The sequence below is a fragment of the Homarus americanus genome, unplaced genomic scaffold, assembly GCF_018991925.1.
Source record: "Homarus americanus isolate GMGI-L3 unplaced genomic scaffold, GMGI_Hamer_2.0 scaffold30535, whole genome shotgun sequence".
NCBI classification, from domain to species: domain Eukaryota; kingdom Metazoa; phylum Arthropoda; class Malacostraca; order Decapoda; family Nephropidae; genus Homarus; species Homarus americanus.
The window spans coordinates 13657731-13729819 of NW_024732440.1; the positions used below are offsets into that span (position 1 = coordinate 13657731).

Consider the following 72089-nt stretch of genomic DNA (forward strand, 5'->3'; position numbering starts at 1 on the left):
ATCACTTCCCATCGGCCACTTCGCGCATAATGCAATGGCGAGGAGTGTATACATATAAATCTGGTTGTGGTGGTTGTCTGGTTAGCTCTTTTAAGTATAATCTTTCTAAATGCTCTAGTCCCTGTCACTCATAGAACTGCAGGGCACTGTACATGCAACTCATGGCTCTTTGATATAAAAATTTTAATAGTAATAATATTCAGGGGTTATGGAAATTCTTTACTCATTAAGTTTAAGAAAATTAATTATGCAATTGTTTACAGTATATTATTTTTTCAGGTGGTGTTGGTTACTTATTATTACAATTTTCTTGTAATTTCTCTTCAAGGGTTAAGGTTAAATAGCTTTCATGTTTTATTTTTTTGTTTTTCAGTGTGTTAATCATTATTTTTTTAGGATTACGCTGATTATTTATTAGATTGTACAGCACAGTAAGGTCCCCTTGAACAAGTGCTGTAGAGTATGAAAATTAAATTTAAGTGAATGAATTTATATTAAATTTAGCAAGAAAGTTTTAGAGTGATCAAGTTCGCATTATTATTCGTGGAGTCAGGCTAATCATGCTTTGTCACTGACTGAGTGGTCATTGAGGTGAAGTCAGTGGCAAGCTAACCCAGCTTGGCTAGCCAGTGAGCCTAGACAACTTGGCGGTATTTTCTTATCATCATGTTCTTTGCCTCGTGTTATGTGCATCACCTTTCCTCTCTCATTATTTTTATGATCAAACCCAGCAATGATGAGTCTTAAGAAGACAGCAACCACTACAGTAAAGTATCTGGCAACTGAAAATCTACTGTACCGTACTATGCAAAAATAATCTTTTTTTAAATGTACATGCAGTAATATTAAAGTAAATAATACAGAACAAATACATAAACGTAACACTGTGAGGTGAGTTGATGTGGCGAGGGTGAGGTGACACGACATGACAAGCACACACATTAACAGCACTACTAAATCATTGTCTTATAACATTTTAATTTATAATTTATATTTCAAAATTAATTGATATATCATGGCTCGATTTGCCTAATTTGGCACTTACACAACTCATTAATCGGTGAATAAACCAGGGCATATGAAAATGCATTATACACAACAATAATATTTATTAAGTTCAAATAAATATGCTACAATTTTATTTACTAAGTACTCAAGACACATCCTGTGATAGGCACCAACCCTCTTGAGCAGTGACAACAATGGTGCTTCAGAGATGGTGAGTGCTGGCATTACTATTAGGGAGAGCGGGTCAGCGGGAACGATCAGCTGTTACCGCTCTGTAAACAAGAGAGGAATATACTACTGCACAGTAGCTCATCTGGGATTGAGTATTGGATTTTAGGGTGGGGGGGGAAATTAATATATCTTTTATAATGTTTTATTAATCCGGTACCAAATGAACCTAAATAATTATGGGTGAAATTGCATGCAGTTATAAAGGGATCACAGGCTGCAGAGCAGGAGGTGGTGAGTTGTTCTCTCCTCCCTCCTCCTCTACCACCCATCACCTTTTCCGCCACCTCTCCACTGCTATGTACCAAAACGTAGTTTTATACAGAATCTTAATATAAATCATATTCTATTCCTATTATACATTCATCTTGATCTATTTCATACAATATTCAGCTTCAAAACACACAGCAGTGCTGGCAATCTGCTGGGATAACCATAAACATGACCACAGAGCTAGTGAAAATGAGGTGCTGCGTGGGAGAAGCTCACGGTCTCGCCCGCCAATTTAAATTTTGTGGAGTATGCCAGTAAATGCCATTAAATATATTTTATTACAAATTTTGCCATTAAATGCAAGTTTCCATTTAATGGTTTGTGGTTAAATCAAAGCACAACCTGTATTCATGAACAGACTGTAACAAATAGTCTGAGAATGAGTAATTTATTTATGCTGAATAATTAAAGTATAATTACGACCATTATAATTGACACCCAAGACTCTTCCCCAACAAATGTGCTGAATTTCCCTGACGGGCATGCTGGGTCTCCCAGACGAGAGGGCTGTAGCCCCCCTGGCATGGCGTGCTATCGACAAATAAATTGGTAGGTAATAAAAAAAGGTATGATCTTCCTTTATGGCCTTAAAAGGTTTGAAGTGAGCTCATCCTTTCAACTCACTGGACTTCAAACCAACCAATAACCTATGATGTCCATGATCCAGAACCAATTGGGTGAGAAGTTTTACTTAAAGAATTATTTCATTATCTGGCCTTGTCTACATAAGTACAGTATACCCTTTCCACACTAAGCTGGCCCCTTCTCTATAGCTACAAATAGCTGATTGGTTCCCCTGACCGTCTTACCTCCCCGGACTGTGAGTGTATAAGTGCATATTTATATCGACCTCTTATAATAAATATTTAAAATTTTATAACATCCTCTCTGAAGTGCTAATGCCTTGAAATCATCTGCATTTTGATAATCAATATATTTAACATGATTTTAGATAATAACAGGTCTGCTTACTAATTGTGAACACATTTAGTTTGAATTATCTATGAACCAAACAGCTATTAGTATAAAAGGGGCGTGGCTTATGGGCCAGGTTAGCGTGGAAATACTATAGTGTAAACTACAATTCAACTACAGTACATGACCTCCCCTTTGTTCAAGGCATTCAGTGTGTTTAGTGGTAGTGTTCTCACACATCACTTGTAATGATCCCTTGGTCATAAAAGATATTTGCAAAACAAGTATGACCTAACTTCCAAACACGATAAAATTTGAAGTAATCCTCCCACACAATGCATTTTAAAATAAAAAATTCAAGTGTCCTTTTAAAATGTTTGTGCAATGTTCCAGAATCTTTCAAGGAATACTGTAATAAGAGTTATACTCACAAACTAGGCAACCCATATCTAAACTATTTACAAAAAATAATTAACTTCTAAATGCTGTAAAAGTTAGGGAAAAAAGACAAACTAAATTGATATTATTATACAGTATAATATAAATCTACTATCCCTCATAAGGTTTGTACAATACCATGTTTCAGAATCTTTCAAAGAGAACTGAAGATGGGGTAAATTTTACAAAGTGAGCACCTCAATACTGGACGGAATGAATGGGAAAATAGAAAGGACATATTCACTCTACATCCCAAGCTTATGTTTACATAAAAAAGTGTTTTACCTCACTTTAACATATGTAAAAGTCAGCAAGTGAAATCTTCCTATTATTCTTATGTAAATAATTTGTTTTAATTATATTTTTTAGAAGCCAATATGCTCCATTTACTTGAAGTGTTAACTCTTCACATTTGTTCCCATTAATGTACAGGCTGCTACAGGGCTGGATTCAGGAGTGGGCAGCTGCCCAGGGGCCTCCACATATTACAATATTTTATTTATTTGTTTATTCATTTGGATTATTTTTATTTTCATTCTTTAAAATTCATGGGAATTTGTACACTATCAATAAATATACAGTTAATAAAAATTTTCTCAATGTTCTAATTTCCTCAATATAACTGCATATGGCTTCAAAATTCTCCAAAGAAGTGTTCAAATTTCAAAATTTTCCCGGGGGGCTTACAGCGCCCCCCGGAACTCCCAGATGTTTAGGCTCGCTTCACTGACCACCCCACCCTCTTGGGTAGTTATAATGAGGGGGGGCCTCCACAAAGAGGCTGCCCATGGGCCTCCACAGGTCTAAATCCGGCACTAGGCTGCTACACTGTAAAGTCTTGTTATTCCTATATATACCTAATTGACAAGAATTAAAGTTCTTCAGCCAATTTTAGAGGTAGAGAAAAATAGCTAATTTGCCATCCACATCTACACTTGGGGCCTAATGGAGGGCAAGATGCCAGTGATGTTACCTCAGATATAGGGAAGAGGAACTGTCCAATTATGTTTCTAGAGTGAACAGGATTGTAAATATTGTACATGAAAAAGAAGTAAATAAACATATATAAATGTAATAAGGAAAGGTCCTGCTGAATTAGTACCCAATGAATGAGAATTTGGTTTAACAAGCATAGTGTTTTAGGTACAAAAACCCAGTAAATGGGCTCGTATGGTATTTGATTTGATGAGCAAAATTCCCAGTGCCCCAGCTCACATTATCATTCATGGAGTTGGGCTAGTCATACTTTGAATAACCAGCCAGTAAAGTGCTCTTGTAGACTCATTTTCTATACTCTGAGGTGAAGTCAGTGGCAGGTTAACCCAGCTTGGCTAACCAGTGAGTCTAGGCAACTTGGTGCATTTGGTTATCATTGTGGCCTCTGCCCTGTTCGCTCATTTTTCATTACTTCTGCAATCAAACTCAACAATGAGTCCAATGAAGACAGCTCACCCTCCGAGCAATGCCTCTCCTTGGAGACAAAACTGGATGTACTACAGCAATTGGACTGCAAAATATTTGCAGAGAGAAGCAGAAAAAAATTATACAGCCCACCATCACAAGATATTTTTGTCCCTCATCATCTCCACCTTCAGGATTCCCAAAGCCATCTACAAGTGTTGTTATAACATTCAATGGGAGGAGCTTATTACCTCTAGTAGATTCCTCAGATGGAGAGACAGAGGAAGATGCCTCTGCCCCCTCCACCCACTAACCATCTACACCTTCAACCAACAATGTTAGGCCAACACAAGCAGGATTCATCTTCAATTCTGGTAAATACCTCTGTACAGTGTACCAAAACAGTATTTTAACATTTGTTTGGTCAGGTTTTAGGATTGATAGCTCTTTGGGCTGGGGCACATCTAAGTTTATGCCATGGGGTTTTGGGCTGAAAATTTTTATGGCTGATTGGGAATTCGCCTAATGACCAATTTTCAGATACTGTATGCAATCTCATATTTTAAGTGAAATATAAAAAAATGAGGTCATGTACAGTCACTCATAAAAAAATGAGCCCCCTGGGTGAGAGCTCTTGTAACTGGTGGCAATTCAGATTTGTAGCAATGTAACCTGATGTAGGAGGTTGGGATGAGTAGTGATGTTGGGGTGGGGAGAGGTGGTGGATCACTGCCTTCTGCACGAACCACTGCCTCGATTCATGTCTCATTTCATACACAACTAATACGAGGTGAATATAACAGCATAATTATGTTACCTTTATGCATTATATTTAAGATTCTAATATCATCACTAAATTGACCTTGTTCCACATAACTATACCTATATCCGAACTAAGCTTATTCTGCAAAAAAGGAGAGTTCATTCATATATTTACTCGACCATGGTTTGGATAAGTGTGTCGGGGAGAGGGCTTTCCTAGTTGAGGAGGGCAGAAATGTCCAAGGAGGCAGTATGCTCCCAAACATCACGAGTAACGTCACATTATAAACTTGCGTAGTCGTATAAAGAATTTATAACCCACTGGTGTGCGAGATGTCAGTACGAATGACTCGTGCAAAGTCACACATATGTCGGAGAGTAGCACCCTTTCTCACTCTGTCTATCTGCACATCTGTCTCTCTTTATGATATACAGGATATTATACGTGCATTGACCAAAGACGATGCACAATTTCATGTAGAAATACAAGTTATGAAGTATAGTGGTTATATATTTGTCTGATATATGTTGCAGAATGAACCAACCTAGAAGACGACACCACCAGAGAGCACACAGGGCTACGGGATGTGCTGATAGGCCCGCAATTCTCAGCAAACGTGGAACCATCATAGGTATGAGGGACGATGTTATGTTTTTGAAAGCCAAGCCATCACCCGGGAAATAGGAGTTAACATTAAAAATGTGAAAAAGTGCATATGGTGGTGGGATGGGGAGGACACCCTCGTTATCAGTCCTAGGAGTGGTTGTCCACGAATTGTAACTCACAAACGCGATCAACGAATTATGGAAGTTGTGTTGGAGAGGCCACACACATCAGCTGTTGATCTCATTCAAGAATTACAGTTATGATGTCATCCTGAAATGATGAGGCAGGAATAAGGTGTTCAATCCTGGCTAGGAAAGAAAAATTAAGTCAGGTAAATAGCGATGCAAGACTTGAATTTGCTGGTTACTATAGCCAGGTTGTTGATGAACAACTATTTTTTAACACTAATCTGGACGGACGAGAAATCATTTTCGACAACAGTTGCTGTTATATTCACCCCATATTAGTTGTGCATGAAAAGAGACATGACCAGAGGTGCAATGGTTTGTGCAGATGGAAATGACCCCACAACACCACCTCTCACACCCCTACAGTAGGTACACTGTTACCAGAACTGATAGGCCAAGAGTTCTAAGACCTCTCTCCTGGGGGCCTATTATTCCTTTTATATGAGTGATTGTACATCCTTGCATTCAACTAAAATTTTATGGAAAAATTATTTCTACAAAAATGTCCCATATGTATGTACTTGTAGTATTATTTGTAGGCATAAATATAGGTGTAATGAGTACTGTATACATAAAACAATAGAAAATGTTGTACAAAATGTATAAGGAAAATATTCAGACTGCTAGAGGATGTGACGTTAATGCCCCCAGCTGTTTAAGACACCATTGGCCATATTACTCATTATGCTGGGCAGCTCAACCTATTCCAGTGTACCCAGGTAATTGTAATTCAACAGTGAAGGGTTAAGATTGCTGCTCCAGTGTTATGAGTGTCCATGTAGTATAAGCTCCACTTTAAGATCTAATTCTCCTAAATGAATTTACAGGAAGTCAACACCAGACCACAGAAGACAAGTATCCAGGTTGATATGGTGTATAATACTGTTCAGTTTGTACATTAAGTCTTCAAGTTTTCAAAAGGAAAAAATATATATATATATACAGGGTATTACAAATACTGTATAGAATATCATAATAGGGCCTTTCACGAAATGAAGAAGTCATAACTATAATAGAATTAATACGGAGATGAGTATCAGCTACAATGGCCAGTTCCCAGCTACGATACTCTTGGTCTAATATAGGTATAGTAGAATACAGTATCTCTTCTTTTAAAACCTCCAAATTAACTTACATATGGTGCTCAGCCTTTGAGACAAATAAATGATGTAAAAAATAATAATCATATAAATGGTTGGCCAATTATTATATACTGTACTTTGAATACTTATGTGAAAGCTGCGCTGGAGGACCCAGTCATAAATTACATCTTTGTTTACAAGATTACACAGGCATACCGTATAAGACCTAAGGTATCTATAAAAAATATTTATCATGTTCCTCATTTGATTTCCTTCATCTCTAAACTTGGCATGATAAGATTCAATTCCACAACTATAACAGGTTAAATGGGTTGGCCTTGAGATGTGATTCATAGATCTTTAAGACATATGCTTATACTGTAATAGGTGCCTTGACGATCAGCGGGTAAAGCACAACTTGAATTTTAGGCAACTGTATCAAAGTCAGTACAATGGCCTTTTATCAAATTCTTATTTCAACTTAAATAAAAATGCAATTGTGGCACAATAAAGTATCTTCCAGATAAAACAAAGAGCTCACAAAGGTACAGTATACAGTGGGGTATGCTATAACGAACGGATCCTACTACGAATATTCCTATAACGAACGGTTTTACCTATAAAATTGAGAATGCTATAACGAACGAAACTCCTACAACGAACATTATTTAATTATTATTTTTTTTATTACAAGTATTAATGATATTCTTTATTTCAGGGGTTTAGAAGCATATTTATGCACTTTTTTACAATTTTTACAATTTTATATTATATTTTTCAGTGTTAAGTGGTTGTATTTGGGGGCCTGGAACGGATTAATCCTATAACGAACGAATGCTATAACGAACTAGGTCCTAGAACCAATTAGATTCGTTATAGCATACTCCCACTGTAATGTACAAAAATTCAGAAATAAATCAGGAAAAAGTCCAACTTTCACTTGTGTACCATAAACTTAAATGAATTTCTTGTAGTAAACATTATTGTATGTAAAATTCTCCTGTTGCCCATTCTTAAATACTGTACTGTACTTTCATAATTACTGTTGAATTTTTGTTTTTTCATGTTTTTTTTTTATATAAAATATGAGAGGTCAGTAACACAGTGACAGGATATGTAATACGCATCAGTACAGTTATATTGTTTACCTTATTCAGTAAAATTTTCTAACAATTTAAATGCGCACTGACAGACACAACTGTTGAGAATAAATGTTTGAAAGTTTCAAAAATACTCGGTATGAGGAACTCCGGTTTAATAAAAGATAAAGCTTGTTTGCAAATTTCAAGATGTTACATCACCTTCTCTGTCTTCTGAGCTTTGTCCACATCTGTTCTTGGTCGCCTGAACAGCAAGATGTGTGGCTCTGTTGGGAAAAATTATGGAGTAACACAAAATGATGAAGTTTAGTTGGCAGTCTTACCTAAATGGAGCAGCCAAAGGATAGATGGCAACATGGGCAAAAAGACTTTGCCAGAACTATACTAAAGTAGCTACTGTACCATATCTACCACTGTAAAATAAAATAACCTAAATGCTCAGTCAAGATGCACTTTCTCTCAGTGTTACTGAAAGTACTGTTAATATGATAAATAAAACTTTAAAAAGTTTGTGTTTTGTAAGTACAGGTCCAGTGTAAAAAAAAATAATAGTAATAAACTTTATATCCACACTGAAGGGCACACGGAAGACTTTGTGGTAGTTTTTCTCACAGGTTACTTGTGATGACCCAAAGGCTCTAAAATGGTTAATTAACTTATTTCATACTAAAATCCTTCATTCATGGCTGAGGAATAGAAACATTGGGCCTCGTCTCCTTCCCATGGCCTTCAGGTGGGACTGTAAATCAGCAGGGACTAAGAAAGAGGAGTGAAAATTTATCTTTAAGGCTCAAGGGGTTCAAACTGTAAAAGCCTACCGAGGATTTTAATCCAGGACCCAGGGATGTGGCTGGTAAAAATAAAAAAAATTTGAGCTGGGGGTCCGGGAAAACACTTACCCAGGAAGTTTTGTATCTTTAACTTAATTTCTCACATTGTTACTCATTTTGTGAGTGCCTAATAGTTAAAATACACAATACCCAAAATCAAACATGTATGTTTATTGCAATAATATTTTTCATGCATATACCCTGTACTGTACAGTATAGTCTCGATTTATGCGGTCAATTGAACCCGTGGAGGTCCACGTAAAACAAGGAACGCTTAAACGAAATAACAGAACATATGGGATTAATTGAAACAGAGACTGGGCCGACCGCCAGGCTACACTTTTTCCGACACAATACGTACGTTGTAGTAAAAATAACATCTTAATTTTATGATGGTATGCATACACAATTAATATTTAAGAGAAATATCAATAATATTAGGTTTTTTAACACTTACGTTAGTAGAAGAGATGGCTGGGTACACGGGGATGGGGGATTGGTTCTGAGGCAGAGGGCAGATTATTGGCCCTCACCTGTATCACTTGTATCACCTGTATCACTATCCACCACAGAGGCTTGCAGGGCCTCTTTGTCAAACCCCTCAAAGTCCATATCCTCACTATCACTGACTTGGGCTGGCTGTGATGGGTGGCGGGTGAAGAACTCGGTAATGTTTTGTTAGACTGGGCGACCTTGTGCGAACCCTGCCCGCGCCGCTTCCCGCGTAAATAATGGAATGTACCGCGTAACTAATAATTGCCGGTCTGGCCAGGTGCCGCGTAAATGACCAAACGCGTAAGCGAAATCCGCTTAAATCGAGACTATACTGTAGTCTTAATAATTCCTTTACAAATTTTAGTTGTTACTAAACTTGAATTTGTTTAATATTTTTAATTGTGCACCATTATTGAGGGAAGATAAACTAAAAGGTAAGCTTTTTTTGCACTGTATTGTGTGAGAATTCAAAATGTAATACTTACCAAAGGGATTTATCTCTAATGCACCAGCAACTGGAGTTTCAATAGCATATGTAGTACAGTACTAAAATAATAAAAATTAATCATGTTCTATGATATATACAAACGAAATATTTAGTTTTCTTTCCAATGTAATATTCACTCATTTAGTTTTGTTTCATTCTTAGTTTTAATGGCATCAGCTAGTTGTTGTTTTTTTTTTCAGGGAGAGTAAACGCTTCCGTTTTTGTTGCTGGAAGGCCTCTCTGCTATTCCTTGATTTTGTAGCCATTTCCTCACTCTCTTTTCTTTGATTCTAACTGTTTCTTTAAAAAAAATTTCCTCTTATTTTCTTCCTGCTGTAAACTCTTCTGCTTTAACATACCCACTACTGGAGAGTTTTATGTTCTTACACATCATAGGGTCCCCCTCCTGGGAGACACACACACATGCCCTACAACCCTGACCCCCTGGGGGACACACATGCCCTACAACCCTGACCCCCTGGGGGACAAACATGCCCTACAACCCTGACCCCCTGGGGGGGACACACATGCCCTACAGCCCTGACCCCTTGGGGGACACACACATGCCCTACAACCCTGACCCCCTGGGGAACACACACATGACCTAAAGCCCTTACCTCCTGGGGGACACACATACACATGCCCTACAGCCCTGATCTCCTGGGGGACACACACACATGCCCTACAACCCTGACCCCCTGGGAGACACAACCACGCCCGACCGGGTTGCCTATACAACTATGAAATATGGCATGGGTTATAGAATAAATTGTGATCTTAAGAAAGTGGCGTTGTATTACGTCTTTGGTCATTGAAATACTGTACTAAAGAATCGAAGAAGGGAATGCAAAACATACAATACTCAGCCAATGAGAAATAGAGTATGTATATGATGTAATGCATGAACATGTACAGCGCGGCCACTATACTCAGTATACTCGCTCATTGTCCTCGCGCAGCAGACCCATCCACCCTAGAGGGTCAATTATTGTCAAACATTTCTCTTGTCATGGTCATACCAACACCCCTCCCCCCCCATTTTTCTAAATGGATCTACGCGAATCACGTGGGTCACCTAAAACGGAAAACTGCAGAGAAATCACATCCCTGAGGACCTGTGCCTGGGTGTGCTATTCTCCGTAAAAAAGGTAAAATAAAAATAAAATGGGATCAAATTTTACAGCAATTCAACTAAATAAGAATGTTAGTTGTCTTTTTGCAATAATCTAGTCTATCAGGATAGTGTGTCCTGCCATTTAATATGTCTAGCCCTGATAAAAGGTAGTACTCTGTACTGTAATGTGCCTGCCATATGCTCAGTGATGACCCATAAACAAAAAAAAATTAAACGATTACTAGATTTTCTTTCTTTATCTATCTACCCAGTACTGTATTGTATACACTCATCCACCCGTACAGTATCTGCACATTCATTTATTCAGTTACTGTATCTGCAAGACCATTAGAAATTTTTTCACCGACCGTTGGCAGATGCACATCTCCTGCGCACACTGCATGGTTCAGTCGTGTGTGCCGCACCATCCTGCCCCCTCTCACTCCACCCAGTACATGGTCGTGAGAAGAGAAGGTGCTGTAGCACCCCAATATTTTGGGTATACAGTGCTATACATTGCACCAGAGTATCTAGGATAACAGAATTAATATACAGAGTTGAATGATTTAGTGAGTACTGTACAACATAAGCCCAATAAGAACAAATTTCAAATTGCATACAACAAAAATGGCTATGATAAACAATAAAATTGATTCATATCATTAAATAAAATAGCACATATTTTAAGTACAAAAGATAGCTCCTTCCACAATCAAACCATCCTCTGGGCAATGTGACAAAGTCACATCACATCGGGGTAGGGAGCATGGCAAGGCTGGCAACGTAGTTACAGCCCACTGCCTCCTCACATACGTTCACTTCCCACACACATACACATCCATGCTCTTCATTTTTCTTATTTTATACAGTACTTTACAGCGATATCCCAGTTAGCCGGAACAATTAGTGCAGAGCTCTTCCGGGGATGAGAGATCTCCAGGTAATGAGATGACTCTCAAACCCGGAAAAAACCCTCATTCCCAGAATTGTTTCCGGAAACCGAGAAAAGTTTCCGAGAGTCTAAACTAAGCATCTTGGACACACACACACTAGTCCACATCTCCAGAATGTTTCTAGGTGCTGGGAAAAGTTTTCCAAAAGTAAACTACATATCTCGACTCAAAACTGTGCATCTCATCTCACACAGACAAAGACTCTCCCAAAACATCTAGACTTGGCATGAGTAAAAATATTTATGGCTAGCAAAAAACTGTCTAAACTTTTATTCACAGTATCTGTTCTAATTGTGTTAGAGAAATGAATTTGGTACCACTGCATACAGTATATGGAGATGGGTTCCAGTAAGACACTGCGGGTGGGAAATGACCCTTTTGGGGGGAAATTGACCGGGATGTCAGGTCAGTTTTTCCTCCAAAGGGTCAACTGTTACACAGAGTGGGAGAGTGTTCAAGTGCCTCTTTGTAAACAAACGCTACATTACGTATAGAAAAGTGAATATTCATGTATGACTGTTGATCACATTACAAAACATTCATTTACTTAGTAGGACTACTTATATCATGGAACAATATACTGTACTGTACAAGCAGATGAAATACGAACACAACTGTACACGACCTGTTACTACATGGAGAGGGAGAACTCAAGTGCTGTCTCACGTAGTAGTTCTAATTAGGTTAAGACACAACATATTTTTACCCAAATAATTCTGAATAGTTTATCTAAAAATTTTATTAAATAAATATACTGTTTTAAAAAAAAAATCTACAGTGGTCCCACGGTTAACGAACACAATTCGTTCCACAGAGTCGTTCGTTAACCGAATCCATTGTTTCAATGGGATATTGGGTAATTGGTTCCAGCTCACCGAAAAGTACATACAAAGTAAAAAAAACAATGCAGTAAAGTACACTTACTCTGAGGTGTGTATGTAGAAGGTTCCTGGTTGATGATGATGATGGGAATTAGAAGTGGGGGTGGAGGAGAAGGGAGAAGAGAAGGAAGTGGGGATGGAGGAGAAATCACCTTTCGGGGGACCCATGCTTGATGCAGTCATTTCACCAATAAAATTTTAAGTTCACTAGGTGTAATTCAAGATTATTTTATTTAAATCAACACTGCACTGTGCTATATATTATCAATATGTTAACTAAATTTCAGAATGACCAATAATTTTTATGTAAAAATGCAAAAATATTCAAGACACCAACAAAATTGATACTCACTCCACTGTTAACTAAGCCACACGCGGCTGATGGGTGAACAAAAAATTTGTTCCCTGTACTGCATATATTATCAATATGTTAACTAAATTTTAAAATTACTAATAATTTTAATATAAAAAATGCAAAAATATTAAAGAGCACAACTTTCTTGATATTTACTCCACTGGAAACGAATGTAAACATAGAACAGATTACATACTGAATTGATAGACAAGCCCATCAGCTGATGCTCACAACAAAACGTGTTTGTCGTAAGGATTTCGTTAATCGAAGTTTTGTTCGTTAACCGAATTGAAGATCCTTATGGGAGGTAATTCGTTAACCGAAATTTTGTTAATCAAACCGCTCGTTAACCAAGGTACCACTGTGTATGCATACGCAAGGAGCTGTGGAATTTTCCATTCTTCACAGGAAAATTTTCCCCAGTCTAAACAATGCATCTCACAGGAGATGATATTTATTTACACAAACACCACTGTACACATACAATATACCTGTATTGTTAATCCTGTAAAAAAAATAATGTATACTACTTCTACTACTTCTATACTGTATGTATATACGGTACATGTACTGTACTCACCAGCAGATGCTGTCGCCTTGAACCTAGATTAGACAGACACTGTTTACTCAGCTGAACGCAATACTGTACAGTCAACCCTCACTTTACGCGGTTAATTCAACCCACGGCGGCCCGCGTAAAGTGAACAACATAACATATGGGATTAATTGAAATAGAGACCGGGCCGACCCCCAAACTCCACTTTTTCCCGACACAATACGTACGTTTTACTAAAAATAACATCTTAACTTATGATGGTATTCACCCACACATAATATAGAAAGGAACAGTCAATAAACTGAAGGTTAGGTTAGAAAAAAACAAGGTTGGGGTTAACACTTACGTTAGTAGAAGAGATGGGTCGGCGTACGGGAATGGAGGCTGGTTCCGAGGCAGAGGGCAGGCTACTGGCCCTCAGGTGAGTCACCATCACTGTCATCCACACTTGTCAGGGCCTCCCTGACAAATCCCTCAAAGTCATCATCACTGTCTCTACCTCTGTCACTATCACTGGCTTGGGCTGGCTGTGGTGGGTTGCGGGCGAAGAACTCTGTTATGCTCTGCTGACGGCTGGTGTTTATGCTGTCGTGATAAACCTTGATGTAGGGCTTCATAGTCTGCAACAGCTGGGTAGTGAAGATTTCATACCTGTTTGCGTCAGGGTCGTCGGAAAGGAGGAGCTTGACTTTCTCGATACACTCGATGGCACCCCTAACATTACTATGGGATAAGCGGCATTCTTCTTGGGATGACGCACCAGCTGCCTCTTCACTGACGTCATCATCATCTACCATCTCGTCGGTAGTCACATCAGGATCCATTATCACCTCCAGGATATCGTCGTTGGTGGTCTCGGAGAAGCCTGCAGCTGTAACACACTGCGCAGCTTCTCTGGCAAGGTCGACTGCTACTGCAACAGTCTGAACCTCACCAGTCACAGATTGACTCTGCCTAACGGACAGAATGCCTTGCAACACATGTCTCCATGCATGACAAACAGTTGCTACAGACAGCTGATCCCATGCCTCCACCAAGAAGTCCACAGCTTTCTTGATGTTGAATATTCTCCAGAATTGTTTTAAAAGTACTTGTTGCTCTGCCAACTGTTGATCCTCGTTGTCTTCGCTCTTGCTATCGGTGGTGGTGTCACTCAGGTTACGCAACACTTCCCTGGTGTTGGTGTAGTCGTTCAGGAGCTTGAATTTTTTAGTAGAGAATGCAGCTTTTACATTACAGATTAACTCTTGGTCCATGGACTGTAATATAGACGTAGTGTTGGGAGGAAGGAAGACCACTTTTACGTTGGGGTGACGATCTAACAGTAGGGGCGAGTGTCCTGGTGCGTTGTCCAGCAGCAACAAAATCTTGAATGGCACATTCTGTTGCTCACAGAATTTCTTCACATCGGAAACGAAACAGTCATCAAACCAGGAGAGGGACAGTGTAGAGAACATCCACGCCTTACGTGCGGTCAGCCAGTGGACATTTAGCTTGGTCATGTCCATGCTCTTGTAGGCATGCGGCTTGCGTGCTGTGTGGATCACCGATAACTTGAGCTTACAGGTACCGGAGGCATTGGTGGTAAACAGCACGTTGATGCACTCCTTCTGCAACTTCCGGCCCCGAATCTTGCTGGCATTCTTCACAACGAAGGTCTTGGGAGGTAGCTTTTTCCAAAAAAGACCAGATTCGTCCCTGTTAAACACCTGGTCGTCGGTGTACTGTCCTTCCTCCATAATCTCACGTAAAAACGGAGGAAATTCCCTAACCGCAACACGGTCAGCACTAGCTTCTTCACCACCAATGTTGATATTGGTGATCTTGTTCCTTTTCTTAAACCTCTGTAACCACCCAGAGGAAGCATTAAAGGGTTTGGGCTCTGTAATTCCCATCTTTCGTGACACTGCAGCATACAGTTCACGTGCGTACTCCTTAACTGAGCGCGTGTCCACCGCCATGTTCCGTCGCGCCTGACGCACCAAGTAGCTCACAAGTAATTTTTCCGTCTTGAGAAGCCCCTGGTTGTGGAAATACTTGATCATAGAAGCACCTGTAGACTTTGTGATGTTCATGTGCTCCTTTATCTTGGCTGCACCCTTCTTAATTGTCCTGATCGTAGACTCGTTAACACCATGCTGGCGCGCGAGATCAAACTGTCTTGTTCCTTTCTCCAACTCTTGTATGATCTTATACTTAATTTCGTAGCTTAAGGAACGTCGTGTCTTCTTTGGCTTAGGGCGGCTGGGTCCAGGTAAGGAAAGGTTTCTCTCTGGGGGCGGTGGTCCGGCGGAAGCCATTTTACAGAACAATGGATGCACGATTACACGGTGTGGCCTGGAGGGATGAAACTGCTGCGGCTAGGTCAAGCGTCGTCTTTCCTCCCTCCCTCCCCCGGGTGGACACGTCATATTACTTTAAACCAATTACAGCTAGCAGCGGAGGGAGGTAGGGATGCATGGCCAATCACAGTCCAATATGTCATATGACGTCACTGATAACACAACAGAGACATGCACTGCACAACCTTACCGCGCAGCTTGCCCAGGCGGAGGCGGGAGGGGCGAATCTAAAAATAGCGTCGAGCCAGACACTCTCCGCGTAAAGGGGGTACACGCACCGCGGAATGTGAGCATTCCGGTTTCGGCAGGGTACCGCGTAAACGTGGAATGTGGGACCGCGTAAAGCGAGGGTTGACTGTACATAACTGAAATCACGTCTTAACACTTGCAATGGAGGTGGGGGATTAGTGGGCCACGTTACCGACCTGATGCGATATCAGGTCACCCATTGTCGGGGTGGGGGATTAGTAGATTTCATGACCTGAAGATGTCTTGAATAAAGACGAAAACTAGGGTGCTCCAGTGTTATTCACTGAATGTACAGTACAGGTAAACCTCGATACAATATCCCAAGATGCGATATTTTGCTTTAACGATGGTTATAAATTAACACTCGTTTATTCGGACCCCTTTAATCCGGATTTTGAATAAATCGGACGAAATCTGAACTAAGCGAATGACTGTCCGTATCAAATTTCTGGTTCTGGGATTGTCCCAATTGCAATTGGGGTTGCAATTTCAAATTCTGTGTCATTACTAAGGAATAAGGAAGTCTCTGGTGCATTGCACTCTAAGATTAAGAGAAAACAGAGGACTCAGGCGTCCTGAGACAAGAGAAAACGGACTCCTATGACGGGGCACTCAAACATACACATAGCTACATGTTTTGTGGACTACCCACTGTACAGTATCCTTTTCATCACTTTTTAATAAACCTAGTCATGCCTGTGTGTGTTTCTGATAATTACCATATCATTATATCTTTAGTGGGTCTGAATGAGAGCGGTTGTACAAACACAAGCACTCACACTGACAGACTTGACAAGTTTTACCAACCATAAAGACAGTTGAAGCTTTAAACATCTCTCACAATGGATCTTGCAAATTCCAACTGTAATCAGACATATCTAAGTTGCCTCAACAACTGCAACCCCAGTTGCAATATCAAATTCTGTGTCATTATAAGGAATAACGAAGTCTCTGGTGCACTGCACTGCACTCCAAGATTAAGAGAAAACGGAGGACTCAGGCGTCCTGAAACGAGAGAAAACGAACTCCTATGACGGGGCACTCAAATAAACATACACATAGCTACATGTTTTGTGGACTACCCACTGTACAGTATCCTTTTCATCACTTTTGTAATAAACCTAATCATGCCTATGTGTGTTTCTGATCATTACCATAACATTATATCTTTAGTGGGTCTGGATGAAAGCGGTTGTACAAGCACGTATCTAGGACGTTAACCGGCGCGTGACTGTATAATGCAATATTAACCCCTAAATCGGTTAATTCGGACAATCGGCTAAAACAGACACCCTTCCCCCCCCCCCCATTAGTCCGTTTTAACGAGGGTTGACTGTACGATCAAAACAACTTGCTTCAATGATATACATTGAATAGCCATCAATATCCATTGGTTGGATTTTTTTTCTCTTGTGCAAACTGTGGGTTATTTATACTCAAATTAATCGCTGTCTTGCAAGGATTCTAGCAATGCAAGTTATATCTTTCTTTGTCAAGTCAGTGATATTTTATAAGGAAACAATATTTAACCCTCTGCATGACGCTTCTCTACCTTCACTTGTAAGCCCACCCATGGCCAACCCGCACACTACAGCCCTTCCCTTGGTTGTTTGTCGATCATAAACCCGCCACTGAATGGCTCAATTATTATTAGCCAGCACCGTACATTGTACTTATCAGTGATTTTTTCCTTATATAGTGAGAGGACAGCACTAACATTTAGATTGAACTGTTATGGTGACCATGAAGAGATATTTCCTGTGGTTTGTGACTGCAAGGTGGGCCGACTCTGTTGTTTTGAAAATATGAGCAGTGTCGGCTGCTATCATTGCTTTTATCATCCTTCGCTTTGTTTTTGTGACAAGTGCTTTTGCTTTATTTTTGTGACTGTGAAGTGAGCAGTGTAACTTTGAAAATGTCTGGGAAGGCCAAGGTATGCAAGACAACTGTCTCTCTGAGGTGAAGCTCGGCATTATTAACCCTCAAACGATGGTTATTGTCAGAGGATGATCCAAAAAACAAATGCTGGGTGTGGTCATATGACAACAAGGCATTTTTCAAATGTCCCAGGTAAAAATTTTCTTATTTAGCCCACCAGGTGTCTCCTCAGCAACCCCTCGAGCCGACTAGATAAGCCAATCACCATACAGTATGCCTCAGTGCGATCCAAAGAGTCATGGAGGAAGGAGATACAACTTCTGCTCCTACCTCTCCACTTGTGGGAGCCTGTAGGGAGTGTAGCAGTGAGCGCAGTGTTACCACTATCAGCAGAGCCTGGGCCATAACATGGAAAAAGATATAGAAGAAAGAAAAACCTTCCTACTGAAGAAATTTATTTCAAGTTGGGAAGGATGGAAGAATTGGTGGGAACCAGATGATGAAGATTTAAGTAATTTCTCGGTGGAGGAAATTGAACCTTGGCAACGCCGCTCTACACCACGTGACACACCAACATGAACAATGGCTGCGCCTGCTACCTAGGAAAGTGACTCTGATAGTACCCAAGTAAGTGACTGATTCACCACCAGCTACTACTATACCCCAGGATAGTACAAATTTTGCCTTTGTTCGGAGTGATGGGATAAATTTTATGCCAAACATTCCCAACATTGATACATCAACACCAGGCCTGTGTCAGAATTATTGGCTTCCAGAAGACAGTGAATATGTTTGTTATTTTTTACACTTCATGACCATAGATATAGTAATTATGATTGTGAAAAAATCAAATGATTTCCATGAATGGCATAACAGTACACATGTTGTCACTAAAATATTATTGAGAGGACATTCATTTGTTCTTTGCATATTAAGTGCAACTCTCATGTTATAACAGTCTATTCTGTTTAGTTTGCCCTGAAAATATAAATTTTATTTCAAACAAAGTGTGGATTAGGCCTACTGGGGATACTACAAAAAAAATGAAATTGGTTTTCTACCTTCTGGGTGTTTGTGGAAAAGATTATAAAATGGGTGACGTGTAGTGAGGCAGCCATTATTGCTAGGTCCCGCAACATTGCTACATTCGATGACATCACAGCCATTATTTTACTGCCTTTTTATACTCAAAGGAGAGTGAGAGGGAGATTTTTATTGTGATTTTTGCAATCTATATAACAACTTCAGATTTTTTTTTCAATTTTCTAAATTAGCCCGTCTGTGGGGGGCAATAAAAATTCTCCTAGCCCGACGTTTGAGGGTTAAGAAGCATGAGATTCCCCAGAGGCTGTGTGGGAGTCAGAGTGACACCTCCACTCCACCTACAAGAGTCCCCTTAGCCTCGAAGGGGACATGTGATGATGACCAGACTTGTCCATTATGATGTGGTGAGTGTTGTTTAATTGTTTTGTACTGATAGTAGTATTGTAGGAATTTTTTTGTCAGTGATACTTGTGTGTTTGGGAACTGGCTGGGAACGTATCCCATTGAACCCCATGTTATAATGGGTTTTTCAAGAATATATCTCAAGGCTTACCTGTATATGTAATTGTAATTACTTTTTACAGTCTTAACACTGCTTTAACACTGTATTCTTGGCTAATCTTGTCATGGTACAGTAATGTACAGCACTGCACAACACAAATTGTAAGTAAAAACAGCAGCTAGCGAGGGAACAACCTTCTAAAATGACAGCAGAATATGAACTAAGCGATCCAAGAAATTAGGCCACCCACATGTCCGGCACATAAGAATGCATTGGAGCACGATGCAAGCTCTTGGAACTCCCTGAAAATTTATTCCCAGACCCAAAACAGAGATTTGGAGAAATGTTTTTGGAACCTTCTCTGAATTTTCTCTGAAAATGTGCCTGATTTTCAACCTTGGAAACTCGCTCACAGACCCAGAATTGAGATAATTTTTCAGGAAAAAATCCGACCCAATTTTAATTCCGGGTACTGGAGAGTTCCGGCTAACGGGGATTCCTGCCTGTACGGAATTTTTTTAAATTTATGAAAATTTTCAAACATATAAATTGCGATATACAGTATAACAAAGAAATTCACTGAAATTATAAAATTTATATTGTGTGGAGTCTTAGTGGTAGCTAAAAGACAGTTGGAAGGCTGCTCACCCTCTCAATTGTCAGCAACCACCACAACAATAGCGCTGCTTAGTTAGAATTCTTTCCCTAGCTTGTGTTTAGTTATGCGTCTGTGTTCAGGACTGCTGTCGCCCTTTCGGAATTATGGTTAATTCATTAAGATTTTTTTTAAATCGCAATAGTGTATAGAACAAAAAATTTCACCGAAATTATACAATTTATTTCGCGTGGATTCTGGTGGAAGTTACATGACCACTGGTGGGTGGCTCAGCTCTTCAGCTTCTAGCAGCCATAACAACAAAGGTGCTGCTCAGTTTGAATTCTTTCCCCAGTTTGTATTCAGTTATGCATCTGTGTTACTATGTACCCTTATTCAAGATGAGTGGGAAAAAACCATCATGTTCAGGTGACAGCAGTGGTGATAAGAGTCCATAGAGGAACTGCATTGGAGAGTTCAAATGTGTGCATTTATTGTCATGTTACATCATGAATGAATCATTGTATGTGTCTATTTTCATTCATACATGTGCCTGTGTTATGTTTTTGGCCTGAAAATTTTTTCCTTGGGAACGCATCTCAACTTATATAATGGGAGTCAATTAACGGGAAAATGGTTTCACGATACAGAAATATTTTCAGGAACGGAACCCTTCCACAACCCAGGGCATGCCTGTATTCCCCCCTTCCCTGCGAGTCATTAAGCTATCGCTAAACCAAATTTTGACTTACTGTTAAGCGAGAACGGTTGTCAAAAATAAATTTTTTTGCAGAAGACACTTAACAACAAGAGACTTACACTTGACCCTCGCTTTATGCTATGGTTGCATTCTGCGACAACACAGCATAATGGGATTCCGCATATAGTGAATACTTAATCTTATGGGGAAAATTAGGATATGTTCCACAATGACTAAAAGTTAACAGTAATGCTATAAAAGTTGTGGAAAAATCATTACAATACTCTAATGTGGGTTAGAAATAAAGATAATATAATATACACTAACACTATAAACTGAGACATATGAAGAGCATGGGTGTTTGTGTGGAAAGAGAAAGTGTGTGGAGTGACTGACTCACCACTCCAGCAACATCCCCTGACGTCCCATACAACGCAGTAGACACACACACTGTACCACATTTCACAACCATTTCTGGAGCATCAATGCCATAAAAGTTGCAGAAAAATCATTAAAATACTCAAATGTGGCTTAGAAATAAAGATACAGTAATATACACTGTAATATAATATAAAACTAGAGTGCCATATCTTCTACAGAAGGCATAATAGGGAATCTTTTCTGCATAAAATTAATTATAGGTAGAAATAGGGTCGCCGCATAAACGTGAATTCACATAAAGTGAGGGTCCAGTGTGCTGCTAAACAATGGATACCTGTATCGGAACAGCCCCCTTCACACAGTTCCATGATTCTAATTTTGTCCTCGGGAATCATCCTAACTGTCAAGCAGTTGAACCCTAAGGAATGATCGATCCAGTTCGGAGTCTCTCCTTTCTCAGCTTGCTTGATAATGTTCACTTTTATCGCAATGCCAGGGTCTTACTATTTACTTGACAACAGGCATGTCACTAGATCCACTCTTATGTTTACTGGCCATGGCTGGAACCCAGACAAAACACTGAAAGGTCTTGTCAGCTTGGAGAACAACAGCAAAGAAATCATCTGATGCTATGAACCCATGCAAGGCTGAAACACATCTCAGCCATAAGGTTGGAGTAATCCATAATCCTCCATCATCATAGTTCATAAACCCAAGAGAGAATTCATATAACATAAGTTAGATTCTGGAAGACTTGTTTGTAACATCAAAGTGTCATAACCCGATTTTTTTTTCAAGAGAGCTTCATGTACTGTACAGTACAGTATATAGTATCTGCTTTGCCTGTATACCTGCACTATCTACTGTATATACAAAATGAATTAACAAACTTGTATGATGACTCTATTGAATAAATACCCATATCTATCTATCTATCTTTGCAAATAGATCACGGTAGGTGTGCATGATCCACGTATATGCTGATAACCACATAGAAAACAAGAAAACACGAAGTTCCCAAGTGCTTTTGTGTAATTCACATCTTCAAGGGTGAGTAAAGATTGAGTGTACTCACCCTTGAAGATGTGAATTACACAAAAGCATTTGGGAACTTCGTGTTTTCTTGTTTTCTATGTGGTTATCAGCACTATCTATCGTTCATAACATATCTTATGATTATTTGAAGTCAACACTATTACTCTTTGTTCAGAAATAAAATATAAAATTACTTACCTGGGCTGTGTACAAGGTAATGGACCCACCCTGGGGACTGTTGTACACCAAGGTTGCGCCATTCTGTCTCTGTCATCAAGTGAGTTTTTGGTACTAACTTTGCCACATCACTTGGTAAAATCACGTGTCTGTGAGGAGATGAATTATCGGTACTTATTACTGCCATGGCTTACTACGTTAGCTCGTCATTCATTAACATACATTAACTTATTAAGACAGGCATCAGATTGACACTTATAGCAAGGGCACAAAGCTTCCAACAATCATATAGGTACAATACTGTACAATAATTCATTTGGTGTAATTCAAGATTATTTTCTTTAAATCAACACTGCACTGCATTATATAGTGTCAATATGTAAAATAAATTTCAAAATAACCAATAATTTGACTGGAAACACAGAAAAAAGCGTTTATGTTGAAGAGTCTGAAGTAAGATGTTACCTCCACTGAAAAGACACAGAGACTGACGCCTGTATGGTGTGTTGACAGGCTGTTTGGCGCGCTAAAAACTAGTTTCCCTGTACTTAAATTATGTTAAATAATTGTTAAAATGACTAAAAAATTTAATATAAGACTTTTAAAATTATTGAATAGTACAAACTTCTTGATATTTACTAAAATAGTAAGGAATTTAAGCCATTAGAACCGATTACTGTATTGGCGGACTAATACTACAGCTGGTGGGCAGCCAAATGCAAGCGAAAACATGTGGAGGGGCGCTCGTTAAAAACTCATTAATCAAGGGATTGCTCGTTAACCAAAGTTAAGAATCTTATGGAAGGTAATTCCTTAACCGAAATCTCGTTAACCGAGGGATTACTGTATCTCACAAATTTCTACGTGTATATTTCTGTATCCGCCATGTTGCCAGTCACTTGCCTCCTCCTTTCTTCCTCCTCTTCGTGACATGACAACCAATGACCAAGTATTGTGTCATGTGACTTGGCTGGCCAATCATTTTTAACCAGCCTTCCACCGCGCACTTTCGGATTGTGAAGGCTCGTGATGGAATATGATAAGTGTTCTCTCCCATATATATATATTTTTTTTTTACGGAGATTAGCCCACCCGAGCACAGGTCACTGACCCACATCGGGTACTACAAAAATGTAGTACATACAGTAGTAGTAGTAGTAGTAGTAGTAGTATAAAGGTAATAAAATGGTGGCAAAGGTGTGGCTATTGGGGGAGGCTGGAGGCCATGGTAAAAAAAAAAAGTAGTAGTAGGTACGGTCGGCCAGTAGAAGGTTTGCCCTCCCAATGCGTGTGTGGCTCTTCCTATGATGGCGATCACTCCATGGTGTGCAAGAAAGGGGGCTTCATATGCATGAGGCATGACGAGGTAAGGGACCTCACCGCAAATATGTTGAAGGAAATCTGCCGGGATGTCATGGTAGAACCGACCCTCCTTCCATTGGATGGTGAGATCTTCCAACACAGGACTTCAAACGCATCTAACGAAGCCCGTGTGGACGTCAGTGCTCGAGGATTCTGGACGCGGGGACAGCAAGCTTTCTTCGACATCAGGATTTTTGATCCCATGGCCGCATGTCACCGTAACCTAGCTCTCGATGCTGCACATAGGAGGAACGAGAACGACAAGAAAAGGGCATATGGGGAGAGAATTCAAAACGTTGATCAAGGCAGCTTCACTCCTCTAGTGTTCACAACCTCTGGTGGGATGGGACCAAGTGCAAGATGTTTCTACGCCAGACTCGCGGAGGTGATCTCCGAACAGAAGCAGCAGCCCAGAAGTTACGTTACAGCCTGGATGAGATGTCGACTGTCTTTCTCTCTCCTTCGGTCGACTTTGCTCTGCCTCAGGGGAACGAGAGCTTCTGCCCCAATCCCGACAACTGCTGCAGATATTGACTATGAGGCTACAGTCACTGAATGCTGCATAGATCTGCGGCCCAACTATTCAACACAGATAGGATAGCTACTTATGTATTAGGATATTTAATATTAAGGTAATAAAATGGTGGCGAAGGTGTGGCTATTGGGGGAGGCTGGAGGCCACGTTAAAAAAAAAAAAAGTAGTAGTAGTAGTAGTACAGTCAACCCTCGCTTTACGCGGTCCCACATTATGCATTTCCACGTTTACGCGGTACCCTGCCGAAACCGGAATGCTCACATTCCGCGGTGCGTGTACCCCTTTACGCGGAGAGCAGCTGGCGAGCCGCGCCATTTTTGGATCCAAACCTCCCGCCCTCTCCCGCCATGTTGTGTAAGCGGCGCGAGCAGGGTGCGCACAAGGTCGCCCAGTCATCAAAACATTACCAAGTTCTTCACCCGCCACCCACCACAGCCGGCCCAAATCAGTGATAGTGATAATGATAGTGAGGATATGGACTTATATGGACTTTGAGGGGTTTGACAAAGAGGCCCTGCAAGCCTCTGTGGTGGATAGTGATACAATTGACACAAGTGATACAGGTGAGGGCCAATAATCTGCCCTCTGCCTCGGAACCAACCCCCCATCCCCGTGTGCCCAGCCATCTTTTCTACTAATGTAAGTGTTAAAAAACCTAATATTATTGATATTTCTCCTAATTATTAATTGTGTGTGCAAACCATCATAAAATTAAGAAGTTGTTTTTACTACAACGTAGGTATTGTGTCTAAAAAAGTGGAGTTTGGGGGTCGGCCCGGTCTCTATTTCAATTAATCCCATATGTTATGTTGTTCACTTTACGCGTTTCTCACTTTACGCGGGCCGCCGTGGGTTGAATTAACCGCGAAAAGTGAGGGTTCACTGTAATAGTAATAATAATAATAATAATAATAATAATAATAATAATAATAACACATGTAATAATAATAATAATAATAATAATAATTCATAGTAAATATAATTCATAATAAAAAATACAAATTTGAAAATAAAATAATTAATTATATTAATAATAACACTGCAATAATAATAAAGAACCATAAAGAAATACAAAAATGAAAAAAAGATCAAAAGTGATTAACAATATACAGGTATGTAGTATGTTGTGTTAGTCAATAGTACGAGAAACAATTGAGACCCTGCAGTAAATGAGGCAACCTGGGACTTGGTCACAAATTTTGTGATGTTATTCAGCATGTTTATGAGAATGACAGAGAAGCAATAAAAATATTACAAGATCACAGTGTCCTCCCAACATGAAGACTGTGTCCTAAGTGTGGAAATTGTTTAATTTTAAGAAAAGACAAATTATCCACCACTTCCTTCTCCAGATCACCCAGCTGTATCCCCCACCACAGTAGCAAGTATTCTAGGTAAGCCCCAAAAGACTGGGCTAGGTTGTATATATTGTAGGTTAGGTTAAGCTAGGACAGGATAGGGATTTTTTGTTTTACTTAAACCTGACAGCCAGTTTTGTGCAAATTAGTGGTTTGTTACAAATGAAAATGCCCATTTTTTTGGGCAAAAACCGCAAATTTGCTCAAGAAATGAAGGTCAGATTCTAGTAAAGCACACCATAAAAAAACATGGTATTATTTTACTTTAGGACATTGAGTGCCAGAAAGTTATAAACATTTAGATCATGCTATTCTGAACATTTTGAAGCCCATATACTGTATATAAATGGCAAAACTGGATAATAGTGAGGCTTTTTTTAGTGACAATTGAATTTAATTGATTTTACGTACTTTTCAGTCTTCGTCTCTGTGAGGAGATGTTACCGCCGTGAAACCGAGTTAGCTATGGATCACACAGGCGCAATATTGACTGACGTCATCCAGTCGTGACCAATGATGTATCGATATCAGCCCTCGATTTTTGGGGGGCCAATCACATTTGCGTTTTTCAAAGCAGCCTGGGTACGGATTTGAAAATCTACGTATTTGAAATTCAATGATCAGTTTGACAATGGCCATAATCGAGGTTAGGTGTCAATCGTGCTCATACGATTATTTTAAGTTTATTGCCGAGTTTTACGAAAAAGACGATAAAGCTATTGAATTTCTATGTAATCACAGTTAGGTTAGGTTAGGATATGGTGCAGCCCAAAGGTTAAGTTAGGTTAAGTTAGATGACTCGTTTTCGTGTTCTCCCGCACCCAAAATCCAGATTTCCCAGGCTCTCCTCCATTATTGTTGGGAGGAGGGGCAAAAACTAGCAATTTCCGCCCAAATTGAAGGTCAGATTCGTTTAAAACACAACATAATACACTGGAAAATCATATTGGTCAACCCCTAGGGACTCATGTCCTTAAGTAAAAATTTACTAAAAATATTCTTGTAACAAAACGTGAGGACAGCCAATGGACGAATATTTATCCTCGAAAAATATAAATTTGCGCCAGAAAGGTATTATTTTTTCCTTGCTCTTTCTCCTTATATAAATAGAACTATGAAATTCCATGCTCGAACACAAACAGAATTTTTACATAGTTACATATTTGACTGAGTTAGGTAAGGCTATAAATAGGTTAGCTTAGATCTGGTGCCCTTATCTTGCATACTGTATTTTTAAAGAACTGCATTTACCACAGCCGCCATGACGGAAAGACCTCAATACCGATCTCAACTGTTCCACACTTTTTAATGTAATTAATATATATCTATACGATCATCATCCACGTCCACCTGAGGAAAATATACCTTTACAGATAGTGAAGCTGTAATGACACATATTCCCGAGCATTAGTATGATACGATGAATGAATGAATGGTTGCTACTCGGCCCTAAGCAATTACACACTAAAGTGGATATTACTGACAATTCTTGACACACACTTGTATTTTTAGTTTTCAAATCAATGGAACTGCTAAGACAAGTTTCCAAGAGGCAATCATTAAATGGTTGGGAGAACATTTCACCTTGTTTACACTCATAAGAGGCAGCCATGTGCGTTTGTTTGATAACACAACCACAAACACAAATCCTTTTACCTGTACTCATATTTGTCGTCGTTGTATTTATCAGAATACTGTATCTGATCAGTCTTCATGTTTCTGGTATACGGTTGAGTTCACTTGATAAATTATAAGGTGGAGTGATTGTTACGAGAAGCGGTCCCTTCCGTGCTTGAGTGACTCCTGCTACTGCTGCTGCTACACTGCCTTATAATAATAATAATAATAATAGATGGGCTCGAAATACTATGAAGTAAGAACCTGAGAATAATAAAAAATACTACAAAAAATATCACAAAAAGTATTGTAAAGAAAGTTATACTTTGTGGACCACTTAACTAAAAATGGACTAATAACAAGGTGCCAACATGGATTTGTAGCTTAATGCTCATGTGTAACAAACTTAATAGAAACCTTAGAGGGTTGGACAAATATGATTGATAAAAATTAGGCCTTTGGTGTCATTTACCTTGATTAAAAAAAACATTTGATAGTGTACTACATCATAGTTTATTATACAAATTCAACAAAATTGGAATTAATGATAATGCATTACGATAGATCGAAGGATTCTTAACTGATAGAAAACAACGTATGACAGTAAATGGAGCCAAATCTACTTTACTTTTACTTTTATCCTCTTCGCCACTGATCGGCTCGCTAGCCGCCCGGGCGATCGGTCACGTCTCTGTCACGCACTGTTGGCAAGTACTGGGCATGCACCGGCTCCTGAATGTACCTGAACCCGCTCCAGTGTTGGTCAAGTCTTGTCTTGAAAGAGCTCATACTCGGTGCCGTCACAACACTCTGGTAGATTGTTCCAAGAGTTTACAACCCTCACTCCGAAAAAGTTTGCCCTCACAGTTTTCTGGACTTGCGGCTTCTTCAATCTTGAGCTGTGACCCCTTGTGGGGCGAGCGTCCGCCAGCTCCAAGTAAGGACACTCAACTGAGTAGTGCCCCCTGAGATGCTTATACACCTCAATTAGGTCACCCCTTGCCCGTCTGTAGTATAAACTAGGCAAGCTCAGGCGCTCCAATCTCTCAGGGTAGTTGAGGTGCCGAAGTGCAGGCACCAGTCTGGTGGCCCTCCGTTGAACATTTTCAACCAACTGACAGTCCCTAGTATATCTCGGGGACCAGACGGGGTGACAGTACTCCAGTTGGGGAAGCACTTCACTCTTGAAAATCGTTACGAGGGAAAGACCGTTTAGATATCTGAACGACCTTCTAATAAGACTCAATAATGTATTTTCCTGATTTACCTTCTTCTCGCAATGGCCCGAGAACCTCAGCTTATTGTCAACATACACACCTAGGTCCTTCTCACATTCTATCTCAAATAGTGCAGTTTCTTCATCCTGTTGGGACATATGATACGCCTCCTTACCGTTGGTGCGCCCAGGTGCATCCTCTTACACTTCGTGACATTGAATCTCTGCAGCCATTTCTTCGACCATTCTTGGAGCCCAGAAAGGTCCTTCTGCAGCTCTTCACAGTCCGCTTGGTTCTTGGTTTCCCGAAATAACTTGGCGTCATCGGCAAACATTTGTATGAAGGAGTGTACAACGTCAGGCTTGTCATTTATGAAACAAACAAACAACAGCGGGCCCAACACACTGCCTTGTGGTACCCAGCTTGTGATAGGTACGGATGATGATTTCGTGCCATTAATCACCACACACTGCTTGCGGTCATGTAGAAAGTCTTCTATCCACGCGAGGACATTTCCCCGAATTCCGTACCCTTCCAGTTTGATTTTCAGCCTTTCGTGGGGTACACTGTCGAAAGCCTTGGCAAAATCTAGGTAAATATTGTCGATATTACCACCCCGTTCCAGAATATGGGTCCAAATATCCAATACCTTAAGCAATTGTGTTAAACAGGAGCGCCCCGGCATAAAGCCGTGTTGGCAATCCTTTACAAGGTTGTTTCGTAGTAGATGTTCCATCGCGGCATCTCTGATAATACTCTCAAGTACTTTACATATTATGCTGGTCAGGCTCACCGGTCTATAGTTGTTCGTGGAGTGACGATCGCCCTTCTTGAAGATAGGACTCACATAAGCCACTTTCCATTCACTGGGGACCTTTTGTTCATCCAGGCATTTACAAAACAGGATCTTCAGGGGCTCGGCAAGCTCGTTGCACAATTCTCTTAGCACTCTAGGATGCACCATGTCAGGGCCGGGACTCCTATGGACCTTTAGCCTGGACAGTTTATTTCTAATACCCTCTTCTGTGAACACAATGTGGGTCAGTGCTGTGTCGAACCGTCTGTCCTCAAACGCAGGAAGGTTAGTTGCATCCTCTCTTGTGAACACCGAGGAAAAGAAGCTGTTCAATGCCTCAGCTTTATCCTGGTCAGATTCTGCGTAACTGCCACCCTGTTCCAGAGTCCAAACATCCAGCACCTTGAGTAATTGTGTTACGCAGGACCATCCCGGTATAAAACCATGTTGGCAATCCTTTACCAGGTTGTTTCGTTGTAGATGTTCCTTCACGGCATCTCTTATAATGCTCTCTCGTATTTTGCACACTGCTGGTCAGGCTCAGTGGTCTATAATTATTCGTGGAGTGACGATCACCTTGCGTGAATATCGGACTCTATAAGCCATTTTCCAGTCACTGGGGACCTTTTGCTCATCCAGGCATCGACCGAACAAGATTTTATGGGGCTCGGCAAGCTCGTTGCACAACTCTTTTGGCACTCTGGGATGCACCACGTCAGGGTCAGGACTCTTGTGGTTCATAAGCTTTAACAATTCATTTCTTATGCCCTTTTCTAAGAACACAATGTAGGTCAGTGCTGTGTCAAACTGGCTTTCCTCAAATGCAGGAAGATAATGAACACTGAGGAAAAGAATTTATAAAACGCCTTCGCCTTGTCCTGATCTAAGTCTGCGTAACTACCATCATCAAGACTCAGATCTGATAAACCCACACGTGTTTTTAATTTCGATTTTGCGTACATACTTTAGAAAGCCTTTGCGTATGAGTTGATTTCGCCTGCAATCTGCCTCTGAAACTCTTTTTCAGCCCTTCTGCACCCTAACTTTGCTTGGATCCTGAACCAGACATACATCCTCCTGTTCTGTTCGTGATTTATCATTACCCACCTCTTGAATTTCTGAGATTTTTCTTAACTTTGTCAGCCGCCGCATGGTTCATGTACAACGATCTCCTTGTATTTTTGGAGCCAGTAGGTTTGTTCTTGGGGATATATATTGTCAATCAAATAGTTCACTTTACTGGCTATGATTTTCAGCATAGTGTCTGAGTGCTTGTATGTCAGTGAGTCAGGCCAGCGAATACCCCTCATGTCCGTCGTAATTACCCTTGTAATATTTTAACTTTGGCCTGCTTTTGTCAGGAACTAAGTAACAGTCAAATCTGAAGGACAACGTCACTTGGTGACTGGTGCCGAAGGGAACTACAGTAGATGTTCCAACTAGGCCACCATATCCTCCTCGTTAGTTATAATGAGGTCCAGCGGTTTGGGTGCTTGCTTCACTCTGTAGTGAGTCGGACCTTTAACATGTTGGAATAGAAAATTGCCTCTCAGAGTTTCTACAAAAAGAGTAGCGATATTATTATGGTCAATTGGCGTAGTTTCATTCCTCCAGTCGGTGTCTCCATAGTTAAAGTCCCCCATGACAAGATGGTGGCTAGGGTTGAGCGCCGTTGCGTTGTCAATTAAGGATCCGACAATGAGTAAGTTTCTCCCCTTTAGTTTAATTTTACACCACTTTGATTCTTCAAAAACAATCTCCCTCTGCAGGATCGAGACTGACTTGCTTCTTGTGGTGGAATGAAACGGTGAGTGTGGCTAGTGACAGTGGCAGTCGGGGCTGCCGACTGCTTGAAAAACAGGTCTGCCATGATGCCAAACTTTCCAATTCAAATTTATATATTCTCTTTGGCTGCGATCCAGATTTTCTTCACTATGACAAAAAGAATCACGTGGCATTACCCAGAGATGAATAAAATCACCAAGAAGACACCAGATCTGAAAGGTTTAAAAAAATACTCCTTTACTCTCACGTTACTGTTTCGTGCTTCCACCTTAGTGTGCATTTGAGTGGGGGAGGTGGGGGGGGGGTAGTTCCCCTCAGTGCCTCCCCGTGGTTACGGGTCCGACTGAGAGCGTTGTGACGGCACCGAGTGTGAGCTTATCAAAGACCAGACTTGACCAACTCTGGTTGGTGTACTCTTAGTGGTGTTTCAAACTCCTCTCTCTTATCAAGGAACGTGTCAGTATTAGTGTACATGACATTCAAGCCAGAATTTGTTCTCGGTAACGTCTCTGCTCTTAGTAGTAACCCCCCCCCCCACCATTCTCAGAAGCTGCAGCATTTGCTAAGTACACTGTATTTTGCGGGGTGTGGTTAGAAATGTCATTGTTTACACGGCGCTCTCCTCCTGTCCGGTCGGAGGAGCTGGTGCCGCCTCCCGGGTGGGGTTAGAGCGGGTGGAGGGTGCACTGCTGCACCCTAGCCCTGTGTCGGCACACTTGCTTCCACTACCCTCCCCTGAGTATAACCCATGTACACCCGTCCCCGCTCTTCCTTGACTCCTGCCTCTTCTGCTTCAATTCCTGCAGGAGCTTCTTGTGTTGTTCCCTCTGCATTACCGTGCGATCTGGGTGAATGAATACATCCCGAAATGCCTCGCTCCTTGCTAAGTTTTTTGCCTGCCGAATAACCTGCCATTTCTCTTCCCCGCTCGCTAGTGTGATCCTGAGGGGGCGAGCCTTATCCCCCTGCTTTTGTCCCAGCCTCTTCACATCTTGAGGGGTTGATGGAATCTTCAAAACCTCTGTACAAGTATTTTGAAACTGCATCTTATCGTGTGTTACCTTACTCACAGTTCCCTCCGCCTGGCTCTCTGGGACTCCAAAAACAATTACATTGTTCCTGCGCTGGAAACGTTCTTGTTGTTCCTCCTCTCCCCTAACAGTAGGTCCGTTAATTTTCATTTTTTCGACACACTTCTTCAGAGTCCCAAGCTGCTGTAGAACCTGTTCTGATCCTGCATTACTCTCCCCCCCCCGTGGCCCTCCTAATACGTCAGCATAACTCCTCTTAGCAACCACCTCCATTCTATCGGCTACTTCTTCAGTCTTAGCAAGGATCTCTTTCCCAACTTGCTCTAGTTTGGCAACCAGCAGGGCTCCAGCGTCATCTATTTTCGTCCTTAGAGAACTCGTTCCCTTATGGCTTGCAATCGCCTCATTCACCTTGACTATGCAGTCAGGGCAATACCAGCAACAGCCTTCATGCTTTACGGCAGTTTGCAACATCCTAAACGCCGTAAGGGTCAGCTGGCCTATATCCTCCATATCCGACGTCTCCCTGCAGTAATCACATATCATACTCATGGTTGTTGTTGTTGTGTGGGGTGAAGACTGTGTATAGATCTACACCTATTTAAAAAAGTAGAGATAAAAAAAAGAAAAAAAGAACAGTACTTAGCTACTCTCTGTTGCCTATAGAGTTGTCTTCAGCGACTGCTACATTCTATCTCCCTGTGAATGGTGTATTGTAGGCACAGTTTCAGTCCATGAGAAAGCACACAAACAAAATGAAATTTTAAGTCTCTGTGGCCCCTATAACATGACTTGGTTTCAGCTGGCACGGTGCCTTTCCGGCTTGCTTGCTAGTTAGCGCTCACTTTAAGTTATTTATAACTTCCGCGGTCACTCATGACACTATGAACTATCACTGTGTACAATGTATCTCCCAGTGAGTGGTGTATTAGACACAGTTTCGGTCCTTGAGACAGCATACAAACAAAATAAAATTTAAAGTCTCTGTGGCACCTATCACACGAATAGGCTGGCAGTGGTCCTTACCAGCTTGCTTGCCAATATGTATTCACTTAAAGTTATTTACAGCCTCTTCTGCAGTCACTGATGACACTATGAACTGATTTACCTAAAATCACAGTACAGTACTACACTCCCTGGTTGGCCTTTATCACAGCCGTGACCACAACTCCTTAAAAAAATAAAATAAAAGCTTTATCATATGGCAGTGAGTTTGTGGTTGTAGGCGGAGCGAGGAATTACCCAAATGTAGCCGCAATGAATTCAAATGATGGTCGTACAAGCGTAATTCGGGCTGTGAATCACTTCTCGATTATTATTTGGTGTCAAAGTAAAAAAAAATTGGTAAACTTAATTTAATCTGAGTTGTGTTGGGTTAGGTTAGGTTAGGTACATGCACTTGATCTATTAACTCAGATTAAATTAAGTTTACCAATTTTTTGTGACTTCGTGACACCAAATACTAGTCGAAGTTAGGTTAGGTTAGGTTAGGTACATGCACTCGATCTATTAACTCAGATTAAAGTAAGTTTTCCAATTTTTTGTGACTTTCTGACACCAAATACTAGTCGAGAAGTGATTGGCAGTCCGATTTATTCATCTAGGACCATTATTTGACTTCATTCCGGCTATATTTGGGTAATTAGTCGGACCCTCTTGCGTGTGCTAACTAGTGTTTTTACAACTAATTTTTGTACACTCTGCTTTCATTTCCCTAACCTAACTAGATAATTTAATCATTAATTAATTAGAAAATTATTTACATATAACATAAAGGTGGAAATTAATTCCCACAATAATAACAACACTGATAATACTACTACATGTACTACTAATAATAAAGAACCATAAAGAAATACAACAATGAAAAAAAATCAATAGCGAGAAATGATATATGTACGTTGTGTTGTCAAAGTAAGAAAAAAAATTGAGAACCTGCAATTGTGTGTAAATGTGTTAGAAAGTCAGATCAGCAACCAAGGACTTGGTCACAATTTTCGTGATGCCATATGGCAGCAGGGTCTACCATTATTAGACAACACATTATGCTTTCAAAGTCTTCCCAGGCAGTAGTACTGTACCTCCCTACTACCTGCAGATGGGCCTCCTTGTAGGCCATGTGATAGCTGGTCATGCCCACGAGTGCTCCAAAGGCCACTAATCCTACCAGCAGCCCCACCATTTCAGCTGCTACTTCATCCTTTTTTCTGCAACTCCCGCCACGCAGTTCCTGCCCCTCGATCTCTTACACAAAAACAACACTGGATGCCACCATCACTGTCATGTACCACCAAAGGTTGGATGGGAGCTTTAGTTTTAGCCCTGTGCCCTAGTCATTACCACTGCTGCTTCGTACCTCCTCCATTGTGGGTCGGCATCCTCGGTTGCACCTGGTAAGTTACCAACAACCAAGTCTGCTATTGGTTCCTCATGCACAATACCTCTGCTTCTCCAACACAATAGGGAGTATCCACCTCTATGACTGCCACTGGAAACTTCTTAACTGTACTGGCTGCCAATACACACACATCTGAATAACTCCAGTAAATCGTTTTTTTTCTACAAGCTCCCTTCTTACCGCTGCTAAGGTACATCCTATGTTCCTCAATACCCTCACTCTGTTCTTCCCCACATATCCAATCGATATATACTTACCAGTCCTCACTGTTCCTCACCTCTTCTATCATTGCAGCCTTTACTCTGGCACCTTCTCTACAGCTACATGCAATATGGCCTTAAACATGTTCTCTTAAAACTCTAACCTCTTTGTGGATATTCTTGCCTCTGGTATTGTTGATGGAAGGCTCTCGTTGAGTTACCTTTACTTCCTGTCGTGGTCCTATGCACCATCGACCCACCATGAGCTTCCAAGTAATGTTCTGCCAAACCAGTCATCTCTAGTGCAGTCTTTGGGGCCCTCTCCTTTATAAACATAGCCATTTCAGTTTGCATGATAATAGGAATTGTTCCCTTATCAGCAAATCTTCTATAGCTTCATACATATTATCTATGTTTGATAACTCTGTCCATCTCTTGAAATACCTTCTGATCCTTGCAATAAACTGGAAAACAGTTTCTCCCTGTTCTGGCTGACTCTCTGAACATCCTTCTGATAATTGTTAACCTGATCTGGTGGCATGCTACTGTGTACTTGTAACCCCTTACCACTCAACAAAGAACTCAGGCTTACTGCCCATGTGTCCTCACTCCACTTATGACATTTTGCAAAGCATTCCAAGAATATGTCCATATCATCCACTGCCTCATCAAACTGTGGGAGCTTCGGACGGTGTGCCTTGGTAGCCCCTTCATTGTTGCTGCTGTGGTCATTCCTTAGTGTTAATATTTCCAATTATCTTTCCTGCTCTTGTCTTTTCAATTCTCCTAATTTTTCTTTATCCTGGCATAATGCTTTCTCTCGTTCCACTTCACTCTTGCTAGCTCGCTCTTCTCTCTCCCTATTTTCTTTCACTCTTTTTTTAACAAATTCCTGTAGTGTTTCTCCCTTATGCCCAAAATGTTCACCATTATCAATCCACTATTCTCACTCATTTTCCATTGTTCAATTTTCACAAACCCACCAGTACACAAAGCACTCCCGGACAGGCCCCCAGTTTTCAGATATTGTGTGTAGGGTTTGCCTTATGTACTGGTAGGTCAATAACAGGAGCAACGTTTACATTTAGAACATATGTACATAGTATGAGAGAGTCCTTTACATTCAAATCTTCAACTCTGTTCTCTTCACCGTATCCGTCCACACAGGTCACTACACCGATTTTCCTGTCCCTTCCATCACCGTTCCTCTGTCACACGCAATTGCCACTGTTCTTTCTGTTTCCGCTCTGCTCACTGTCACTATCACTCACCATTCTCCTCTTTGCTCACTCTTCCAACCGTCACTTCAAATCGACACTGTTCCTGCTGTCGCCACCCAGCTGCTTGTCACTTTCCATCACTAATCTCGTCTGTAGCTCTCAATCACTCCCGAGCCTGCCGTCACTGCTCCGTCAATGTTCACTTTGCACGTGGTATGCTGTACTACTTCACACTCAGCCGCCAGGGTCCACAGCTCTCTCATCCTGCTATCAGCCAGGGCATATGCTAAATTAAAAATCAAGGGAGGTGTTGGGCTTGCGCCACCGACCTGACTTGTATAGCATTCGTAGCCCGACTGCCGACTCACCCTCCCCGCCTGCCTACCATACCTCCATCTGTTGGAGTTGGTGCCAAACTGCTGTTACGCCAAACACTAGCTATTCATCCTGACACCGCGCTCACGAGACCAGCGTAAATTGAGACCCCAGTGTATATTCCAGTGATGCCACTTTCCTCCTCCTCCTCCTCATCATCATCACTTTATGGCCATCTTCCATGTTTGCATGGAAATACACCCACATATTTCCAGTATAAATAAAGGTTATTCTTATCAATACGTACGCACAATCAAAAAAGTATCTGTGCACATCGGGTCTCATGATTTCCTAAAAGATCAATACACCTATGTCGCAACGTAACCTCTACCATGAACCACGCTACACTTCGTTCACAAGATTAATTAATTTTCCTCTGAATATGCATATACTGTAATAACAATACCTGAACTTACTATGGCTAAAACAGAAAATGTCAATACTGTAGTAAGCTTTATATGGCATTTTTGAAATATCCATTGTTTATGGTGTCAGATTGTTTTGTGCGAAATGTACACAGATACATTTTTGACCGTGTGTACAATCATGTACTGTCCTTTAAAACTGACAAACTCACAGGATATGTTCAATCATGTATTAATAAGACAGAATAAATGAGAGATGAATGATGGGGGAAGAAAGTGTGAGGAATATAGGGGAGGTTTAGGCTGGGATGTTTGTGTGTTTGTTTTTATTTTCATTTTGTTTTAGATGCAGAATTAATTACTGTGGCACATTACCAATACACATATCTAAGGTGTGGATGTTCACATACCAACATAAATATTTTGTGCATCTGAGGATTATAAACCAAACTACTTTTCATGTGGTATTGACTGATAATTTGAAAAACATGTACAGTATTCACATAAAATCACATTCAACAAAAAAAAGTCTTCTTCTCTCAATTGCACCTGTACAACATTATATTGAAAGTAGGAAGTTTCTACACGAATCAAAGGCACGCGCTGGATAACAATCAATTACATAATGTAAGTTCTATTATTGTTTAACAGAAGCCATTTCTCACATGGGCTCTAAATTTTACCATTACTGTACCTAAATACATAAGCAGGCAGTTATTTTGTTATACAATCATTAAACTCACTGCTGTTGCCATAATTTTCCTGTGCACTATTAAACCCACTAAGATTTACTAAAAGCTTAACAAATTATATCAGATATTTGACAATTTACTTCATGCTATGTTTCTGACAGTTCTAAAATAGCAATGGCACTGCCTATTTATAAGTGCACACTTTTGCTTTGTTGGTATACAATATATTCAAAAGGGGAGATAATATCAAAATAAATGCCTTGTTAAATATATATCTAATACACAGTGACATCTACCCATATTTTATTTATAAATTTTTTATCATGAATAATCACGCTGCTCTTCCATATAGCAAATCTGACTTATAATACAGAAGGCATTTGAGTTGTGACATTTAAAATAAGCAACTGATATAATTACGAGGCATTGCCTCTAAGAAGGGTGACCAAGCCATTTTAGTGAAAATTGTTTTTTTTATAGTTTTGTGTAGCCAGACCTGTGCTCCATCATGTGGTGAGGAGAAATGTAGGAAATGTTCTCTTCTAGCTAGTGGTACTAATGTTTCTTCCAAAAATGTTATGCGGAGCTAAGTGAAAGATCGGCCAAACAGGGTGCTGCATACCATAACAAACACAGTTTTGTTTGATAATACTGTCTATAAAATTTGTTCATGTGCATTTTATAGTGTTTTATCTTATGATTACCTATACTAATTATCTCATATATGATTAATTCTTAATAGGTCAGGTAGTTATTACCACTAGCATACTGTAGTACAGTGGAAACCAAATTTTACCAGGGGTACTGAATATTTATTCTGGTGTCCTAGATACTCTGTGGTGCAATGTACAGTAGAGCACCTTACACCAAAAACATTGGGGTAATGCAGTACCCTGAGCACCCACGTCCATGGCTTTCAGGAATTATTTCTCAAGCATATTCAAGAAGTATTACCCAAACACTACAAAATTAGACCAAAAACATGAAAATTTATCAACATTTTTGTGAGTTATGAACCAGAATAAAATATATAAATTTAAATGGCATTTTTCTATAAACTCTCATTTCACATGGTTGCCCTTCTTATAGGCAATACCTCATACAGACTATCACTTGCAAGCTCATTAAGCAATAAAAAATTATACAAGCAAAAACTGTCTTTTCAACATATACTGTACTGTAAGGAAACTAATCTGTCATAATAAATTAGTCAAAAAAAATTATCCCAGGTTCTTTTTTGAATACATACCAGTATGTTCACATTTTGTATCACAGGAAGCACAAGTATGAAGAGAAAAAGAAAAGAATTCAAGCACAAGAAACATTTGATGTCTCCCCACATGAACTATGTGGGAAAACTTATCTGACAAACATACCTCATGCAGTGAAACTTAGGTAATACAACATTATGTAAGTCTGATTTTTTTATGTTTGATTGATTTGGTTCAATATAAAAACAGTGTACTAATCCATCAAATTTCGCACAAAATATATGCATTTCATCAGGTAGATTTAGAATATACGGTAGAAACAAAGAGTTGGTGTTTACCTGATATAGAAGCAAGTTGTGACTAATCTATTCTCTTGATTCTAATTCTGTTTACACACTTCATTATTATATACATATACAGTACTGCAAATGTGCTTCATGTGATATAGCTATGTAAATACACTGTACAGTAATGTGTTAATGCAATAATGACAATGTTTAAAATTTTCAAGTGTGTTAGAGAAAGAAACAGCTGTAAAGGAACAAATTTTAAACAAATACTTGAGTGATATCTTAAAAGTGATTAAAAAATAAATGTGTGTATATATATATATATATATATATATATATATATATATATATATATATATATATATATATATATATATATATATATATATATATATATATATATATATATATATATATATATATATATATATATATATACACACAGGGCTCCCCCCCCCCCCAAGTTCGCAGTCCTATATTATTCGCGTATGTACCCAAGAATGTCTGTGGGTAGTTTTAAAGTTGCTGGCATTTTCGCGGCTGGTACAGAGCCATTCGTTCTAGAAACAGTAATTTCCTTTCCCTATATTGTATATATGTGTGTGTGTGTGTGTTTGTAGACACACACACAAAACGCATACAAATAAATAATAATGGGAAAATACTTTCACAAATAATAAAACAAATTTATTAAAAATGTGAGTCTACCCTCAAGTCCGAGCTTTATTAATAAAGTAAAAAAGCACGGACTTGAGGGTAGACCGTCACATTTTTAATAAATTTGTTTGATTATTTGTGGGAGTATTTTCCCATTATTATTTATTTGTATGCATTTTGTGTGTGTCTACACACACACACATTTATACAATACAGGTAAAAGAAATAATTGACCTAAGGGCAATCACATAAAGGGAATATAAATTTCTTTGTGCAAATAAAAATGTACCCCCCTCCTACCTGGTCCGCAAATGTTATTCGCGGCCATTTTGAAAACCTAACCTCCGCGAATTTGGGGGGGGGGGCCCTGTATATATACACACACACAACCTACACATTTGTACAGTGACTGGGGAACAGTGACAATGTCCCTAGTACTTAGCACAATTAGATGCATTCTGAGAACAAGAGGTTGAAGTCTAAGATAATGAGAAATATATCTTCTCCTAACATCTAGACACATGACTAGTTTAGCAGGAAGGTCACACAACAATGCCTTCAAAATTATATCCAGTATGACAGTTTGTGCAAGATACAACCATTCTTCTCCTGTGAACCTGTTAACTTTGTTTAATTATCAAAGTGCAAATTAATTTAATTAATTTATAACCAATCAAAAGGCTGTGATACTGTGCACTGTACCACCTCCTAACTAGCCTATGTTTGTCTGCACCAGCAACAAAATAAGAACAAATGCATGACTAACTTTAAAAATTCAACCGAGTGTCATGGCATCATATTTGGTACAGTGTACCTATACAACTATGAAATTATCTTAAATACAATGACACTCTGCCCCAATTCCATGGATATTTTTAACATCTAGTACTGATATATGTTTATGATATTTGGTTCCCTGATTTTTAGAAGGCATTAGTACTTTCTTTCAAATGAACAGATTAATATTTGCTACAGCAGCTTTATGCTTCATGTGTAAATTTTCTCTAAGAAGCTCCCCTATTTTTCACCCATACTGAGAACAACAAATATACCTTGGAAATTGTGTTATACAACATCATAAGAAACTGTTGAGGCTAAACATTTTAAAGTTGAGGCCCTAAATTTACAAGGAGGTTTTTATGTTCATGACAAACACTGTGCAAATAAAAAGTGTAAAAAACAAATGCTCACATTGCATTGTGGGTGTAATGTCAGCCTGCATGTTTAGAGGTGGAAAACATGAAAAAGGATATTGATCTTGTCAGTAGTTTACAGCATCTTGTAACACGAAGACTGTAGCTATTTCAGGGTATTGGCATTTCTTTTCTAAATACTACCAGATGATGTAATTACAATTATCTTAGGAGTGCTAGCTAATGTAAACAAGGGCATTACCAGTCCACTCAGCACCCAGATATGGAATTTTCTTTTGTTTTATAATGGCAAGTGGGAATAAATACACTACTATGAATTGCCACATACTGTACTAAACTGGTATTCACATAAATATATATTTTTCTCCTTCATTATAATAAAGAGTAATTATTAAAGCACTGCATATTCACCATGGAAGTAATCACATGATTTGTGCTAAAGTCTTGTGTGACACACTCCTTAAGCCCACATGAAAACCATGCTTAACCCTTACGCCCTGGGTGATGTTCCAGAACGCCCAACTAGCACGCCCCAGGTGACGTTCCAGAACTAGCGCTTTTCCCGCCACTGTTTAAATGCCCAGCGTGGGTTATCAGGTTCCAGTGTGACTATTTGCCTGTCACGCCACACGCTCAGCCACAGGGAAGCTTCCTGAACGTAATTACCTACTTTTGTTGGTTTCATTTTCATTGTGTCCTTTTTATTAAGTTGTATCAAAGTAATACTGTATTGCTAAAAGTAGTGTATGATTGTTATAAATGTATTTATTTGTGGAATTATTATCATTTTATGCGTTATTTGCTCTACCAAACACAAAGACAGCCAGGCGACCGACTGCGTGTGTGTTGTCAAGCACTTTTTATGAAAAGTAATGCAAATAAAATATTCTAAATGAATTATTTATAGCAAATAAGTATTATGATCAGTAAAAATATGCATTACTGGTCATTCTGGATACAAAGACAAGCAGAAAATGGTCGCTAAGTGTGTAGTGATCACGAGCGCTTGCCGTCAAACAACACTGTCTCCTTATCGCCCTCGCCATTGCGGCCACAGGAAAGTTTCTAGAGGGTCAATATATAGTTTTTCTTACTTATTTTTGATTGTTTTATCATTTAAGAAGGTTAAGAATTATTTTTGGAAAAGTTGATTTTTCTCGATTTACCCCCAGGTGGGGGGTACTGCCAGCTGCACCCTAACCCGGGGCTTAAGGGTCAATTGTGTACAAGTTAATCCAGAATGCGTACAAAAAAGTCAAGGGTCACAATTACTTGACCGTGTAAAAGTGGAAAAAAAGGAGAGAGGGGTAAATTGAGGGCCGACTGTATTTATTCAGACTTACACACACATTTTAATCAAAACAAGACTTTTTACCCAGTTATTTTTACATATGAACCTGTTAATAATATTTCGTACCCCATGATATACATTATGGTATTAGAGGCCCTGCCTTCCAAACCCATTTTATAGCCAAAAAAATCAAAAGCAGTTTATGGCAGGCAATTGTAGTGGGAAACGGCTGGAATCTGAAGGTATATGTCATAAGCTGGACCTTGAGGAACTAGATGACCTTCATATTATTATGGGGGAAAACGATGGGGTGAATATTCTCAAATTACAGTAGAACCCAAGTGATTGCCGAGTCAAATACTGTACAGTTTAAGCTCCGAGCCTTCCACACATGGCTAATCACCGCACTACATCTTCCTCCTGGGTCCACGCTTGAATTGGTACATGCTCTGCCCCTTATTGTTGACAATTGTGAGATTTCTTATACATACTTTAATTGTGTTTGCAGTGGTATACTGTATTGACTATGGATCCAGGTGTTATCTGAAGTACCTCAGGTTTTAGTTCACACTCTGGTAAACATTGACCACAAGATAACCACAATTCTTAAAGCAGCTTATACTGTGGAGCAGCATAATTTCACTGCATTTTTTTTTCCTGGCTGTAGTAGGACTCCGGAAAGCTGTGCCTTATATTTCTTGTAAAACAAATCATCATGGTTGAGTTATGATCACTAATTCAGTGACACACACTTTCAGCATCTGTGTTATGAGCTTAAAAATAAACGAGAAGTAATATCCAATTACACCTCATGCTGAAGGCTTCTACTGTACTGTCAATATAAATTAAACATGATTGAATTTAATGAAAAGACTACCTTTCGTCAATATGCACAAATTAGAACTGGAATGCATTTCAGTTTTAAGAATGTTTGGGAAATACACAAGACTAATTTCCATCAAATCAAGTTTTAGTAAAGACATAACTCAACTGTTAAATAAAGTAGATGACACCATAGGTGATCTATACTTAACATAATAGATTCTCTCTTACAGTCTCAAAGAAAATTCAAACACGTAAATTATAAATTTTCATTTAGTACCCAATGTGTTATAATTCAAAACATGATAATGTAATATGTTGGTTAATGGGCATGTACAAAATACAGTATGTCACAAATGATAATTAATTTTGCTTTACTGTATTTATATTACGTATTGTTATCAAGAGATTCCAAGGATTATCATATTACAAATAGTCCTACCATTCTGATGAACAACAGTACGAGTTATGTGAGAATGTATTAAGCTAATTATTAAATATCTATAACATCCCTGAAAAGCAACACATACGCCCTCACATATCATGTCTTAAATCTTATTTGACAACTTTTTTAATTAATGAAAGGACAATAGCTTTCCATATCTTAACTATATTTACAAGGCAGCCCTTTTGTAGCAACAATTTACATTTAATTATCATTCCACATAAAACACTAGTACTTGTACTTCCTCCCCTAAAACAAATTGAGGCACTGTTTTACCAACAAAACTTTATACACTGCTCCATACTGATACAATTTGTTGAAAGTAGTTTTCCCTATTGAAGAAGACAGAGATAAACTTTTCTGCATCAGTCTAGAACTGCACTCCCATGTTTCACTTCCATGAATTAAAATAAATTTATCACATCATCTACTACACTTTGATTCAAATTCTCTTTTAGAATACTGTACCTCCCACCTGTCTGCCTTTTGAGAACTCTTACAATACTGTAGTTGTGTCCATTCTTCCCTCCATACCAACAATGATTTCCAGGTATTTAAAACACCGGACTCCTTCCAGTAGGGTTACACAAAATTTTTCTTTCTAAAAACTTTATATATACTGTACTGTATATATATATATACACCTAGACCCCGACTTACGACTATATGGACTTACGTCCATTGGTACTTACGACCTGCTTTGACCGTACGTCCATACGGGACATACGACTGCGACCGCCGTGACCAAAATTTTTTTCAAATGACGCGCGCATTTTCTATACCGAAACGTTTCCGTCCCGGGCGAGAGGGAGGGGTGGCTTGGGTCGCCTCGTGGCTGCACTCACTCAGTGGAGCGCTTTGTTTGTGTTTGGCAATCGTATCCTATACTGATCGCGCTGTGAACTTTCGTTATTATTGTATTTAATTGACTTTATAATGACTGGAAAGCGTAAAAGTGAGAGTGCTGGTGGTACTCCAAGGAAAAGGAGACAGGCAATTACTTTTGAGATGAAACTGAAGATAATAACACAGTATGAGAATGGAAAAACAGTAGCAACGATCTCACGCGACCTAGGTTTCTCACACTCGACTATATCCACTATTCTGAAGGACAAGGAACGTATTCGTGAAGTAGTGAAAGGAACAACACCTATAAAGGGAACTATAATAACAAAGAAAAGACAAGGTCCTATCCACGATATGGAAAAATTATTGGTGATATGGATAGAAGACCAGATGCAGAAGCGTGTACCCTTAAGTGTTCTAACCATACAGGCTAAAGCAAGAAGCCTGTTCCAAAGCCTGAAGGAGCAGGCAGGAGATGAATGTGATCAAACCTTTACAGGAAGTCAAGGGTGGTTTGATAGATTTAAAAAACGCTACAGTCTACACAGTGTTAAGGTGAGTGGAGAGGCAGCTAGTGCCGATGTTGGTGCTGCCGAAGCTTTTAAGGAGGAGTTAGATGATGTGATTGTGGAAGGGAATTATTTGCCAGAGCAAATATTCAATGTGGATGAGACTGGATTATTGTGGAAACGCATGCCTGACCGGACATACATCCACAAAGAGGCAAAAAAAATGCCCGGATTCAAGGCATTCAAGGACAGAATTACACTTCTGTTGGGGGGGAATGTTGCTGGTTTCAAGCTAAAGCCCTTCATGATCTATCATTCAGAGAACCCCAGGGCTTTTAAACATGTCAGCAAGCACACACTGCCAGTGTTTTATCGCAGTAACAAGAAAGCCTGGATGACCCTAGTACTATTTGAGGATTGGTTCATGACTTGTTTCATTCCACGAGCCAAGGAGTATTGTCTGCAACAAAGGATTCCATTCAAGATTTTACTGATTTTGGATAATGCTCCGGGACACCCACCACACCTGGACGACATGCACCCTGATGTTAAGGTAGTGTACATGCCACCTAACACTACCTCTATCATCCAACCCATGGATCAAGGTGCTATTTCTGCCTTTAAAGCGTATTATTTACGCACGACCTTCGCTCAGGCTGTTGCTGCTACTGAAGGTGAGAAAACGCTCAGACAGTTTTGGAAGGAGTACAACATTTTGTCATGTATAAAGAACATTAGTGCAGCATGGGATCAGGTTACAAAACATTGCATGAATGGAATATGGAAGAAAATCCTGAAAAGATATGTGAACAGTTTCAAAGGATTTAATGAAAGTGAAGTTATTTTGGATATTAGTAACAAGATAGTGGAGTTAGGTAAACAGCTGGAGTTAGAAATTGATACTGAAGATGTTGGACAGTTGGTTGAAAGTGTAGCAGAAGAGCTCAGTAACGAGGATCTTATTGAACTAGATGCACAGAAAGTTGCAGAGGAAGAAGAGAGACAAAATGTAGAAGAAGAGCCTGCACCCCCCAAAAAGTTTTCAGTGAAACATATGGCAGAGGCATTTGCTACAATTAATAAAGCAATGCAAATGTTTGATGACATGGATCAAAATTATGAGCGTTATGCCAAAGTTGACAGAATGATCCAAGATTCACTTGCTTGCTACAGAGAAATTTATAATGAAAAGAAAAAGAAAACTGTGCAGTCTAAATTGGACACCTATTTCAAGAAGTCCCCCAGTACTGGCTCCTCACGCCCCACCAGTGCTGCCTCTTCACTCCCTCAAGATGATCCAATACCTTCAACCAGCAAGTTACCACAGTACATAAACCTGTCTGAAGGAAGCGACATTGATGACCCACCCAGCCCTGTCTCCTCTTCTGCTTCTTCCAATTAATATAGTCTCCATGTATCCTGTAAATAGAAAATTATGGGGGCCCTGTGTGCATTCAGCTGACTACATTTAAGGTAAATGCTCAGTCACACTGTATCCATTCCTCATTATTTATTACTTTTACTGTACTGTATCCATTCCTCATTATTTTTTACGTTCAGTGTACTGTATTTCATTGTAGATTTTTAAAAAAAAATTGAAAAAAAAAATTTTTTGAATTTTTTATTTTTTTTATTTATTTTTTATCTATATCGGACTTACGACCATATCGGACTTACGACCTGGATTTGGGTCCCTAACCCCGTCGTAAGTCGGGGTCTAGGTGTATATATATATATATTTCATGTAAATCCACAATGAAAACGTGGATAAGATAAATGATAAAATAAATAGTATATATCATATATATATATATATATATATATATATATATATATATATATATATATATATATATATATATATATATATATATATATATATTTGTTTTTTCTTTGGTCTTATTCGACTTTTGTAAACGTAAAGAAATATATATATACCCAGTACTTGCTTGCCTTCTCATATATCAAATCACTATAAAATCTTAGTACTGTACTGTATTAATCTTGCACTATACAAACATAATATTTGGTATACATGGATTTTAAACTATTCCACTTCACTAAAAATCTTTGTCAAAAGATTTTTATACTTAACAATAGAACTTATCCAAGCATATTGATCAAGTGTTCCTGTTTGATCTTGAACATTAAATTGTTGAGACATAAGGTGAGACAATTGGGTGAAGAGTATTTTGTTACCACAAATTGTGAGCACATTGGCTCAGAATGAACAACTGACTCATTTAAGCAATACAGTACTTTGTAATTTATCTTTGTATTACAGTATATGAAAAATATTTTCCTTATATAACTGTACAACTATAAATTCCCCAAACATCAAGTCCTCAGATCCTTTGCATATTCCGATCACCTACTACAATGTATCTCATAATCAGTACTTGTTGTTACAGGGTACCTACAATAAGTGCTCAATAGGGCTTAACAATGTTGTCATTTTAAGGATTTTAATTACACATACTTCCTCCTGCCTCTTGGGCATGGCACAATAATTTGGACTATCATTATTTTACCACTCAACTGGTTCAGAATCCCTGAATGATGAGTAGTGGCAGCCACACAAGTATCCCACTTCATCTACCTCCTCTAGAATCTGTAACAAAATTGGTTAAAACCTTCAATGTTACATCCAGCATTAAAGATACCCCTAATTTGATGGTAAGTGAAAAGGATAACTGATCGATCCATGTTTAAAATTTGACTTTAAAATAAATAGTGTAAATGTATCTACTAGATATAAACAAAGAGTTCAGAAATAGATAGACAAGCATAGCTAGTATATTATCAGTCAGATAAATGTTTGAACCTGAATGGGAACTAAAGTATATTTAACTTTCCTGGAGTTAGGCCAAAGCTCTAGTGCAATGTAGTATTCATTTCCTATTGAAGGTATAAGATTAAGGGATAAATAATGAGTAGAGGTGTACCTTGTCCAACATTTCCTTGGTGTGAGCAGCTGAGAGACAAAATCTCATGCGGCCTCCTGTGATCTTGGTTGCAGGGAAGCCAACACCCACTCCAGCAACTCCACGTTTGGTTAGTTCACGCACAAACATACTGGAAAATGTAACCAATTAAAGTGCACAAACCAATTCTTTTAAATTTAATGTTTCAGCACACAGTACCTAGTAGAATATTTTGTTTGTCTTTGGATATACAATACTGTATCAATAACAGCTTTTTATATCTTTACATAAATCATCAAAGATTTGTGATAAAACTTCTGTAACTAATATCCATTTAAAGGAAAAAAAAAAGAAAAATCAGAAAAAAAAAATCACATTTCTAAGGCCAGAGTTTTTTTTTAAAGGACAAACTGCAGGGAAAGAGAAAACAAATTTTATACACCTTCACGCATGACCTAATGCATTACTGAACATGCTCCAACACCCATGTGAATGAGCCGTAAATGGTTGGACTCAACAATAGAGCATAATTTCAACACTACTGTATAGTCAAAATTACATCATGCTATACAATGAACATCTCACTCACACTTAAATACAGCTTTCCTTATTATAATTATTCTACGAGAGCAAATTATGTGTCTGTCAGGTGAAAGCAAAGGAGATGAAGGAAGCACATAGGTGGTTGGTGGAAGAAGGGCATATCAACAAACATGGCTGGTATTGAGGTACATGAACCCATTTGTTGCCTAGACTTTTCTCGGACAAGTATTCATGCATATACACTTTCATCCAGCTTACAACCCTCAGAGAATTATCTAGGCAACAAGTGATTGCATGTACAGTATCTCCATGCTGGCTAATTTGCCCTTCTTCCACTGATCGCCTATGTAAAGACCTTTAAATGTGTTTTTCTTTCTAAACACCTGAAGTAAGATTTTGGGGGTGAAAAAGGTTTTTGAGATCCATTGAACCACTATTTTTCCATAACAAGTGAAGACTGACTTTCATGAACTTTGTTAAATACTGTACTGCATAGGGATGTTAAGAAATGCAACCTCCTGTGTATATTGAGGATCTACTGTTAATTTATTACTGTATTTATGTCAGTATAACAGACTTTTTCCCACTAAATTGTAAAGTAGCAAAAACCAAGAGCAAAAGCATTTTTTCTTGCCTCCATCTGTTCATTCTTTTTGTTGTAACAATCTCACAATTAATATACAGAGCCAGTGGCATAGTGAAGGGAAGGACGTGGGGTGCAGGGCAGGGGTTGCTGAACAATTTGAATCATATGACCTTTCTCTTTAAAATATTTAAGGTCGAATGTATGACAACGCAGCAAAAAAAAAAGTGGACACAGCAGCAATGTTCAGGCTAGGCTGTTAAATTGAAACCATTAAGCTGTATTTATTTATTCCAATAAACACTCCTTGAATCAGACTCGTGTGTATGCTAGTTCAGTCAATCGAACTGCTGTTACCTTTTTTGAAACAGCTAAGTTTCAATCAATGTTCTTTCTTAATTCCACTGGTTGTTGGATAAGAATGAAGGAAGATCTAAAAAATTTCCTGAAGCATGAGTAACAGATGCAATGGAGTACAAGGAAGACACTGCACAGGTATTTGACTATCTAGTCAAGATACTTGAAGATATAAATGATGGTATCAAGAGAACATGGAGACAAGGAGCAAGGATGACAATTTACAGAACAGTCTATTGAGCTTTTAGTAGTAGTTTTACTTCCATTTTGGAATAAGATAGAAGAGTGAATATCACCCAGAAAAAGACTCCCTATCCATTTTGAACATTAAAGAAGCTGCTGCTGACATGGAAAATCTTGGCCTTTTTATATAGGAAAATTGGAATGGATTAGTGGACGAGGCTACTGCAGCTGGTCTATATGTAGACAATGAAAATTAAATCTGCACAGAACAGAGAAATAAGAAGAGGAAAAATATGCCTAAAAGAATAGGCAGAAAATGAAAGCTTCTCTCTTCAGCAAGAATCAAGTTATCTGATGTGATTGGTTATCAAACACTGAGTTTCACGAGAGATTTGGATATTTACACAACATATATACAGTACAGTATATATACTGTGTATACACACACAGAGGGACATCCTGGTTTAGAAAAATCCTCCCAGAACACTCCCTCATATTTCAGAACACTTAACGATATTAAAATGGAAACAAAGATCAATGAGGCAGAAAGAAAATATAATTCTGAATACCATTACTATAGTAAAGTACAGTACTGTACTTACATGGAAATATTCACACTTACCAATGTCAAACAAAATATAAATCCACTAACCGCCCAGTGGGTGGATTAGCAGCAACATTTGATAGGCCAACAAATGCAACTTGAGCAAATTTAAAAAACCCTCTTTATTTCCAGTTAATAGTAAAACATGTTCAACAAACACATCTTTATGCAAGGAAGTACAACACGTACTGAATACTATAATACAGGTACAATATATAAAATTCAAATCACCACAGATGGTAGAGGAAATTGTAAAAAGCTGTCCAAAGTTGTGATGGCACCATGCAAATTTAGTAAGGAATGGGCTGATAAAACAATGTTCTTTTTTCAGTAAATACATCACTTTTGATGGATACTATTGAGAGTGCTGGTACAATACTTTTTTTTAATGGCCATAGGTGTATACTGTACATATCCTTACTGTAAGTGAAATTATAGCAAAAATTAGGGTTCTATGAGGTAGTTCAGAACCTAACTCCCATACTTACATTGATCCTATGGGTAATTTGGTCCCTAACCCTTTTGTTAACCAAGGCATCCCAGTATGTATACAGGTACAGTATACAATACTGTATACATACAGTATTGAGGGGGAATGCAAATGGAGTCAATGGCCCTTGGGCACCAGAGGTCCATGCTATGCAGGACTTTCCATTCATATGTACATACAGTATTTCATAAAAATGCCCAGTAATTAACAAGTGATCAACCAAATTGCAGTGCATTAGACTGATATCAACTTCATATGAAAGTGAAGAAGCTCTCATAAAAGTACAGATAAATATGAAAAGAAGATAGGGAGCACTGCCTTCAAAGGTAATCTTCTTCATGATAATGAAATGAGTAAGTGAAGAGAAGAATGGTCCTAATATTGGGTTTAATTTCTCTGAAAAATTATGTTTTGTGTGGTCTGTTACTCTTTTTTATGTTTAAGATTCGTCTTGGTGAAAACTCTCAGACTGACTTTCTTCACCTTTTCTGCACTTCACCTCTACAGTACACATCTAATTGTTGGTAGGTTATGGCATCTACTGCACAAGGGTTCTAAATAAAATTAATTGTTACATGACTTAATTGTTACATATTTTTTAAAGTCATTATTGAAATAAATCATCTTAGTAATACCGTACAGAATAACTGGAATATAAAATGTTCAAATAATGTTTTATTATGGTAATGTAGCTCCAGTGATCTCTTTACTGTGTAATAATTTAAAAATTTTTGTCATACAGGTACTTCCAAATTCAATGTCTGTCATAATAAAAATAGACACTGTAGCAAAAAATTATACAGTACATATAATTAAACACCACTGATCATATTATACTGTACGTATTACCAAAGTTATTACAACTCGACTGATATATGTAAAATCAAACAAAAATGCATTACATCTGTAATTAAAATTACATCCACATATTTCATGACATCTTGTCATAAACAGCTTATATTACTATTTGCTATAAATCGTTAAGAAATTATAATAATAAAAAAAGTAAATCAACATAATCATAAGAAAAAACTGTTAGATTTTTTTTATGCAAGCAAAAATAAGCGCGCAATTATAATACATACAATATACACCAACAAAGGACTATTCACAAAATTATAAATTACTTGCATCAAGCCTGGATGCAAACTTAAGCCGAAGTAATCAATACTGTCCAAATACAGTAGCTATTTATCTCACCAATCATGTCATAATTGTTGACGGTGACAACATGCGCAATGCTACATATATCCTTCATCCTACCTTTACTTGTGAACAGCTCACCAGAATTTGTGCAATGTCCAGCACTTTCTGCCGGACAACTTCCCATTAGGACTTGTCATCTGGCTTTTTCACAATAACCAAATCTTACTTCCTACATATTATTGCAATTTCTGGGCTCTGATGAATAATCCCCCCCGCGCCAAATCTACCTTGGTACATTCTTCATAGGCAACTGCAAGAACTCTCACACACATTATCAATAACTTGAAAAACTGTCACATAATTCACCGAAAATTGTACACATGTCAAGAACCATATATGTACATTTATATGACTCAACTAATGTCAATGACATTTTAAGGGCACAATGTGTCACAATAATAAGATCTGTAATACAAGTGAAGTTGATGATAAATATGGGATTTGTCAATAACAAAAATGAAAACTGTCACAAAAGTAATAAGTAATAATCACATGTTGTCACAAGAGTCACTAACAATTAGTATGTGTGTAAAATACTACTGTACTGACAATTACCATACAAACATTAAGTGTTTCTAACAATCATGCAAGTTACATATCTACAAATTAATTCAAACTGCACACTACAACAACAACAACAAACACAATCACACTCAAATGTAGTACATTATAAAGGTACGTAGCCATAACTAATGGACTATTGTACCATTATCCAATGTTTGGTGAAATTCAAGTGTTTGAAACATCTACAACAAGAGTAAGGTCCTGAAACATGAATTTTCATACAGCTGTGTTAAATAAGCATTCTTTGAGAAAAAAATATCAAGCACAGGTAATCCTCGGTTTCCAAACACCTGGCATACAAACATCCACTCACATGAACATTATGTCCGTTCCATTCATACAAACACAGCTCTTCTGAACATACAGTACTGTACCACTACTTATCATTAAACACAAGAATTCAGACACTTCAATGTGGGAAAACACATCAGCTGCTGTGTCTTTCACATCTTGCTCAAAGTGTCTCTCTAAGTCAGGCATGGGGTTTAAGCTGGTGGATCCAAGGCGGCATAATTTTGACCTGATTTGACAAGTGGCATGGGTTGTCGTGTCAGTGCCAAAATTACTGACCAGCATGTCAGCGATCAGAACCGACACAATAACATATTGTCACAGGTCAAACAAGTCAGAATCTCCACCCCAGGTAGTGCTGGGAGGGTAACCTTTATGGGAAGTCAAATCAAATACAAGTTGACCATGTGACCTTCATCTGATGTTATATGAAGTGAGATCGACACTGATATCACAAGTTATCCTTACTGGTCTATTCTAACAAGGACTTGACTATAGATAATATATTAAATTGGAAAATACATGTCAGTGCAATTGTCAAATCCTCCAGTTTTCGTCCCCACCTCCTCCGCCATCTCAAGTCCTCGGTGTTCCCACACCCGAGCTCCTCAGTGCTTGCTCAACATTCATACTGTACTTCCCAAGCTCACCCATGCTTCCCCTGCCTGGTCTTCCTCCCTAAATGTCACACATCGGAAACACCTAGAAAAAGTGCAGAAGAGGGCATGCAAGATTATTTTCTCACCTTCCTACTCCACATATAAAGAAGTGCTCAACACACTGACCCTCTCAGCTCTCTCTGATCATTACCACGACCTCATTTACAAATTTGGGGAAAAGCTTCTGCACCATCCTTGACACTGGCTCCTGCTTCCACCTGAGATCCCTCGTTCGCGAATTGTTGTTCGACACTACAACTCCACCCAGCCCATACGAGCACGTACTGATCATTATATGAACAGCCCAATCCCAACCACTGTAAAAATCAACAACTCATAGTTGACAAGTGTGTTCACTCCCAGACACTCTTACTTTTGCACTGTTACTATGTTGAAATTTCCTGTTGCATGGCCCTCCCCCCCACTTGTTTTGATATCATATTTGTATCACTCGTATTACTTGTATATTATTTGTCAATCAAGTGACCCATTCCCCAATTATGTAACTGTATATTTTCAGAATTTTAGCTGGCATGTTCTTTCAATAAACCATTAATTATTATTATTATTACTATCATCGTCATCAAACATCAGAAGAGATCAAAGATACCTTTGGAAATATTATGAGTATTCGTTTTAATGCGCCTCTGTGATTTGTGACTAAATTAATAAGTTTGGGTATTATGGAAAAAAATATTTAGTACGATAAATTGTTACTATACCATAAGTAATCTTTCCAGTCTATAGGAAGAGTCCAAACTCACCCCAAGAACAATCTACTTTGAATAACATTCATATTCCCATCAAAATAAGGTAATATACCAGTTGTATATTATATAAATAATGATGTTAAGGTTTCATGAAGCCTTGGCTTCGGCTTCAGGTTCATAACTTTTTTAATGTTTGGCTTCGGCTCCAAAGCCAGAGGCTTGGGTTCATCCCCATGCCTGCTCCAAGTTACCCTCTCCTCCCCCAACTACTACAGCCTCTCCTCTCACCAATCTCAATATACTAGTCACCTATAGGTAATGTGCTTTATTTAAATAATCAATTCATTTCATTATCATCATTGTTTACGGCCATTTTCCATGCTTTCAAGGGTCAGCCGCGGTTACCTGATGGCAGCTCTCCATGCTGCATGTTTATTGCAGCTTTTCTTGTCAGATTCCTAACTTTAATGACATTTCTTACAATCCTTCCTTTCAATCCACATTTAGGCTCATTCACCTCTTGACCAAATTTGTTTCATCCATTCTTACTAAATGCCCAAACTATCTTAACCTACCACTATGCAGGACTTCACCAATACTCTCAATACCCAGCTGCACTCTTAGCTCTGAACAGGGCCTCTTGTCTTTCAGTGTCACATTACACATCCACCTCACCATTCTCATTTCAGCTTGCCCATGTTTCACTGCCATATAACATCACACTTCTCACACCAGATGCATACATTCTTCCTTTTACTTGAAGGGAAGGTCCTTTTGCCACCAGGAAAGGCAGTAGCTTCCTAAACTTCCTCCAACCACTTCTCAATTTTCCAATTGAGCAGGCTTTAGCACCACCACCAGCCCTGATCATGTCACCCACAAAACAGAAGTCAATGACACTGTCCAGTGACATATCCCCAATATAAAGTATCTTCAGCATTGCTGTGGGCACATGGTTACTTGCACATATGGAACACTTAAAGTCAGCAACATCCAGCAGTCTGCCATCTACTTCACTACACCTCTTGTGTACCCACCTTCCACACTCATTGCATATTAAGTTGATGCCAACACCTTTCTTGCAGACATCACAGGGCTATTTTTCACTTTCCACCACAGTTCCTCACACACACCACTGATCAATATTTTTTTTGCCACAATCACTCTCATGCCCTTTACCTCTATTCTATCCTTCCATTTTTTTTTCTCCAGTCTCTTCAATATTATCTGCTATCAGCACTAAGTCATCGGCATACAACAACTTCCAAGGTAGGCCAGTCCCCCTTGCCCTCCCCTGGTGGATGCCTAATCTCATGTCCTAACCACATCATACAACTTCTAAAACAAAAATATGATTTATGGTACAAGTATGTTACTTCCTAGGTAAAGGAGTATGCAAAAAACATCAAGTACATCTCATCACTAACTGTAAAACTCAGTCCCTGGGAAAGAGGATACGACTTCATTTCTACAGTTATCAAATCACACTGGTACGAATGCGAGAGTTATTTGTAGAAAAAAATTATATACATTTCTAAAATATAAACAGTATGAGAAAATAAAAGCACCATTTAGTAAATCCTACTTACAAAAGCTAAGCTAAGCCCTTTCCTGATGTGCTGCAAGATTGTCTGAACCATATGTAAAAAGCAGAATCGTCTTTCATTCATCTTCATCCACACACACACTGTGTTGACTTACCCATAAATCTCTCACAGGCTTTGCTATCATTCACATACTCTGCTCTTCCTTGATGTCTGTTCCCCTCACTTCTAGTACATCCTTCCACTTCCTTTTAAGTTTATTATCTTCCTCCATCATCTACTTATTTAATTATACTATTAATATATTTTCTTCACCACTAAGATTCAATTTGTCATATTACAATTCACTGGTAATTCCACTCTGATATATGAAGAAAAAAAAATGTTTTGTCCATTCTAGATAATACTGTACTGTATCTAGTTTTCTCCGTCTTCACTACTCTTTTCCATCACTTTACTCTTGTTCACATTAACTACTGACCCTAAATCAGCAGTTAAGTATTCCCCACACCCCCATATAAGCACAAAAATGGAACCCGAGGAACATGAAAATTCCACAAGTGGTGGCTGTCATCCTGACAGCTAACTTCCAAATTAATCACAAACATTTGTAATTTTTCTTATAAATAACTCACCATCTCACTAACATCTGTAAACACCACCTGAATAACATTATGGGTATTTTGATCAGCTTATGAACCTCAGTAAGCCCTTGATACCTCAGCATATAATGTGTAGAAATGTATTATAATTTCATGTGTTTGACACACACACACACACAGAGTACAGTACAGGTTGTACCTCTCTAGTCTGGCAACCTCGGGACCTGACCGGTGCCGGACCATGGAAATTCACCCTTTTCCTGGATAGATAGTGACTTGTGCTTATGCTTGGAAGCACTAGCACCACTTTCTCTGCATCATGGTCTCTTTGAAGACATATTGAAGGGTTAAATGTCGTATAGTAGCTTCTCAAATTTTGCGAGTTTTTAATTCTTAATGTATTTTATTGGAACACACACAAAAAAATAAAAATTTGACGGCGGAAACTTGAATTTCGACGGGTTTGAACGGCCCGCCAACGTGCAGACGACGTGCATAATCGTGTAAACAGCGTCATTTCTCTTATGTACAAAAGATTCATTATTGTTTATTACTGAATGTCTTTTTTATTGAATTAATGTTTATGTGTGCAAAATGAGCAATACAATTCATTAATAATACGTAGAATATTAAAACACACGAGGAAATGACACAGCATTGTTTTCGTTGATTACAAAACCAGTGACTGACTGGTTCTACATATAAAACTGAAGAAAATAAGACCTTGGTTGTAGCTGTAGTAAAATTAATATGGTTGTTTTAAGTAATGTTATTTAATGTTAATAAATGGAACAATAGAAGTAGCTAACGATAATGGTAAAGAAAAAAGAGAGATCGCGTATGTAAGTCCTTGACCACCGAAGGGTCAAGACATACCTGGCACTCCACTCGGAGCAGCCAGGTCAACTGTTAAGTTGGCCCATACCAACTCCCTCCCCTGATCCCTTCCTCCCCACCGGAATATCAACAAGTTCTCGCCAGAAGTTACAATTTCATTTAGGAAAGGAATGGAACCAGTGTTAAACAGAGGTGAACAGTGGTGAGCAGTGCTTAAGTCAGTGAGAACAACTCAACAGAAGCAGTCGTACCCAAGTTAACCTTCACACAGTGAGGTCCCAGGTACCCAGTGATAACGGCCCGACCCAACAACAACCAGCGATGTGTTAATCCGTCTACGATAGGAAGGCCTGGGACCACACCTCACTCATATAACACCATCTGTGAGGGAATTACTACACCACGTCAGGCCCCTCATAACACCATATGTGAGGGAATTACTACACCACGTCAAGTCCCTCATATCACCATCTGTGAGGGAATTACTACACCACGTGAGGCCCCTCATAACACCATCTGTGAGGTAATTACTACACCACGTGAGGTCCCTCATAACACCATCTGTGAGGGAATTACTACACCACGTGAGTTCCTCGTAACACCATCTGGGAGGGAGTTACTACACTACGAGTTTGCTGTTCAACACCTACATTAATCTGTATGTTCACTGTATGTGTAATTCGTGTAATTCACATCTTCTGTACTCACCCCTGAAGATGTGAATTACACAAAAGCGCTTGGGAACTTCGTGTTTTCTTCTTTCCTTGTGGTTATCAACATATACCTGGATCACGTGCAACTACAGTGATTTACTTGCATATATATATACACTGTACAGTAGTATCAAACATATGAAATTATAATACATTTCTCACATTCTTATAAAATAAGGTGGAAGAAGTTTTACAAATGGAAGTAAAATATACTGTAAGAAAATGGTTGTGATTTTGTAAGACATTTATTGTACTTTTTTAAATATTTGTATTAAACAATTATGTAATGAAACCTAGAGGCTCAACCGTAGATAAATGCTTCAAGTCTAAGGTGTAAAACACTTTCCCCTAAATTTGCAATATATATATATATATATATATACACACACACACACACACACATAAAGGTCCTACGGCAAGGAGCTTTCTTAACACATGCATTTTGAGTTTCATATTCACCAAAACATGTACTGTACAGTCTGTTCTACATTCAAATCCTACATACAGTACTGTCCTGTACTGACAACTCCACCTTCAAAAGAATAAGGACCCTTCCATTATTACCTTACCATCAACACCTTTACTTACGAAATTTTAGGAATCAGGTACAAGATCATTGGCACAACAGGAGAATCATCATGGCCATAAACAATGAATCCCATCTGTCTGAGGCGTTGTCGGAAATACTTCACATTCCTAGACAGCTGTTGGATACGTCTGCGACCTGGATCGGGCAGGAAATAATAAATCAAAACTTAAACTATGTGAATCCCTTGTTTCTTGAGGGTGTGGGAATATGGTGATGAAGCCCATACAGTAGATCAGATCAGCTGGCAAATTCACTTACCAATTACCTGCCATGTAATTGATGCTGCTGGAGCTCCTTACACATCAGCTATTTATGGATATCGCAAACAAAGAGTCAGACAGAAAAGCTTGCGCAAAAACAAGATACAAGGATGAAAGAAATATAGGACATTTAGAAGAAAAAAGTCTTTAACTATTAACAAACAGCAGCCAAGCATTTTCCCACATATGAAGCAAAATGGATCAGACAGAATTTTCTCCAAACTCAAATCAGTATGTACTGTATCAAAATAATCAAATCAAATACCAAATTATCCACACAAACATCTGACTATGTGCTTTTTTCTTTGCAGTGAAAATATATATGACCAGCCATAAGGGGCCCCAATAAAGGAGGCTCGCAATATTAGCATGGACGAGAGGAATTAAGAGCTGGGGATAGTGATTTGTAGAAAATGTGGCATATCTTAATGATGACAAAGTGGTGGTATTTCTGCAGTAGTGAAGCCTCACTGAGAGAACAGAGGCTACATGGAGAAAATTCTTCATTCTGGTCATACTACTGCTTATGCAGTGATACCTTCTAATGATAGTATCAGATTAACACAATCAAGAAAAAAATAAAGGAAGGGACTTAAACAATGGAGGCATCGAGTTTTAAAACAGTAGCAAGTTAAAAGGCAACAAAAATATATTTATTAATTCCTGCTTTCAATGCTAAGAAAGTCAGCGTCCCCTAGTCTACGCAATAGGTGACAAAACATGGTAAACGGTACGGACCAAGCCACAGCAGGAATGTGGATGTACTCACGCTGTGACGGCTGGAAGGTATAGTATTACTGGGACCACTGGGGAATCCTCATTGCCGTACACTATGAACCCCATATACTTTACTCTCCGACGGAAGTATTTCGTATTCCTAGCAAGCTGATTTAGCCGTCGTTCACCTACACGAAGTGAAGGTATAAGGGTTGAGGTTAGTGAGAGCTAAAAGTTTGAGTTTAGTAAGCAGGTCTGAAGTTGGTGCAGGCAAAGGTAGAACAAGAGCTGGATTAGGATACATATAGTCCACAGGGCATACAATCATATCAATCCTTCACATGATAATGGAAGTCTTCCCATCAAAGACACGAACAGCTAGTACTACTAAAGACAACATTTTCCTATTGAATTTTAGACAAAGTATCTTGATCATTTTCAAAGGTGGGCAGTTGCGCCACAAAAAGCTGCGGAGCAATTTGTGCCGCAACTTTTTTTGGTTGTGCGTGCAGTTGCGCCGCACTTTTTTCCAGAGACTTGCGGAATTGGTTGCAGCACAACTTTTACAAGCATTTTCAAACGCACCGCGCAAATTTTTCCGGCAATAATTGAAAATTGGAATACAACCGCATAAACAAACGGGCATCCCTAGAGCTGCACATTACGAAAATTTCTGTTTCTGATGGAATGATTCAGCATACACATGATACATGTAAAGGGAGCATATTTCTGAACTGAAAACCAGATGAGCCCCCCAAGACCCAAGGAGGGGGTGGGGCATCTTTTCTCAACTGGGAAAAAATGCACCATAGTAAAGCTAAAACTGCATTATATTATTAACAAACAAAAGCAACTTGCGAGAAACATATGGCAGTGCAAAAACCACTGGACATTACTGATAAACCTTATATGCCCCAGTGAAACAGTTTGCTGCCACACCACACCACTGACAGAGAAACTTTTCACAACTCATTAATTTTAATGTTTACTTGATTTTTGTCTGGTCAAAACTGAGTGTCATGTTATACAGGGTGGGTATTGAATTTGTAATACAGGTACTGAACTATTTAATTGCCAAGCTAGGTGTTTAGAATAAACACCCAAACTCTACATTTTCTTATTTTATAATTTTATATTATACAGAAAAGCCTTTGATAACAACGGTTCGACCAACAACTTTTCACATTTAAAACCCTAGTTAATTTAGGACCCAATTTAATTTATGTTCTTATTTCATTCGTATTTACGACCAAAATACAATAAAAATAAAATAAAATTACATTTTCATATAAATAATAACTAAATCCCGATATGCATTATAAAAAAAAATTACTGTAAAAAAAAAATGAAGAGCACCTTGCGCAAAGAAGCTGCCTGACTAATGAGTGGTAAACAACAGTCAGAGCTTGGCGGGCCTTTTGTTTTCACGCAACTGGAACAGGGAGAAAAACTTTCTAAAGTTTCTTACAGCATTTTTGCATCCCTATTCAACATAAGCAAGAGAGCAAGTGATGGTAGTGTTGGTTCAAAAGCTAATAGAAAGTGTATAAGCTTAGTCGAGAAACTAGATGTGTTAAAACGATATGAAAAAGGTGAGAGGTCTGTGGATATATGGAGCAAGCAATGAACATATTTTCTGAAGTGGATCGATTAACAGAACAAAGCATTAAATTTAAATCAATGCAAATGACCTCTACATAAGGATGTAAAATGAGAAAAAAAAGTGGCTGTGCAAGGTTCTTTCGACAGCTTTATTATTCGAAGGCCTAAACCACCAACTTCAGCATCATAAGCAGCTTCAACATCAACTTCAGGTTCAGTAACAGTTTCAGCAACAGCTTTAAGGAATGCTATAGCTTCAGCCAGAGTTGAACCCGGTGACTTTGTCATCCGAGTAAAAACTCACACAATATTCATTGGCTGTCCTTATGTTTTAGACTTTACCATGACACCAGTAGTCGGAGGAGGCAGCGTCCCTGCTAGTCTGTGTTGCTATAGAGAAGCAGGGAGTGTATGCAAATGGCGATTGTGTTAAACTTTCATTAAACTTTTACTTACTGGTTAGGCAATGCAGTATTATTTTTTGTAACTTATTTATTGGTATTATTTTTATTTATTCCTCACATTTACTGGTACTGTATATATTACTGTATAAGAAAACTATGGCTACAGGAGGAAACTACGCACAAGTTTTTTTTTATGGGGATTAGCCCACCTGGGCACAGGTCATTGACCCACATCAGGGCCTGGGGAGCAAAAATATAATTATAATAATAATAATAATAATAAAAAAATAATAAAAATAAATCAAAATTATAATAAAAACAATTACATAATATAATAGTAATAATAAAATAAAAACAACCAAAAATGGAGACAAATATGAAAAAAAATCAGTAGTGAGAAATGTTATAGTGTATGTATGTTTTTGTCAAAGTAAGAAAAACAATTGAGACCCTGCAATTGTGTGTAAATGAGGCAACATGTCAGATCAGCAACCTGGGACTAAAGTCAAAATTTTTGTGATGCTGCCTAATACCTAGTGGGGATGCATCTGATATGCCATATAATACGGTACTATACAGTGTGTTATAATGTCCCTGTTGTAAGCTAGTTTGCTGAAAGCTTTCCCTTCCAATACAGCTTATCCATTAATTTTCAAATCAAATTACAACGTACACGTTGTATTTTTCTCTATTATTGAAGATGTTATATTAATCATGATGAACCATACACCATAAGAGGCTGATCATACGAGAATATAATACCTTATCAATAAATAAACATGACGGATGCGGCAAACCCCAATCAGGCCTCCACTCCCAGCCTGCTTACATACACTGGCCTTAGCTTTCATTAGTCCTACAGCAAATCTGATTAGACCACTGTACAGTATAGTAAATCCTCGTTTAACGTTGACCCCGACAACGTTGTTTCGTTTTAACATCGCTACTCTTTAGATACCCATAATTCTGACAACGTCCCGACCGATTCGTTATAACGTTGTTACGGACTACTTTGTATGGCGCATCACCCTCTGTTATCTTGGCGCACTATGCTCTTTTGCGGAGCGTTACAGCATTCACAAGCATCTCCAGTCTTTGTTAGGTTTCCACAGAGTACGTGCGTGCTTAAGCGTTTTTGCTATAAATACTGTACTGTAACCATTCGAAATGGCTTCCAAGCGCCCATCAAGTGTTAAGTGTTGTGAAGAAGCAACGCAAGACCATTAGCCTTGCTACGAAAATGGAGGTTCTAAACCCACCACACACTCGCTCCACCTCTGTCCAATACAATACTGTACAAATGATTTAATTTATTTATCATTTTGGATGTATAATACAGTATATATATATATTTACTAAAAAAATTTCATTGAATTTATGTTTATGTAATGTATTTTATGTAGCAAAGGGAGGCTGGGGAACATAACTAGCATATTTTATCTATTTCTTATGGGGAAAATTGATTCCGTTAACGTTGTGTTTTTCAAGAACGTAACCACGGCGTTAAGCGAGGACTTAATGTAATCAGTAAGGAAGTGTTCTTTTCATAAGATCTTTATTTTATTTCACCCATTTCTTGAAAGTGACGATTCATAGTTACGAAGTACAGTGAAGGGACGCAATGGTTGTGGTTCTGAAGAGGGGAGCACTTTAAACTATTTTCACTTATATCTATGTATCAGAAATATGAAATTCTGCATCCCAATTTTTATTGAAGAAAAAAAAATTCTTTTGGACTTTCCATTAGCATGTAGACTTCCTGCTAGCCATTTAGTCATGTTAATAGATAATAATGATAATAAATTGGATAAATAACAACAAAAATGAGGCCAGCCAAACCTCCCAGTTTCAAAACTAGCCAGATAAAAAAACAATCAGTTTTCAAGTAAATCCAGTTTCCAGGAAGCTGGATAAATGGTCTGGTACAGTTGCAGAAATACTAGTATGTTCCTACCCCCCTGTGGTAACCCATGTCTCCAAACAGCCAACCTATATGACCTATAGCAAATCTATCCACCAATCACGTCTGTCGTTACTCTACCAATACTCATTCACTCATAAATAGTGATACAGTACTGGTTGTACCTCTTTAGTCCGGCAACTTCGGGACCTGACCGGTGCCGGACCATAGAAATTGCCGGACCATGGAAATTCACCCTTTTCCTGGATAGATAGTGACTTGTGCTTATGCTTGGAAGCACTAGCACCACTTTCTTTGCATCATGGTCTCTTTGAAGACATATTGAAGGGTTAAATATCGTATAGTAGCTTCTCAAATTTCGCGAATTTTTAATTCAACGTATTTTATTGGAACACACACACCAAAAAAATAAAAAAATAAAAATTTTGACGGCGGAAACTTGAATTTCAACGGGTTTGAACGGCCCGCCAACGTGCAGACGACTTGCATAATCGTGTAAACAGCGTCATTTCTCTTATGTACAAAAGATTCATTATTGTTAATTACTGAATGTCTTTTTTATTGAATTAATGTTTGTGTGCAAAATGAGCAATACAATTCATTAATAATATGTAGAATATTAAAACATACGAGGAAATGACACAGCATTGTTTTTGTTGATTACAAAACCAGTGACTGACTGGTTCTACATATAAAACTGAAGAAAATAAGACCATGGTTGTAGCTGTAGTAAAATTAATATGGTTGTTTTAAGTAATGTTATTTAATGTTAATAAATGGAACAATAGAAGTAGCTAACGATAATGGTAAAGAAAAAAGAGAGATCGCGTATGTAAGTGCGCACACGTGACAACATATCGTCATTACTTTACATAAGAATATGAAAGCAACACTTATTTACTGTTCATATATATTCTAATTAATGTTTCTGAATTTGTTTTTATTCAATTAATGTTTGTGTGTGCAAAATTAACAATACAATATATTAATAATACGTGGAATATTAAAACACACGATGAGACGAGACGGCTGCCGGCATTGTTTATGTTAAAGCTTACAAAACCAGCGACTGATTGGTTCTACATATAAAACTGAAGAAAATAAGACCCTGATTGTAGCTGTAGTAAAATTAATGTAAAAAAATTAATATGGTTGTTTGAAGTACCTGTAATGTTATTTAATGTTATTTAATGGAACAATATAAGTAGCTAACCATTAATGGTAAAAAAAAAAAGTGAGACTGCGCGTATGTAAGTGCACACATGTGATAACATATTGTCATTACTCTACATAAGAATATGAAAGCAACACTTATTTACTGCTCATATATATTGAAGGGTTAAATGTTGTACTCTGTATAGACGAGAGAGAGAGACAGAGAGGTAGGTTTTGAGTAAAGCCACTTTGCATTACAGAAAAACGTTACAATAGCTTTTGTTAATGCCTTTATGGTCATATAATTAATGAGTGACAGGCTCAGACCTTGAAAGGCTCACTCTATAGAGCAAAAGTAAAGTGTGGTTGAGATCAGCATTAGTAAAAAAATATATTTAGTGCAGTATACAGTATATACATCCTAAGGGTGTTGGAGGTTATTGATGGGTATCAAACCATAAAAACTGACTATTTTCCACAATAAAATGGTGTTCATACTACTTAGAATGAGGTATTGTACTAAGAAAGGGACAATTACTATTAAGTTATAATACAAAAGTAACAATGCTAACAGTCTGCTGATATACAGCATCATATTCCAAACTTGAACATAAAATTAAAGAACAATGCACTGCTATTTGGATGTAAGCCAATTTGTTGCCAATCAATATTAAGTGGAACCTGTGCAGGGACAATTGACATGTACTGATACAGGTTTCACTGTTATCCACATCCAGGATTGAAATTATGTGAAAAATGATCAGAATTTCTGCAACTTTATATGCGGATTAAAATATTTTGCTTAATTATTGAAAAAAATGTCGGCATTTCAAAGCATATGGGGTCAGAGTGCACCATAGCCAGAAATAGAACAATGTCTGAAATGGGGATCAGGAAAAAATATTACTGTGAGAAAAAATAATCCAGTTACTTTTTAAGACTAGGCAAATGAACGGAGAGTATCAATTACACAACAATTAGAATAATTACTGAATAAGTATCAACTTCGCTCTGAAGAGAAAAGAAAATACTACGAGTAAAGAAATATGACCTATACAAGCACCATAGTACATAAGAATGGAGGAAACTGCAGCGGGCCTAGTGGCCCATACTGGGCAGTCCCATTTATACCCAACCATTATAAACCTTCTAATGTGCTACAATTTGTGACCAATTCTTTCCACAGAGGATGGCTCACATGCTGTGTCAACCTATCGGTACTGTATATTACAATTGCAAAGCTGACATAAATCTCTTACACATTGCTCATGTTATTTTTGAAGTGCACAACTTCTGTAAAATAATAAAGAAAAAACATCTGAAAGCTACCCATACATTCAGCAAAAAGCATGTTATTCTGCAATCCTGGAATAAGGTACTATACACATATTCATCTCAGCAAGACTTAAAAACAAATTGCATGCAACAATGTATTCTGCATACAGTGTTTACATTCCTTTACCTGAAATGGAAAAAAATTATCACTTACAACAAAAGAAAATACTTACAGTAAGAAACCATCTCCCTCAATTTCTTACATTAATGTTGATGGTGTGGATGCTGGTGGTGAAGATGTTAGTGGTGTGGTTGCTGATGGTGGGGATGCTGATGGTGGGATGTTGATGGTGTAGATGTTAGTGGTGAGATGCTGGTGGAGGGGATGCTGATGGTGGGGATGTTGAAGGTGTGGATGTTAGTGTGTGAATGATGATGGAGTGGATGGTAATTATGAATGTTGATGATGTCACAGGTGATTGAATAATGATGGTGTATATAATGGTAGTGTAACTGTTGATGATGTGAAGATGGCATGGATTGTAATGAGATGGGGAGTCACAGTGAATACTGATGACATATAGATAGAGATGGTGGTAAAGTTTGAGGAAGGAATTGTTGTTGATATGACAATGGAGAAGCAGGAATGGTGAAAACTTTATGACTTGTGTGGGTTATGCTGACGGTCGGCAAAGAACCCAGAAGTGAAATAAAGAAAGCAGAACAGATCTTTAAATTTTGTAGGGACACTTGTGAAAATAAGATCCACAATATCAGCCTTAAATGAGTGGTCGCGGTACATGCATATGATTTATGAAAAATGGTCTGGAGATGGTAAGGAATTCTTAAACAAACCTGGACAATTGTTAAGAGTAAGAACATTCATATAATTGGATTGTGTCATTATATCAGTCAACAAAAATAAAAAAAATATTAATTCCATCCTTTCTATCAGATTAGAGCATTTAATTTTCAAGGTTCACCAAAGCAAAAGTCCTTATGATTTTGGATGCTAATTACAAACCAATACTGTAGTCTTCTGATATAAAATTATCTAGGGCCCTTATGGCAGAGATTTCAATACAAGATCTGAAAATAACAAAGCTAAAATGAACAAACCTTCACCAGATCCTTTCTTGCCCATAATAATAGACATTGATGTGATGATCTGTTGGGCTACTGGAGGAGACATTGATGATGCATATATCTGGGCATGACTGGTCACACGTAAGTGGTTGATCAGGTCCTTCAAGGAAATTTGCTTAAATCAGTTTTACGTCAATTATTTATGGCACATAGTATATATAATAAAAAAAAATTAACTCTTCCCCTGCCCATTATGTCCATGACAAATACCACACCCTGTGCATTCATTTGGCCAAAATAACAGAAAACAAGTCATTGCATTTACCAAATTCACTTGACAATTTTTAAATAAATATGCTTGGATACTCAAATGATATATAAATTACCAGCATTCACACTAATAATGGTGCACTAGCTCAAAATGTACCACATATGATGATTAGTAAAGCAGCTACTGATCCAAGATTAGTAAAGGGTCTCTTCTGATGTGAACTAAAGGTTCAACCAAACAGTACAATGATACAGAGGTCTAGGGTACAGTGCATACCCTCAGATAGGTTTTGACATCTTGGATACAAAATTCTATTGAAGGAAATATTCTATGCGGTACATACTACATACATATTTATTTACACTAAGAAACTGTACTTGTACATAAAATTAAGGTGAAATAATGCAAATATTCAAACCTTTGATCCAGCAATGTAGCCGCCTGCTGCACCAAAACTCTTTGTAAAAGTTCCCATTTGGATGTCAACTTCCTTTGGATCTACACCATAATAATCCACAACTCCACCACCATTTGGGCCCAAAGCACCTATGCTATGGGCCTCATCTACATACAAGTAAGTCTGGAATAGAAAAATGAATACATAAAGTATACACCTATTGCATGGATTATTATATTCAAAGAAGCAGTTTCATGAAAGTATGACAATTCACACAAAACTCTTTCTCTCCATCTGGTCTCTCACAAAACTTTATTTTTAAATGCAACTGTTGTATCTCCAATGTTGTTTAATAAATCTTTAATACTGTAGGTGAATAATTTATCACAAACTGAATTAAAATTTGTTTAGAAGTGTGCAGGGATGGGCTTAAAAAATGAATCCAAATTAAATCCTCCCAATGAAGGTGTTATTTCAAAAAAATTATCACACCTTGTATTTCTTCTTGATTCTGACAAAATTTGGAAGGTCACATATGCTTCCTTCCATTGAATAGATTCCCTCAACTACAATGATGGCCTTTTTCCAGGGGCGATGAGTTCTTGGGTGACCACAAATCAAAGCCTCCCGAAGCTTCTTTTCCAAGTCTTCACTGTTGTTATGTCGAAATACCTGAAAATAATTTTTTATTCATTATTTTGCATAAACATCATGTGAATATTATTACTCTTACCTTTTAGATTTTGTTTTTTTTAATATACGTACTTATATAGCCAAAATTTTATATATGTAAACTAATCAGGATTATTTGGGTAAAATATGGTGCTTACAACTTAATTTTAGAATTGCTTTTATAGACTCCAGTATCAACATTTCTTAAATTTTTCACAAAAGAATTGCATCCCAATCATAACAAGATGTCAAAATATTATGTTCAAGGATCTTTTACTGGAACAGTCTTGTAGATAATTTATTCATGATCACTTGGTATGACATTCATCTCTACCACAATTAGAACATATGCTGTGAATAAAAGTTAATACACTTTTTTGCAAGCCATTAAATATTTTCGCTCATGCCCGTGGTCTAAATGTACTGGGAGCGTGTTTGTCCATGCAAGATGAGATGATAAAATATGTACGTAGTTTAAAATCGAGATGTGATGCGTACAGTAGTTTAGAGTCAAGATGAAATACGCAGTTTAGACTATCGGAAAACTTTCCCAAGACCCAGAAACATTCCGAGGATGTGTGATAGTGTCTGTCCGTGTGAGATGCATAGTTTAGAATCTTGGAGATTTTTACGATTATCTGGAAAAATTCTGGGGATGTAGGATTTTTTTTCGAGTTTGAGAGAGCTGTCTCATTACACACAAATATCTCATCCCCGGAAGAGTTCTGCACCAATTGTTCCAGCCTACGGAGGATATCGCTGTTTAATGCATGTAAAGATATCTAGTTGAATCAATAGACCTCAAGAAATGCATTGGCTATGGTTTGACAAAGTCTTGGTGACAATTCAAAAATAAAGGAAAATAGAGTATAGAGTTAAGCAAAGAAATACACCACAGACTGACACAGAAAATTCATAAACTGTGTACAGAGGCCCCCCTGTACTGTGAAAGCTGTGATACTGATGGTTAGGACACATATCGTGACTTACTTTAACTGTGGCCCCAGAGAGGCGCAGGCCTAAAATCAGGGATGCATGGTTAAATTCATCTGATAGCACCAAACAACTTGGATCAAGAAGCGAGGGCAGATTGAGCACATTGGTGGCAAAACCCATGCCAAAGGTGATGGCATCTTCCACCCCAAGGAACTCTATCACAAGTTGCTCAAGCTCACGGTGGATCTCCAAAGTACCTGAAAGTTAAAGGGCAAGTCAAGCTACATATATCTCAAAAAGAGCAGGGTCCAACATTCTTTTAAGAACTATTGAATACCTGTGATGTTGATACAATATTTATTTATGAAAAGGGTAAAATAATTAGTATCCCAATGCAATTTGTAGCTAAAGAATTTCCAAGAGAAAGGAAAAGTTCCGAGTCGAGTTTACAGATTTTGTGATTCCTCATCACTGCTCAGAAGACTTTGCTTTACATTTTTTCAAGAATTTCACCTTCTACATGGTCAAGACTGAAGAAATAGTATTGACAAAGATGTGAAGGAACCAGATAAGCAGTAAAGAAGAAAACAGAAAATGCAATATGATACATGTTGAAGAAATCCACTAACAGAAGAATTGCAAAATTAATTTAAAATTAAAGAGATATGGTTATCAAGAAAGTGTAATTTAAGATAGTGCCAACAAACACAATATTGTATAGGTACCTTGATCCAAGAAAGTTCTCTCCAGATTTTGGGGATTAAAGTGAAAGAAGTCAAGGTACCAGTCGATAAAAATAGTTTTGGAGACCTCCTAGTCTAAGAAGGCAAGCATTAATTCCACATGTTTCCCTGTTGGGTGCTGAATTCTTTTATGCTTCACCTTACACATCATGTAAGGCGGTGTCTGATAAACTACCCCTGCATTACATGGGGCAATTCTGAATCTCAAAGTCACTGGATCAAAATAAAAATAAAATTTATAGCTCAACGATGGATCCTCAATGATTCTAGCGATCATATTTTTAGTCTATCTTATACAAAATTGGCTAAGTATATGACCAAGTGCAAAGCTCATCTTCAGAACTGTTTACCCCTTATTAGATAACTTAGGAGTGTGGAGTACTCTGGACTCCCAGCTCAAAGATTCATAGGATCAATCCTAGGCCAAGTATGTATAGTTGGGTATATTTTGCAGGGGTGGACAGAGCTAGCCACTTGCCACATCAAATCCCTAGGCAAAGCTAAGCCTAGGTCTTAGTAAGAGGTGACTGGCATTCTTATGCTTATAACACAGTGTTTCTATGAAGAAAAAATTTTTTTTTTTTTAACTGGTGGATAAAATAACAAGCATTTAATTTCTGCAAATATCTTAAGGACTATTACAGTACTGTTCTTCTACATGGGAACAGTGTACATCTACAATAACTTGTATGTTAGAACAGATTCTGAATAACAAATATTAAAATCCCACAATGAATGACAGTAAATCAATATAGACAACAGATGAACAAAACAGTCATCTTTAACTTACCGAGCTCCATGCGAGGACTGCTAGTTGTTATTCCAACTTCCTTTGTAGTGTGTTCAGCTGCATCATGGCAAGGACCTTTGTTCTCCGCAAACCCGAGATAGTTATATGATCCAGCATTTATGCACTTTATTATTTTACCTGTTAGTCTGAAAAAGAGAAATCATTTAATATATAAATAAAAATGAGTCAATCCACTGTAAATGATATTATTCCTTATTTTTTAGTGTTTTTTTAATCTGAGAAGAGAAAACATTTACAAGTTGACAATTCCTTTTCCGAAATCCTTGGGGCCAGATGTGTTTTGGATTTCGGAATTTTTCGGATTTCAGATTGGTTAGGTTAGTTAGTTATTTATTTATATTTGTATAATCACTATGAGGTTGGGTAAAAATGATCTTGAGGGCAAGTAAAATACATGAAAGCTCAGCCATAAAAATATATGCCATAATAGGGAGACTACGGTCCCGACAAATGTCAGGAAAGACTACCCCAAAACCCATCCTGCATCCAACTTAAGAGCAGTCGGTGGAAACAGGGATGATCCCTCTGTGAGAGGAGGCATGCTCTTAAAAAAAGAGAATGAACCCCACAGGGAAGGAATAAGTCCTTTATTTTGTTAAAATACTGACAAACTTGAACCTCAGGGAAATACCCCGCAAGTTTCAGTGATACCCTGGAGATCCGACGATCGGGAGAAGAGCGGCAGAGCTGTTTTGAATTTGGCAGGCAGTGATAAGGTGTAATTTCTTGCCACAAGAGGGCTCTGCATGCTGCCTGACTTATTCCCACCATCTTTGTTTTTGTTTACACTTACCATGTGTCTCTGACTTAAAGTTTTTTCACTACAGAGTATTTCCATCTTTGTGTGTTATGCAATCATGCTTAAATGCCCGTGATAGTTCCTCTTGTGCTGCCCAACTTAAGGGCAGCTTCATCTGATGTGATAAGGCGTAATTAGAGTGGTGATAGACCAGCAAAGATTGATAGACTTGAACTTGCCACCCAAGACCATCTCTATCATCCTCAACACAGGTAAAAATAGTCTCAATTTATGCTTTACATTGCTTATTTAAACCTTATCATGCTTGCTTTATATGTAAGCTTTATTTCCTTGCTTGACAGTGTACACAACAAAGATATATCAAGGGTAGATGGGAGATTTTGGAGTGGCCGGTCCCTAAGCCCCTAAATGTTATATTCTTATGGGATTAATTGCTTCAATAACCGTTGAATCACTAACCAGCGACTTTTCTTGGTCCCCATATGCGTCGGTTATTGGGATATGACTGTACAGTACAGTATCGCCTAAAACTTAAATTTCAGATTAAAAATTTAAGGTTGTCTTGTATGCCAGTACAGTTTACTATCTGGTTTTCATACTGCAATCTAAAAAACATTCCAAGAAGTTATTAACTTAAACAACCTCAATTCTGTGTACCAAGTAGCAAAAAATGTCAATAAATAGTTTTCCCTACAGAAACACAGTCTATGAAATCATAAAATCATAAAGTATTGCACTTACTTCATAGTCCAGCCATAGTCAGGAGTATATCGTTCCATAAGATCAATTTCTGCACCAGGAACACTACATATCGTTCGATTCCAACAGTCTTGAATACGACGATACACATTGCGGGTGTAGAAGCTCTCAAATCCAATGTACAGAGGAACATAGCCCTGTATTAGACGAAAATGTTATTTATTCTAAT

The 72089-nt window shown here is 38.4% G+C and overlaps 2 protein-coding genes across 6 annotated transcripts in view; both read right to left on the minus strand.

The window, feature by feature from the left end:
* Positions 1–1092: 1092 nt before the first annotated feature.
* On the minus strand, positions 1093–27672 carry LOC121868837 (cyclin-dependent kinases regulatory subunit-like). The gene is made up of 4 exons (XM_042369812.1): positions 27488–27672; positions 22598–22725; positions 8204–8268; positions 1093–1280 (listed from the first exon to the last, which is right to left on the minus strand). Exons 1-4 carry the CDS (start codon positions 27544–27546, stop codon positions 1266–1268), a joined length of 267 nt encoding a protein of 88 aa, XP_042225746.1. The 5' UTR covers positions 27547–27672; the 3' UTR covers positions 1093–1265.
* Positions 27673–47203: 19531 nt separating this feature from the next.
* LOC121868838 (serine palmitoyltransferase 2-like) overlaps positions 47204–72089 on the minus strand; it is a 36744-nt gene continuing 11858 nt past the window's right edge. For 2 of the 5 annotated variants that reach the window (XM_042369814.1, XM_042369813.1), the window contains 9 exons: positions 71903–72057; positions 70381–70526; positions 68902–69104; positions 67732–67911; positions 67261–67422; positions 66605–66731; positions 58151–58286; positions 47698–47827; positions 47204–47363 (listed from right to left, as the gene is read on the minus strand). In XM_042369814.1, the coding sequence (XP_042225748.1) occupies positions 47280–47363; positions 47698–47827; positions 58151–58286; positions 66605–66731; positions 67261–67422; positions 67732–67911; positions 68902–69104; positions 70381–70526; positions 71903–72057 (1323 nt within the window). In that variant the 3' untranslated portion in view covers positions 47204–47279. The other 3 variants (XM_042369815.1, XM_042369817.1, XM_042369816.1) reach the window with 3 other exon arrangements.

What these genes read in the sequence shown, in the direction of transcription:
- LOC121868837 (XM_042369812.1), bottom strand. Translation starts at nt 27,546, where the DNA reads ATGAAGACTGATCAGATACAGTATTCTGATAAATACAACGACGACAAA. An exon ending in GACGACAAATATGAGTACAG is followed by an intron (nt 22,726 to 27,487) that starts GTAAAAGGATTT and finishes ATCTCCTCACAG; the next exon opens with ACACGTGATTTTACCAAGTG. An exon ending in TTACCTTGTACACAGCCCAG is followed by an intron (nt 8,269 to 22,597) that starts GTAAGTAATTTT and finishes TTTTCCCAACAG; the next exon opens with AGCCACACATCTTGCTGTTC.